At 37.9% G+C, this 68,698-nt stretch overlaps 9 protein-coding genes across 17 annotated transcripts; 5 read left to right on the top strand and 4 right to left on the bottom strand.

Moving 5' to 3' along the window:
• Positions 1-291: 291 nt before the first annotated feature.
• Positions 292-3,527, bottom strand: LOC113762952. 5 transcript variants are annotated; one of them, XR_003467286.1, is made up of 5 exons: positions 3,172-3,523; positions 2,973-3,068; positions 2,623-2,877; positions 1,184-1,548; positions 292-923 (listed from the first exon to the last, which is right to left on the bottom strand). XR_003467286.1 is itself a non-coding variant. In XM_027306607.1 (5 exons), exons 1-4 carry the CDS (start codon positions 3,199-3,201, stop codon positions 1,414-1,416), a joined length of 516 nt encoding a protein of 171 aa, XP_027162408.1. In that variant the 5' UTR covers positions 3,202-3,523; the 3' UTR covers positions 890-1,318; positions 1,395-1,413. The 5 variants fall into 5 exon arrangements, 4 of the variants coding, with proteins under 4 accessions (XP_027162408.1, XP_027162409.1, XP_027162410.1 ...); XM_027306607.1 differs by having other exon boundaries at positions 890-1,318; positions 1,395-1,548; XM_027306608.1 differs by having other exon boundaries at positions 890-1,331; positions 1,395-1,548.
• Positions 3,528-4,249: 722 nt separating this feature from the next.
• On the bottom strand, positions 4,250-8,985 carry LOC113762230 (auxin transporter-like protein 2). Of its 4 annotated transcripts, none has more exons than XM_027305591.1 (10): positions 8,429-8,985; positions 8,271-8,316; positions 7,975-8,174; positions 7,651-7,836; positions 7,360-7,472; positions 7,016-7,199; positions 6,834-6,931; positions 5,968-6,175; positions 5,628-5,882; positions 4,250-4,706 (listed from the first exon to the last, which is right to left on the bottom strand). In XM_027305591.1, the coding sequence occupies exons 3-10, from the start codon at positions 8,149-8,151 to the stop codon at positions 4,506-4,508; spliced, it is 1,422 nt and encodes a 473-aa protein (XP_027161392.1). In that variant the 5' UTR covers positions 8,152-8,174; positions 8,271-8,316; positions 8,429-8,985; the 3' UTR covers positions 4,250-4,505. The 4 variants fall into 4 exon arrangements, with proteins under 4 accessions (XP_027161392.1, XP_027161389.1, XP_027161391.1 ...); XM_027305588.1 differs by having other exon boundaries at positions 7,975-8,166; positions 8,271-8,328; XM_027305590.1 differs by having other exon boundaries at positions 8,271-8,328.
• A 7,751-nt stretch (positions 8,986-16,736) lies between these two features.
• LOC113760652 (60S acidic ribosomal protein P0) lies at positions 16,737-19,522 on the top strand. Its single transcript, XM_027303320.1, has 5 exons — positions 16,737-17,288; positions 17,416-17,484; positions 18,539-18,637; positions 18,715-19,107; positions 19,210-19,522. Exons 1-5 carry the CDS (start codon positions 17,031-17,033, stop codon positions 19,351-19,353), a joined length of 963 nt encoding a protein of 320 aa, XP_027159121.1. The 5' UTR covers positions 16,737-17,030; the 3' UTR covers positions 19,354-19,522.
• Positions 19,523-29,692: 10,170 nt separating this feature from the next.
• Positions 29,693-31,429, top strand: LOC113760479 (nematode resistance protein-like HSPRO2). The gene has a single exon (XM_027303065.1). The coding sequence runs from the start codon at positions 29,796-29,798 to the stop codon at positions 31,239-31,241; it is 1,446 nt and encodes a 481-aa protein (XP_027158866.1). The 5' UTR covers positions 29,693-29,795; the 3' UTR covers positions 31,242-31,429.
• A 1,505-nt stretch (positions 31,430-32,934) lies between these two features.
• On the top strand, positions 32,935-36,653 carry LOC113763698. 2 transcript variants are annotated; one of them, XM_027307597.1, is made up of 3 exons: positions 32,935-33,350; positions 33,905-35,438; positions 36,114-36,222. In XM_027307597.1, exons 2-3 carry the CDS (start codon positions 34,171-34,173, stop codon positions 36,124-36,126), a joined length of 1,281 nt encoding a protein of 426 aa, XP_027163398.1. In that variant the 5' UTR covers positions 32,935-33,350; positions 33,905-34,170; the 3' UTR covers positions 36,127-36,222. The 2 variants fall into 2 exon arrangements, with proteins under 2 accessions (XP_027163398.1, XP_027163397.1); XM_027307596.1 differs by having other exon boundaries at positions 32,938-33,350; positions 36,109-36,653.
• Positions 36,654-36,813: 160 nt separating this feature from the next.
• LOC113763798 (glycosyltransferase family 64 protein C4) lies at positions 36,814-41,959 on the bottom strand. The gene is made up of 5 exons (XM_027307741.1): positions 41,305-41,959; positions 39,840-40,236; positions 38,301-38,464; positions 38,114-38,184; positions 36,814-37,378 (listed from the first exon to the last, which is right to left on the bottom strand). Exons 1-5 carry the CDS (start codon positions 41,508-41,510, stop codon positions 37,218-37,220), a joined length of 999 nt encoding a protein of 332 aa, XP_027163542.1. The 5' UTR covers positions 41,511-41,959; the 3' UTR covers positions 36,814-37,217.
• A 7,159-nt stretch (positions 41,960-49,118) lies between these two features.
• Positions 49,119-50,976, top strand: LOC113759769 (probable aquaporin PIP1-2). Its single transcript, XM_027302344.1, has 4 exons — positions 49,119-49,558; positions 49,777-50,072; positions 50,223-50,363; positions 50,475-50,976. The coding sequence occupies exons 1-4, from the start codon at positions 49,228-49,230 to the stop codon at positions 50,565-50,567; spliced, it is 861 nt and encodes a 286-aa protein (XP_027158145.1). The 5' UTR covers positions 49,119-49,227; the 3' UTR covers positions 50,568-50,976.
• Positions 50,977-54,386: 3,410 nt separating this feature from the next.
• Positions 54,387-58,355, top strand: LOC113761894 (eukaryotic translation initiation factor 3 subunit F). The gene is made up of 6 exons (XM_027305069.1): positions 54,387-54,739; positions 54,863-54,942; positions 56,003-56,232; positions 57,166-57,287; positions 57,371-57,484; positions 58,006-58,355. The coding sequence occupies exons 1-6, from the start codon at positions 54,518-54,520 to the stop codon at positions 58,093-58,095; spliced, it is 858 nt and encodes a 285-aa protein (XP_027160870.1). The 5' UTR covers positions 54,387-54,517; the 3' UTR covers positions 58,096-58,355.
• An 828-nt stretch (positions 58,356-59,183) lies between these two features.
• On the bottom strand, positions 59,184-59,702 carry LOC113755435. The gene has a single exon (XM_027299441.1). The coding sequence runs from the start codon at positions 59,700-59,702 to the stop codon at positions 59,184-59,186; it is 519 nt and encodes a 172-aa protein (XP_027155242.1).
• Between the last annotated feature and the right edge of the window lie 8,996 nt (positions 59,703-68,698).

Raw genomic sequence — 68,698 nt, forward strand, 5'->3', positions numbered from 1 at the left:
GTACGGATGTTAAGCGGCCTATTTAGCATAAATGGAATTTTAGTTGGCATCACTTCAACCCCATCAGAAACATTTGTTTGAAATAAAGCTAGTTAACAAAATTTCAAGTTATATAAATATAAATATAAGCTGGCTAAACCGAGTGATATAAACATAAACTGTGATTGGCATTAATCGAGGAGTAAATATTATTATGGTGACATTTCGAATTCTAAATTTTAGAGTTTCGCTCACATCCAAATATTTTACTTTCAGTATAAATTTGCACTTATTTTCGAATTCTAACAACAAAGCATTTGCTGAATTCACAAAGGTTATGTGTATCAGCTGGCATCACAAATCCTAGAGGGCCAACATGCTAATTCTTCTCCAGCCACAAATGAGAAGCAAGAAAGAGTTGATCCAACTTCATATCCTTCTTATATGGAATAAAATTAGCTCACTTCACTTTTTACAAAAGGACAAAGAATTGATAAAACTTCTGGTCCCTTCTTTTTCCTTTTTGTGCCAAGCACGTTTTCTTCGTAGTTTTTCTCTTTTTTCTTGAAGGAGTACTAGTTGATGTATTTCGTTTCAGCTTCTTCCTTGTTTTCACCCCTCTAAATAAGAAGACAGTGGTGGTGATCTTCACAGTAACCATTGGCAAAAAAATTTTCCCTGCATTAAATAGCTCTAGTGGGGAGCAAAAGGGGAAAACAAGACGCCTAGATTATATACATGACAAGTACAATATGAAAAGCTTCAAAGCATATGCCCAGCGTCGTTTACTATTTGCCTCCTAGTTTTTAACATCGTAATCAGGAAAGTGTAATCTCCAACAAAATTACCTTTGGGGCTCTGCCAAGTACCTATGGTCCGCGGGGGAACGAGAGACTTAACCAACCACGTATGTAATCCAGGATTATAACATGTCCAATAAGCCGCTGCATAAAGAAATATTGCAAATTTTTACATTGTACTGGGGCTGCATTTGGCCCAACCTACTCCAAATCCTATTTCCATGGCCTGATTCAAGATGCTGTTTTGCTACACTGCAACGAAATTTATTAAGTAGTTGAAGAAGGAAACAGGAAATTCACAACTGTGCATGTGGGAATTTGACATCAACTTGATAAGATGCTGGCTAACCCAAAGGAGAAAGAAACATAAGCAGCTACTTAAGGAAACATGAGCAGCTACTTACTTCTGCACTTCTGGTGCAAGATGTCATATTTACAGCTGTAGATGATGGTGCGCCAGTAATTAGCGCATCTATAACCACCAATATCTAAAGTTTGCGTAGTAGTTAACTAGTAACATCAGTTTGGGTTAGAGATATCTGCAAAGCGAAACTGCAGAAGATCATAATTGGCAATTTGTCCATTGACCACATCATTTTGGAATAGCACCATTACCAGGAGGCAGCGATAGAAACTAATCTTCCTCATCATCAGCATCGAGCCATCCACAAGATGGTTTTTGTGTTTGGTTAGTCGGTACACGGTCCATGGGAGAATAAGTTGGAGCAAAGTCCACCGGTGGACCGAGTTGAGGTTGCCCAGAGTCATCCTTCAATGAGTAGGACTTGGTTATAGCTTAGATACAATGCAGATTTTAAAGGTGCAAAAGGTACAATGCAGTTATAAATTGGTCTGAAAATCAATAGAAAAGTTAGTTCTGAATCTTCTGATCGGATGCTGCAGATCATATATACAAGGGAGACATCCCAATCAGATTATATCAAGTATATGCAAATTTTTCAAGAGGCCCCTACAGGTAAGAAAGTACTAATGAATCACCAACTCCCCCAAAAAGTACAGATGCATTCGTCTAAACTCTCAACACTTCTTCACAACAAGGGAGTGCATATTCTACGGTACGATCAATTAGCAATATAACCCAAATTTTACCAAGTAGCAGAGACACAGTTATTTTACCAAAAACCTCTGAACTCTTCGGGGATGTCTGCTGCGTCATTACTGTATATAGAGAAAGTTCAACACGATTACACCAGAAGAGCTGTCATTTTCCTTTGCTTCAGAAAATTTTCTCATGGAAAATCAGCATTGACATTTCGAAAATCCGTAACTGAAGGGAGAAACTTAGTAAGCTCTAAGCTCTTTAAAATTGTGACAGAACATTTGACGGTAACCAACAGAACAAAAAATTCAATAGCAAGCACAATAAAGCTAATTGGCTTGTTGCAAGCAATTGGTACTTCTCTAATCGTTCACATTAGCAATTCTACACATTACTTATGCTGTATTTACAGGATGTTTCTGTCAAATTTGACAGCAAGTCATTTTAGTTTCACTGATAAGTAAATTCCGATGATTGGTGTTATGCAAATTGAAAGAATGAAATTGTCAAATTCTTTCTGATAAGTAAATCCTGATATTTGGAGTTATGCATACTGAAAGATAAAATTGCAATTCTGTGGGGTATCAAGACTCCGACTTCTGAAGGCCAAAAGTGTGGATTACTTGACTGATTTGGTCCCCTTCTTTCTCAAAGCAGTAATATCAAACGCTGATAACCTAATCATATGCTATGAATCCTTACAGTCGCTATCAATTTCTCTTCCAAGTGCTCTAATTAAAAAATCAGCAAAGTTACTAAATAAATGGAAAAAAAAGGCATTACCTTGGAAATGAAATGATGGTGGGTCTGAGAATTTTTGCTTGGACTTTTCTCAGCATCAATCTCCACTGGTAGACACTTTTGTTCCTGGCAGCGCTCTTCCTTATCACACATCTCTTCTAGTGATCCAGATTTTTCACCACTCCCACTTCCATCATCTCTTCCTGCTCTGCCTTCTTGCTGTCCTTCAATAATCGTTTCAATGAGGAGCTTGTAAGAAGCCTCCTCAATGAAAATCCATCCATCCTCCCCATAAACCTTGACGGGGGAAAAAAAAAGAAGAAAAAACCCATTCAAAACAGCAGCGAAATACGTGGGAATTTAGTTACAAGGAATCGAGTAACATTGGAAACCTTGAGCAAGTCTTTGATGGATTTGCGAACAACATCATCCGGGAACCCCATCGGACGCATAGAATCCAATGCGGCATCAATTCTCATCGAACCAACCTGCAAAGGAAAATCTTTCCCATAAAAGCCCAGTCTTTGAAGGAAAAAATTAGAGACAAATTTAAAAAAACAAAATGCTGTTGGCAAGTGTAAAAGTATAGACCTTTCTGCGTCTATTTCTTGGGGGAGCCATGTTTTTGAATTCTAGGAGGAAGGGTGAGGAGTAGCTGAACCACAAATAAGTTAAAAGTATAGTACTAGTTCACACTTCACAGCTTTGGCATGGGAAGGACTAAAGATGGAGTTCAGATTGATTCCATGCGTGAGAAATGGGAAACTACAAAAGGGAAGGGAATATGGAAGTTGAGCACTCCAGATGGGCAAAAGCGGCCGTCTGGGCAAAATTGGGGAAGGTGATTTCATTTATCGGGTAACAATAATAATATACTACATATTTTTGGTTTGCATAAACTGTGCAAAGTTTTGTACACTATCCTTAATGATTGAAAGCATTTTCCATTATCTGCCTTCTTGCAAATTTGGGAGTAGTATAACTTGTGCAGCGCGATATTCAAAGAGTTGCTGGGATTTTGAGGTTGCTGATGAGTCAAGCCAACCCATAAGTAAGCAGCGGTCCTGTCTACTTTCAAGGGCTGTACTTGGGCACAAAGAAATTGGGCGGAGATCCAAGATTCCATGCTCCTTGGTCTTCGGGAAATTATTGCTAGCCGACTTTATTTTGGAAACTGGGAGAAAATCCGCCTAACTTCCAGCCCATCCCGCAAATTCCCGCAAACGATTAGGGCCAAGCAAGCAGTAAACCCTGACTCCAGTTTTGCACTTTGGACCGGTATCACTGGGGAATCATTAATTGTGTTGGACCTTACAAGTCTCCAAGAATTTTTTTTTTTTTCTTAATGAGCTACGTTTCATAATAAGTTGAATGTTCATGGAGGAATCATGTAGTTTTACAAGTTAAATCAGAAATGGATATTGCAAAGTATTAGCATAAATTCCAGGCACGAGCTTTGTGGATGCATCAAAGAAACTATCTTGTCAAACGGAACCCGGGTAAAGACAACACATAGCAGTAGTGTCGTGTCAATCACACGGTAGAGGAGGTGACCCAAGAAAATCTTTGCCTTGAGAACTTCATTGACAAAGAACTGAAGGGTTGGCAAATGACAATAATGTAATGCAGATGCCACGCCGTGCTAAAACTTTGACTAACTACTAACTAGCCTGTAGAACCTAGTCGTACAAGCTTCAGAATTTAACAAAATCTATTACATACTATGTGATAAATGATGATATTACTACTAATAGAGACTTGGCTATTTTGCGTTTGAGCCTAAAAAATTATCAACAAGCATCCAGTACTAGAGACTAGTGCATCGATCATATATATGCTGAACAAAAATATTGGGAGAAACAACAGCACACCGCACACAAGTGGACATTGCGAGGTGGTTAGTATGATGCTAATTGCATCCCGACTCAGTGATGATGTGCAGGAGGCTTGCACTGATAGCATTTCGCAAACAGACCAAATGAATCAACCTGATTGATGAAGTTGCTCATGCTTGCCCACCCTCCGAATCCAAATCCAACCACGAAAACCCATCCCACCACGAATGTGTTCAAAACAAACATGGCGGTCCAGCTCGGTAGGAAGAATGGTGGCTTTTCTGCAGCATTCTGGACAACCAAGATCAGGGTATCGTAAATTTCATAGTCCATAAACAACTGCAATAAACTACCACGCTATCGTGCAAAATCTCTTACTAGTTCCTTCAAGATGCCAAACCAAGAAAGTAGTCTGTCAATACATATTAGATAGCATGACAAAATGTGGACAACGATAACAATATATCTGGCAACCCTAGTAGAGTAGGTATTGGTGGGTCAGCTAGCCAGCTCAATGTAGGATGTGACTAGCATTAGCAGGACTGACTGCTGCAAATAACCAATGACAAGGAAACTCTACCAAACCTATCTCGTAAATTTGCTGATATGGATTCTTTCAACCGCGAGTAAAATTCATGGGGTTATTTCTGAGTCCCCTTGAAATCTAAACCAGTAAAAAGTTAAAATTGGGACTTAGCCAATATCACATAATTGTGCTTTCCTATTTGCCTCACATGAATGATAGTGATGCTTTTCTAATCTCCCAGGGATCACTGAATCTTCTCTTGTTTATCTTACTAGATACGTCGATGTTGCTCATACTCTCCAGCTATCTAAAGGCTCCATTTATAGCGTTTTTGGATGTGCTCTTACTACGATCACCTGTCGTGGAAGCCTATATGTACTCTTCTGGTGTGACAATCAAGAAAGAAGCTAGAAGGAGCTAGCTGACTATTTAAGATAAAGTGCTCAACCCCACCATTGATGCCTACAGAAGTTTGAAATGTCCGTATGCCAAATAATTTCCCAATAATTGATTTTTGAAACTATAATTCGCAATGCTCCATGGCTAACCAGTCACAGTCAATTTCGACACAAGGGTTAGCCAAACATATGGTGTACCAATCGTGGATAGTCAATAACCAAGGGGGACAGTTCCAGCAAGTAAAAAGCATCCAAGTAATGAAAGCCAAAAGAGAATGGAACAGTTACCTGCCGCGCTGAGGCCTTTCGGTAAGTAAGCATATGTGCAAGAGAAGGGATAATGTAGACGGTGAAGCTGACTAAAAGTGCTCCCACAGCTGAATTGATTGGCCCAAAGAAGGGAAATATTATGGCCAGGAACCAAATTGGTATTACCACGGTATCCTGACCAATGCCCTTAAACATGCTTTTTGTGTCGTGCATCCTTACCACTTTTTCCCACACAAAATACAGAGGGGTGCAAGCAAATCCAAATGTTATGAACTGCATCAGAGCCATTTAATTAAAATAATCATCAATTACACTAGTCAAATGTGAGAATTTAGTCAAAGAAATAGTGACTAAAGACCTGATGGATTAGCATTAGAATAACAGCTGCATCACGAAAACCAGTGCGAGGAAGTAGTGAGAAGGCATTTGCATGGTCAAGGAGCTGGTCACCAAAGGCCCAATAAACAGCAGCAGCCGATGGAATTGTTAGTGTGAAGACGTAGATGGTCGCAAACAGATACACGTACTTGAATTTCCGCGGCTTCCACATTGCATGCATGATCTCCCTGAAGGAACCAAGACTCTTGCATTAGTACATTAATCCATGACCGATTTGTATTTTATACTGTCACCTGTCAAGACAAACAGAAAAGTGGGACATCTGACTTGTGTTTTAGATACTTGCTATATTCACCATCAGCTTGACATATATCACAACAAACCTAATGAATATAAGCCTGTCCATATAATTGAACTGATAACGTTACAGTCCCATTCCAAATGACAGGCGAATAAATGCTTTAGAGATTGTATTCATCCTGCAGAATAACGCTTGTTTCCAGGATAGATTTAGTCTCCATTTATCCTACAAGGATCATGATCTTCATAAACAACTGATACATGTAACAACTCAATTTTAATACCAAAGCACATGCATTTTATCGAGGAAGTACTCATGTGTAGCGCCTTCTAATATCTTTACCTGATAGATAAATAATCAGCTTTCTGATAAAACATCTCTAAATTGCTCTTCAAATAGTCTTTTTAAAACTTGTTCAATTAAGGAGCATAGTTAATGTTAGTGGTCTTATACCAGATCTGCAAACATGTGTGCTCTTACTTGATAAGAAGATTTCCCAGTATAAAGAACTGTTAAAAGACAAAAGATTTCCAAAGGGGTTTTACATATGGAAATTCCCCCGCAGAGTTGAAGAAACTACTCACACAGTGACAGCATGACCACCGAAAGTGTAAAGTACGTTGGTGGCACCAGTAAAATACAATACCAGTTTTGTTGGGCCAGAATGTTTTACCCCATCAACCTACAAAAGAGAAAAGTAATTGCTGATTTAACAACAATTTCCGAGCAAAAAAGTTAGTGATGATCAGCATCGTTTCCATCATACCTGGCCATGAATAAGGGCCGCAATAGCCAGGTACCATGCAGTAAAAGTGGTCATGCCCAGACCCAAAAATGACCAAATCCTGTAGTTGTGAAACGAGGGGATGAACACGGTAGTTGCACAACACGCCCCAAATATGTATGTCCATGTTCTCTTGTCCAATCGATCATTAATGTAATATATATTGCTGCACTTACAAGAATAACAAGATAAGTAAACTAAGATAAAAAACTTAACCAAACTTTGTAATCAAAATTTGCAAAATCTAAAGAAAGTGCTAACAGCCTAGCAAATCAAAAAAGAGAAATTGGCCTTTTGCCAAGTCTGATGATTAAAGATAGACTGACCTTGCACAAGCTATAAGCTGTATAACAGAACCAAACAGGAGGAAAGTGCAATTAAAAGCTAATCCAACAGCTTTCCATTGTGGACCCAATAAACCATCCAACACCTCGTACCACTGCGTAGACAGGTAGGAACACTCTAGTTTGTTTGAAAAAAAAAAAAGCATATTCTTAAACTGCTTGCAGACTATAATGGTGTTAGTATTTAACTATTTATTCAGTTAGTGGGGAAAAAGGCATAGACGGATTTTCGGGTTCCCCAGAAATGTTTGCAGATTCGCATATAGAGCTAACCTGAATAACATGGTTTTTGAAGCTGACATTCTCCTTCTCCTTTCTGGTCCGGTACTCAACATAGAGGACACTGATCAGATAAGCAGTCCAGCTGCCTAACAAACCATAAAATACCTGCAGAATAACTCCTGAAAGCATTCCCAGTTGGGAGAAAGAGTATGGCAAAGTCAATAGAACCTGTGCCACCTGCGATCAAATAAAGCCAATACTCGATTTTTATTTCTTTCGTATTTTCTGTTTTTCTTTAGGCACTATCGAAATAGAATTCTGCTTGTAAAAAAAAAAACTTTAACAATGTGTGGAGGGTAATTTCAGAATTATAACCTGATTTGAGGCGCAGCTGAACCAAGCATCATAAACAGAGCCTCCATGCCAGAATAAGCTTTTGAACCTATGGATAGGCTCATGATCTACTCTTCCTTCCTCTCCTCCGTCAGTTCCGTCATTCACACTTACGTCCCCAGCGACAATAGCTTCTTCAGCTTGTTTCTGTGGCACCATTGCTTTTTCCCTTCTCTGAAACTCTGAAACTGGAACAAGTTAAAACTAACCCACACTTCTTCGTGACAAAACAAGAGAAATACCACCAAACCGAACTCTCAGACAAAAAAGTCCTCCACCTTCAGCTCTTGGAGGGGTGTATCACCACTTTAGGCCAAATAAGTCCTGTAAATACAGCTAAAAAGTATAGCCAAAGAATGTACATGAGTACGAAAATAACTATCATCTTAACCACTTTAAGTAGTAAAGATAATCAGAGATTTGACCCCTAGTTTACCTTTTTCTAGGACAGTGGCAGAGGTCAGTGCTGTATTATTTGTACAGATTTCAGTCGGCGGTCACTACTTCTCAGAAAGTTGTTTTCCAAGGTCAGTCAGAGACCAGCCAGGAAAGTAGTAAATGCCCTTCAACAATTTTCACCAGCAGAGATCTTTCTTTCACCACTCTTCCAATCTATGGCTATCCACCAATAAATGCACCCTTTAATCTGTCTGAGACAATACAATGGGCTCTACTAGCAAAGGCAAAGACAAAACACATCAACTTTTTGATCAAGTGAACTCGAAAAATGGAATTGCCCACAAACAAAGTTCGCTTCTTGCGTACACTAATGACTAAACAGGCCTAAAGGGCTCCGTATCTTTTCTTTTCCAGTCTAGATACTATCTCCAATCTCCATTCATGAATCAAGACGTTTGGGCAGAGGAAAGAGTTATAACGAGCAAGAGGTTTGCAGGATGAGACCCTGGTTTTCAACAGGAAAAAGAAAGGATACTTTCTTACTCTTTTATTAAGCTCTGGAGAAGTGAAGAAGGCGATGAAACGCGAAATCTACCTCTCAACTGTTTCCTCGTTTAATTCTCTCGTATGTTGTTGTCTTTCAGTTTCTGAGACACTGACGGATTTTATTAGTCAGGGAGCTTGGGTTCGCTCATGACTGTATACTCATTATTGTGGGTTTTTTACTCTTTTACGCTTCCTTTTTTTGGTAGTAATCAGTATACAGTTTGGTCAATCCTACAAAATTATGCATAGAATTTATTTGACCCAGGAATTAACGATGCACTCAATAGCATCAGAGCAATTTTTCTCTTTTTATTTCTCTTTTTTAGATTTTACATTGAAAGATGGTTCCCACCCAAAAAGCGAAAATATTTAATGCTGATTAATGTACTCCTTTCATCCCACTTTAATAGTCTTATTTTATTTTTGAATTTATCTAACACGTTAACACATTTACATTCCACCCAACCTACATGTATATACACATATTAATAATTATTATTTTTTCTTACATTTATACACTTTTTCTAATTAATTCCCTTGCATTTATACACGTACTAACAATTACTAGTTTTTCTTGCATATATACACATCTCTAATTAATTCCATTGCATTTATCGCTAATTAATATTGTATTTCTAAAAAATTAATATTTAAAATACATCTTAATGAGAGTTCATAAGGTAGACCATTTCTTTTTTTCATCCGTTCTAAATTATAATCCACTTTTCAATTGAACACTATAGTTAATTTTTAATTTTTCTAAAATGCACTTAGGCCATGCTTGGATTGCTTGTTTCCGTTGGAAAATATTGTCGTTTTCCGTGATCACATTTCTCTATCACCTTTTTCCCTTCCACATATCAAATCGCTACAGTAATTTTTTCATGAAAAATGACGGAAAATGCAATCCAAACACAACCAATATATTTTGTTATCAATGAATATAACATACCTTATTCAATAATTGCTTTAATTCATGCTTTAAACAGTACAACTTTCCATCAAAAGTGTTATTGTAATTTAAAAAATCAAGGCTATAAAAAATGGGGCAGAGGGAGTAATTTTTTTAACACAATCATATCTGTACATTTTCCCAATAATGAGTCGTTATATAATGATAGAATTGTGCATCATTACTTGAGCCATCCTATGTATCTAGAATATTAATCCTGTTATTCTCCTAACATGTAAGCTTCTCAAAACTTTTTATATATTTTTTTCTTATCTTCAAAATGAACTTGAAATTTTTTAATTATATTTTCAAAAGTTTATTTCCTTCCTCTTATTTTTAATATTCTGGTGTATCTTTCATGTACATCCTAAAACAACAGAAAATAAAAAGTCAACAAAAAATTAAATCTGAGTAAATTGCAAGCTAATGAATGAAATATATATATATTATCTGACTTTTCTTTCGGTACTTTGTTTATTTTCACTCATTGATTAGTTAAAATTTCAAAGAAAAAAACTGTCAATTTGAAATACGTCAATTGTTTGCCTGTCTTTGTAATCATTCATGATTGCTAATTAATGACCATTATACACTTGGAAAACTTGGAAGTAGTAACTTACTGATAATGTTTTCACGATTAAGAATTGAAACAAGAACGTAGCCCTGAAGATAGCATTCTGTTTCTAAACATGATTATTTTCTGCTGATTTACTCCAACCCCAATTCCAACAGCTTGAATATGTACGAGATAATAGGTAAAAAAGAAAAAGAAAAAGAAAAAATACATAATGACAAAGCGTAAAAGCCACCAGCCTTTGCAGTTAAATGCAGGGCATGTTTGGAAGGCTGTTTTTTGCCTAATTTTCCTTCTACTAATTTTTTAACAACTTTCTAACCGGCAAAAGTAGCTTCTCTCTGTTTTTTTTTCCCCCTTTCTCTTCTCCCTCTTCCTCTCCTCCTTCCACCTCTCTCCCCCCCTCTTCTTCGCTCTGCGGGGAGAGGGGGAGGGAGGAGGAAGGAGGAGAGGAAGAGGGAGAAGAGGGGGTGAGAGGAAAGAAAAAAACTATCGCTGTTGCTTGTGAGGTGAGGAAGAAGAAGAGGAAAGGAAAGAAAAAAAAAAGTTTTACATCTAAAATTTTCTTTCTACAACTTATACACTAAATTACAATAAAATTTTAATCAAACATCCAAAAAAAACTCATTTGTCAAATGGGCGGCAAGCATTTGAGCATTTTGTGTAACATTCCCGTGAAATGATGGAAGATGACCTACCAAAGACTATAGTACTGTACCACGTTAGATGATGGATATGACCCTTAAGAAAAGCAAGTTTCTTGTCGTAAAATACCACTGCATGCTTAGCAAATAAATTGCATTGCTGACAGTCTCGTTATCATTAGCAAAATTACGTTAATCTTAATGGGGAAAAGAAGGGTCGTTTTTCACACACTCATGACTCAGCTTCAGTGGTTTTTAACTTTTTATTTCCATGAAAACATCCTCCCTGTCTCAGAGCCCATTGTCTCTTTTTGACTCTGACCACCTGTAGTAGGGATATGCTATAGTAAAAGTTAGGAGGGATCCCATCAATTTAACATTTTGTTGCTGCTTATCTTTAATTCTTTTGGAAAAAGAACAGCCATTAAACAAGTTTTAGCTTTGGGGATGGGTGGGGGGGGGGGGGTTTAGTGGGAGACCTAATGATTCAGGATCAGGTTTGTATACGTTGTAATGTAGGGTACATTCGGTCCAAGTTCCTATCAGAGGCAAAACTTTTTATCCTTATAATTTAACAAAGTCAAGGTGGTGTTACTGGTGTATCAACTATCATGTATTCACTAAAAAAAAAAGTAGTTAAGCAGCCGAGCCCTAAAGTAGTAATTTTGATTAATTCCCTATTAACCTAGCTCTCAATTTTCTGTTGACTTCTTTTACTCAATTGAGCGGATCATAGTCAAATACTACTAGTATGTTATTCACTCCTCGAGGCATGTCCATGCGACACAATGCTATAACTGATGTGTAAACTTTAAGGCTTCTGGGGAGATAGATTAGATAACTCCAGAGAGGGAGTGTAGGAAAGAATCCAAATTCGAATTCTGTCACTTTTTTTTTTAAAAAAAAAAAAAAGCTCTAAAACTTCTAAGGTAAAGTGCGTTACAAACAATTCAAACCTTAGAACCATTCTTCTAATTTCGACTCATTAATTAGTTCTTCAAAAGCAATGGTCAAATTGCTAAGGCAATTTATAAGGTCTCTGATTCACTGCTCCCCCTTTCTTTCTCCATTAGACATGTAAGGTGTAGAATCCCTAGAACGAAACCAAATCAAAAACATATTTGAACTCAAGACTCTGAATAGAATTTCACATTTGTGAGGTTAAAAGTACCATCAAGTCGATTTCATAATAAAGAAAAAAATGCAGGATGTGTTGAAAATTTGTTCAGACGAAAATGGCAAGAAGTAATTTTGGCGTAAGCATCCGGGCACGAGCACGATCGACTGAAACCCTTGGGGATTCTAGGCTAAATTATTGAAGTTTGAAGGTTTACAACACTATAACTCTAGTATCCTCACACAAAACTCCGCAAATTTGAGTTGGACAAACCTGCTTAATTAAGAGGATATGTAGTTGATGTCACGACCGTTTTAGGATCCCATGTTAAAAAAAGTACTAGTTTAGATATTTCATAAGAATCTCTTCGGTTTGGAGTATGGACTTGGACATTGAAAGGGGGAGGGTCTCACAGAACCGAACCTATTCCGATTCAGGCAAGTGTTAGTGACCCAAACTCATAAATGGAACATTTGAACGATGACTCTGCATGGTACTCAGTTACTTGCATAAAAGCAATTACTATTTTTTTCACATATTCTTTCAGCTAAATTATGTACTACGAGCCTAGACTAGACTCTTAAAGAGTGATCAGAACAGCTTAAGGATGGGTATCAGCATGACTTTATGTTTGCATATGTATGGTGGTCCATTCAATAATGATTAGAAGGAATCCATCGTTCCCACGAATAAAATGTACAATTGAAAAACACTAATGCATTGAAAAGAAAGACATTTGCTTTGCAAAATCACCATACCTTCAAAAGCCATTCTCGTACGTTTTAAAGTTGAGGTTTGTAAGCTTTGCTCTTTATGGAGTTAACTTATCCGGCTGGATTTTCCTTCAAATGTCACTTTCTCTCCTTTTCCCCCAGAAGGTTGATTGGTGGAACAAAGTTAAGACTTTTTTTTTATTGAGAGAATCTGTTCCAGATAAACCCCATCCCACGAGGGTTTATTAGTTTCTTGATGAGCATCCTAGGACTTGCTCTTTTTCACCCTCCCTTTAGACCCCACCGTTTTTGTTTAAATGCTAATGGGAATGTGAATGATTAGAAGCAGCATACCATTTGTAACTAGCAGATATTCCACTTCAAATATGGATTGTCACGTCTTAGAACAATTCGATGACTCAACTGGATTCATTGATGGGTATGCCACCATTTTGATAATCCATCCCAATCAGAAATGCACTGCGTCAGATGTCGGACTGCGGTGGTTATACTCTTGTACGCATGTTTCACTTCCTTTCAGGTGCTTGCCATAAACATAGAGAATCAAAAATAGCACCATTTGGGCCATGGAATTTTCGTTTCAGTTTTTTGTACACTGTCTTTGGTTTAATTGTTTATTAAACTTAATTTTAGCTTTTTGAACTTAATTAGTTAGTCGTTCTAAATTCTAAAGCAGAGAAGGAAACCAAGCAGCTGACCATTGTCTCGCTAATTTACTCATTATGCTTGTGACAGCCCTCCAAATGCTATTGGCAGGTAACAGCAATTTCGAAAACCATATATATCATCTTTTCAGGTTTCATAAGTGAAGTGAGATAATCCATACATGCATCTTGAACTCCGGGAGAAAACAGATGGAATTATAGATGTTTTAATTGATAAAAACTTACAGTATTTGAGTAACGGTTCAAAAAACTATACAACGTGTACCTCGACATTTAAAGAGTAACAAAAGTTCTCTCCTCATCTCTGAAATTGCTTACTACATATAGGTTAAGACTATTACAATGATTCATATTATCGGATTTTCTGACACAAAAAGAGCGCAATTGAAACAAGTTAATTAAACTCTTTATGTTCTCCACAAGGGTGCATGTATGTATGTCTGCTCCTGCGCCTGCCTTTATCATGGATATAAAATGTCTGTTCTCGCGTGATATTTGGATCCTTCGCCAACGCTTTTCTTTTGCTTTCATTAAGGCCAATCTTACAACTTCGGCCTCATCTTGGACTTTGTTACTTGAACTTCTCTCCACCAGTGCCCATTCTACTTTAGTTTGGACTCCATGGCCTGATGCGTATTATTAAGTGATGAACTCGTGTCTCAATCCATGCAAGCATTTTTGTTGATGGTTGTGGTTTTCAAATAGGTATTGACAGACACTCGAGCCTTCCTCATTTATTGGCCATCTATCTTTATTCCATTTGATTAATAATGGGTGATCCTTATGATTCTCTGTGTGTTACTACTAATTATTAATATGGAACGCTTACATTACATCCTTTCAAGGCCTCACCTCTTTCACTGCCTGCTCACAATCTATTCGGTCGGGTCTTAGATCATATTCCTCCAATTTCATCACTGTATACTACTGTCATTGCCTCAAAATGAAATGTTAAAACAAAAACAAAAGAATAATAAGAAAAAAACGTTAAAGTAGAGGACATTGAGCACGAATATGGGATCATGACAGGAAAAGATGACCTGCAATCACATGCATGTCCACTAAACACAGTTTGTTTGAACAAATTTAGGGCCTTTTGTTGTTGCTGCACAAATCATAATGGGGTGTGTGAGATGTCTGCCTACTGGGGAGACGTGATCCGATCCGGTGAGCGATGATGCATCAAGGTCCTGGAGGTGTATTTGTGATTCTGGAGCCTTAGTGGGATAGTTCCAAGAATCAATGCCTATCAATCTTTCGCCGGTCACTTCAATCGTCGCACCATATCACGTTCAAAGACATCTATCATGCAAATCGAGACTGGATCATCATGAATTCGGGTGTCTGCCATTTACCTTACTTGTTACTACTCCAATCTTTCCTATTGCTGTTTCCTGCGTCTTCAGTCAAATTCCCACTTCACCGTATATTGTCTGCTCAACCAACCATCTTTAGAGTAGTTGGCCAACAAGAGGAAGAGCGGAGTCTTAAATTTTTCTTGGGTGTAGGTCAAGGGATTGATTTGCATTTACCTCCAAGATTTCTTGAAATTTTTATCAGTGGGTGCAAATGCACTCGTTTGGTCAATGATAATTCAGTCCCTTTCGAATTCTTCTTGGTTCATTTGGACCCGTCCTCTCCCCCTTAATACAAAATAGGAGTACGAGTAAAATATGAAATCCATCGTGTCATCAAAAATATGTATATTATCTGCTTAATTTTTCGATAGCGTGACTTGTGGTTGGGGTGTCAGTACTGGACCTTATATCATGCTTTGCATCATGACAGCCCGCGAACCACACATTAATCAAAATCTTTCCTTAACAATGAAACAACATGATTAGAAAAACCTCGCGTGAAAACACAATTCCATCCCTTGCTCAAACTTCCGTGGTTTTTAGAAATTAAAGCAAAATTAAGAAAATAATACAACAGGAGTTGAGAATAAAAATGAATCATAGAATAACTATGCAAGAGTGATTTATATGAAAAAGGAAGCTGGAAAATACTAATGGTAATTTTGCCTTAACAATTGAAATGGTAATGCCTTGAAATGTAAAAGCAAGTTTTCTAATCCTCTTGTTTGTCTTTGCACAGAAGGTGCTCTGGTGATAATGGCACTCAATAGAGAAGTAACAGGACGAGTAGAATCTTGTGATGTATGTTTCTCCTAGATAAATTGGGTTTTGTGACTTTTGTCGGTATACATGCTTGTGTTCAAATCAACTCTTAAATTAAATAATACTCCCCCGTCCCACTTTGATAATCTTATTTCTTTTTTCACACAGTTTAAGAAAAAGTAGTTAATTTGTTGGAAAAGTAAATTTAGATTGCTATTTTCCGAAAATACCCTCACATTAAATATGGTACAACTTTATGAGAACTTGAATTGATGGTAAAAAAAGAATCAACTCTCATTAAATGGGGTAGATTTATAGTAACAACTACTTACATTGAATAAGGGTATTTTAAAAAAATTAAAATACAACTACATTCTTCAATTTGAAAGTGGACTATAATTTGGGACAGATGAAAAAGGAATACAGGACTATCAAAGTGGGACGGAGGGAGTACTTTAGATTTAGCGTGCGTTTGGGTTTTGCGATGACTAATCGAAGAAAAGTACTTCACCTAACATAACTTTCACTGAAAGTACTTAGTATTAAGTGCATAAGCATGTCATTTGGATGCATGCTTAAATAAATACTTTTTTTACTTAGATAATGTGTGATTTTGAACTTTTAAAAGGTCAAACAGGCTCTTAACGCCTCATCTGGTACTCCAAGATTTAGCATGACTCTCCTGGGCCAGAAAAGACGTGGACACAATTTAAAGTTGTGGATGGAGCCAGTGTTTATGATTGGACCTGAAAGACGCTGAAACTGGGATGCTTTAATAAAGGTCACAAGCATCGAACCGGCCCATAATCTTAACATAACAATCCAGAAATCACATCATTTGCTCAACCCATCTAGCCCACTATAGGTAGCCCGTCCATACCACATTAGTGAGAGGGAATAGGAGCCCTCCGATCTAATACAATCCCTATAATCCCACCGTCCAATTTAGGTCATCCTCTTCAATCCCCAAATATAAACCCAAAACACTCTTCTCCGTCTACATCGCAAAATCTCTGGGTTTTGCACTCTACAGTTTTCCCCCAAAACCCCAAATCTGAATCGAAGAGGTTAAAGTGACGGCACCGTCGCTGTCCGCCTTGATCGAGCACTAAAAGCTTCGTCTTGGCCCTCATTTTTGCCACTCCCAAAAAACGCAAAGGAAAATCTCTTCAATTCGTATCTAGGGTTTTAGCTGTAACTGTAAAATTGCTAACTGTAAAATAGTTAGCAATAGAAGTTTAGATTTACTTTTTTTGTGAGAGTTAAGAAAAGTGAGATTTTGCGAACATGGTTACCAAGGCATCGAAGGCTGATAAGAAGATCGCTTATGACCAGAAGCTTTGCCAGCTTCTGGATGAGTACTCGCAGGTTCTGATAGCGGCGGCTGATAACGTTGGGTCGAATCAGCTCCAGAATATCAGGAAGGGTCTGAGAGGCGACTCTATTGTGCTGATGGGAAAGAATACCATGATGAAAAGGACCATTAGAGTCCATGCTGAGAAGACTGGAAATCAAGCTATCCTTAACCTTATCCCTCTCCTTGTTGTAAGTTCATTTTTTCTAAAAATTTTAAAATTTATTTTTGTGATGCAGAGTTGCGATTATCTTTGGCAGTCTTGAACTGTATGGAATGTATTTTTGTTGATACCTTTTATCTTTTTGGTGGTGACAGGGAAATGTTGGGTTGATCTTTACCAAGGGTGACTTGAAGGAAATCAGTGAGGAGGTTGCCAAATATAAGGTTTGTGAAAGAATTTTTTTATTCAATTAATTTTTTGGGTTCGCATTGGATTATTTGTCAATTTTGCTATGTTTGTTCTGATTTTCATGGTATTCTTGTTTTATATAATTTTCCTCGTAAAAGCAAGCATAATTTTTTTTGTATGTTGGACAAACATGAACGTTATAATTGTGCCACCGACTATCTATAGAACAATATATGCAAGTAACTAAATGTTTAGGGGATGCCATATGCATAGTTGTGGACTGCTAATATACCTGCACTTCCTGCTGTATATGTGTAGTAGATTGTCTTTACCTGGCTGTCCTGGTAATGCTACCGTGTTATAAATTGCTAATCTACCTTTTGTGCGTGATTATGGATATATGGATTTTGTGCTTAAAAGTTTCTGTCATTGCTTGAGGTTCAAATCTGAGTGTCTCCATATGTGATTCAAAGAGAAACACAAAATTCTCATGTTGTGCTTGTTGTACCTAAGAGATCATTGAGTGCAAATTAAGTGATTCGTCACTGATGTTGCTTATGTTAAGAGATGTTTAAGCTTCAGTAACACTATTTTAGAAGCATTTATGTGTAGGAATGTTTTATGGCTCACTTTTGCTTATTGTCATATTTACAGCTCACTTTTGGATATTATGTCATATGAGAGTCTTGTTATTGTTATTGGTTTAGTGGCTTATCCAATTTTTTTCAACAAGAGCTGATTATGTTTTAACGCTGCTACTTGATGTTGACTCTAAATATGAGTGTGTTGAAAGGTAGCAGATTAGGAGAGTTGTGTAAAGTTTGTTAATAACCTCAAAATGTTGTGTATTTCAATGTGTGTATGTTTGCTGATGAGCTTGACGCCTAGTATCCTAGAAATCACTTGCATGTTGATTAAGATGTTTACTCGATTTTAAAGTAGGAGATATAAAGTTTAGTATCTCTTTAATTGTATATGGAATTGAAGCCGTGTTCTTCTTTCCTTGTGTCCCCCCCCCCCAACAACAACCCCAACCCCAACTGTTTATTTTTGCTAAAAACATCTTGACATTGTTGTTGCTGTTAACAGGTTGGAGCTCCTGCTCGTGTTGGTTTGGTTGCTCCTGTTGATGTGGTGGTCCCACCTGGAAATACTGGACTTGATCCATCCCAGACTTCTTTCTTCCAGGTCTTTGTTTTACCTATTTAAATTGAATTTTAGATTGTCAGCCCATAGCATTGTTTTCCGACAGTATTACCTTATAGGTTCTCAACATTCCCACCAAGATTAACAAGGGTACTGTTGAGATTATTACACCTGTGGAGCTCATCAAGAAGGGTGAAAAAGTAGGTTCTTCTGAAGCTGCTCTGCTTGCCAAGCTTGGGATTAGGCCCTTCTCTTATGGGCTTGTGGTCTTGTCTGTTTATGATAGTGGATCTGTTTTCAGCCCTGAGGTGCTTGATCTGACAGAAGATGATCTCATTGAGAAATTTGCTCTGGGAGTCTCCATGGTCACTTCATTGTCATTGGCCATCTCTTACCCAACCCTAGCTGCCGCACCACATATGTTCATCAATGGCTACAAGAATGTGTTGGCTATTGCTGTCGAGACAGATTATTCCTTCCCACAGGCTGATAAGGTGAAGGAGTACCTTGAGGTATGTATTTTATTCCCTTAATGGACATTTAGTGGCTTGAATTTTTTTTGTTATTTTCTGTTTTGCTGATTGTTTATTCTTTTCATCAAAAATGTTATGCAGGATCCTAGCAAATTTGCTGTTGCTGCAGCTCCAGTTGCGGCTGCTGATTCAGGTGCTGCCCCTGCTGCTGCCAAAGAGGAAGAGAAGAAAGAAGAACCTGCAGAGGAGTCTGATGATGATATGGGTTTCAGTCTCTTTGATTAAGACTGATGTTTGTCTTCAGGAAGCTTATATATTAAAATTAGCTTGTGGGACATTTGATTTTGATTTCTTGATGTTTTTATGAAGTTGACGTATCTCATGACTTTCCATTTTTTGATATACTAAAGACCATGGCACCAATTGGTTTTGACTTGTTTTGGGTTTTTGGCTCGCCTTTGTTTATTTGTCGTAGCAGTCTCTTTTTATTATGGTTTCTGGACATATTTTAAGTGATAACCGTGAACGATCAGATCCTTCAAACGTGGCATGCTTAGTATTGATTCAACATGTGGCGTCTGTCTTTCGCCAGTGTTGTGTGAATGGAATTGTGTGTTGGGGTTTCTATTAGGATTCGCGTGTTAAGTCATAATTTCTCCGAAATTTTGTCCGGACAGGAAGGTGGTTTTTGCTCAAATGAATGGTTACAGTCTTAAAACTTTTTTATTATCAAGTAGGGAACGTGTAGTCAACGAGCATGGTGCTAGTTCAGGTTGTAGTTATCTAACCAATTGTGAGAAGAGATTGCTTGCTTAGCCCTCCAGCGAACATCTCTGTCCTCTCTGCAGGATTTTGGTGTCGATTTGCAAAATGCACGTATCCTTGGAGATGCACCGGAAAGTTTGGGTTGGACCAAAGATAATGTGTTTTGTAAGCTGCACAAAAGTTGTCTTAACACGTAATTCGCATCTGAGTGCTTTTTGATTGTTGACCCGTTGGGGTTGGTTTAGGAGTTTATTTTGCCCATAGGAAGCATGTTTTGTGGCATATGAAACCTGCTTGCTCAATGCATCTTATCTACCGGCCTATGGTTCATATTTCACTCAAAAGTATGGTAGTCACCGAGAGAATTAAGAGCAGTTAACGTGGTTGGGCCGTTTTCAGGCTTAATTTATGACCTTTATGATTTGCCTACACTTGAAAGACCACCAATTCTAGGCGCTATTGGATTTCACAGGCACTTTTAATGAATTCCTCCTAAATCTTAAAGCTTAAATTTTACTTACGAGCGGACCAACTCATCCCTGGCCTTTGTGTTCTGCATGGCAAAGCGGCAATAAGCTCTCTGGTTTCTTTCTTTAATCCGAACCTGTTTCGAGATGTTGATCAGGAGGTACATCGTGACTCATTCATTCGATCAGTCAGCCGTTAGCGATTTTACATTTAATCTTACATCCATGTTTGTGGCGTGTGAAAATGTCGCCTGTTGAATTTTACATCCGGTTCTTTCTGACGTTGGTTGCACTTCTGAATTCTGTGTTAGGTCTATGCAGTACCGTTGGCCGGTGATCGAACGTCGAGTCGATGCTGAAGAATCTCCATTCCGAATCCCCCCTTTAAGAAACTCTTAAATGAGAAGCTGATAATGACTACGAGGAAATTGGTCTACCAATCTTGCGGGTCCTCTGCACGATGTACCTCTGAAATTGGTCTACCAAATCATTGCTATCTCTTCCTCCTCATCCTCTTTTTTTCTTCTCCTGTTTTTTAACCAAGAAATTGAAGCAATGATTTGATTTCGGTTAAGAGGAAGGTGTTAAATGAGAGATATCATGTGTATTTTTTTTGTTCCTTTAATGAAGCTAAATTGAGAGAAAGTGTTTAAATGCAAGCACAGTAAATCTGAAAAAAGAGTATTATCAATGGTCATTGTGGCACGCATTATAAAAAATGTAATAATAATTGCTACACATGATCCAGGGAGGTTTCCTTTTGAAAACAAACAAACAAACAAACAAAAAATGGTGAACGCCTTAAATGCAGCTTATACAGGCTGCACATTTTGAACCCGTGCATGGGTTTGCTTTAAGAGTCATCATCCGCAGTTGATTTAGACCTGAGATCATATTATCTGAATTATCCTCTTCTTTGATGATAGAATCAAAACTAGCTTTGATTTGTCCCTGCTTTGTATAGCCGGTGGGGTATGAATTTGAGGTTGTCGGATGAGGTACCATATTCCCTTTCACAATGGAATGAGATCAAGATTGCAGTTCTTCATCTCCTTTTTTAACTTTTTCTTTCTTGTGCCCTGTCAGGACCTTTTTCTAATTTTACTTGGCAGGCAATTTGTCAAAATAGTACTCGTTGACAAAGTTTTAAGCAAGGAATTTATACCTTAACAACACCGAATGGTTCGACCTCAAGCTATCGTTGATAAGATCCTCTTTGCTAGTAAGCTAGTACTGCTTTTGTAGGCTGATTGATGCCTTAAAGTTTTATCTAGAGGGGGAAAATTTAAAAGAACAAAGAAAAGAAACAAAAAGCTGATGCCTTAGGAGCTGCTGCTGTGATTCATGTTATTCTCCTCCTCCTCCTCCTCTCTCTCAGTTATGGAGTCAACCAACAAGCGTACAAGATTTTAACCGGTAAAGTTAATAGCTACAACTGTAAATTTCCTCTATATGTACTATATGCACCGGCAGGAAATTTCATCACCAAAGCTGCTATATCTTTTGAAGACCAAGAAAACTAAAGATTTTTGCTCATTTGGAGGGGGGCATCCAAAGCTTCAGCTTGTTGTTTTTGAAATGCTCATTTATTTCGTTCTCAAATGAAAGTAGTACAAGAAGTAGAATGATCAGCAAATATGCTGCTAGCTTAACACAAGACGAAGAATGTTGGATCCCTCCTCCGTGTCACATTACGCGATTGTAAAGTTCAACATGAGCATTTGCTCAAGAATTATACAGATTAATTATCTATTAACAAAATCCAATCATTTCAGTTTAAAAAAAAAAGAAAAAAAAAAGAAAAACAGGATGAGAAGTCTAGCTTTGCCCTGCCTTGCTTGTCTATTATTACAAGTGGGACTGCGTCAAATTGCACTGAAACTGAGAGTAGGATAACTTGTCTGCTTATAATTTCCACCTTTCGATGTTGTGCGGTCGTTACTGGTACCGAATATAATTGAGCCTGAAACTTTTCCACTGTTAGAGCTTAATCTTGATAATGTCATGTCGTACACCCGAAACGACTCCTAGTCAATTGGGTAACTAAAAAAACGCAATCACATCTTGATTTGATTTATGACAGTAATAAGAAAATTTAGCCATCGAAAGGTGGAAATTATCCCATGAGAAACTTTCTTGTTACAAGAAATCCAATGTTTGAAAATGAAGCAGTGGTGTCTTTGATTTATTGGGTTTTTTTTTTTCAAAAATAAAGTATATTTCGCATGTATATAATGTTCATGTACCGGACGGATGATGATCTGGTGAAAAGGGGATGTATACTAGAAGGGACTTTGTTCACGAACCATTCATGGTAATTGGAAAACCACATGTCCATGTCCTGGTGATATTACTCTATTAGATGCCCGAATGATAAGGTTGATTTCCTAATTTACGTCCAGAATCCATGCACAGTTCTGCCCTTTAGAGCAAGCAAACCGCTAAATTCAATGTATTTAGAATCGCTTAAGATCAAGAACGCAATACATGCATAGAATTGCGAATCTGTTATAGACCAATACAGTTGATTGAGGGAACCAATCCATAGCATCATGATGACAATTGACTTAGTGTATCCGTGGATTTGGTGCTTCATTTCTTCGGCCTTTTCCACCGAGCACGACAAGATTCTCCCATTTTGTGTGTTTGGATATACACAGACGTAGTATTTGAGATATCCTATTATTACTGTAGCTTTTTTTTTTATTTCTTTGGTGATACGACGTATATGAGATAAAAAAATGATCGTAAATATAAATTATATAAGTTGAAAAAGTGGGTTTATAATGGAAATGAACTGTTACTCGAGGGATAACTTTTGTTTAAAAAGAAAACGTTGCAAGATAGGAATTAAAGATCACAGAGTTACAGGCTGTGGACAACTTTTGGCCGAGACCAGCTGCCACAATTTGGCTTGACAATTTCGGTAAAAGGTATTTATATAGTAATACAATGCTAACATCGGATAACTACTGGAACATAACATGACATAGATTTAAAAACATGCTTCCTCAATAGGAACCAGCAGCTCATTTTGACTAACCCTAAAGCCAATCCAGCGTGACAAATGACAATTCACATTTGCGCTAATCCAATCCCATACACATATAATTGTTTTCCTTTTCCGCTTATTCGCGGATATGCGTTTTACCTTTTTCCTGTTGGTTCCCATTATCCATTCCCATGCATTGCATTTTAAAAATCTATATATATCAAATTATTACAGTAATTTTTTTTATAAAAATTTTAAAAAAATACAATTCAAACAAAGCGGTCATCACCGAGTCCCGTTTCGATTTGTGCAAAGAAAGATTTAAAAAACGCCATGGGAGTATGGAGCATGTCCCTAGAAGGGCTGTCAAACGAAGCAGAGACTTGTCTAGAAATCAAATCCAAAATGTCAAACACACCGCGTCAAAGCGTTAGGGGGATTAATTTAAGCACCGGACGCGGATCATAAGACCATTCTCATTCTTCAACTCCCAAGTTCGCATGGAAAGAACCAATAATACCACTAATTATTTATAAAATCAAACAAAAATTCTTTATACCTTAAAAAGATCAAGTAGTGGTGTCTAGTGTACAGAGTACGTCGGTTGGATAATAAATTGGCGGGGAATCCACGCGAGTATGGCGGGGCCAACCACCGGTGCTTCCCATTGAGTTAGGGTATGAGTGGATAAGCTGACGCCTGTCCGTATCCCGGCGTGCAAGCCAAACATACCGTTGAGACCCCAACCGCCAAATTGCCACGTGGAGACGTTGATTTTTGGAACCGCCAATCGTACCGTATGTGTACGTCCACATACGCACGACAGGTTGGAGGAACCCCCATCTAACATGATGGGGCTGTAGTAACACGTGATCACCATGCCGAACGTACATACAGACAACTTCACCTCCGGAGCAAGTCACATGTGAAATGGGTGGCGTGATTAGCTCATTAGTGAAGCTGGCTGGGCGGCTGGCTGGCTGGCTGGCTCTGGCTTAGTTGGAAAAAAAAAAATTGCCTATGAGAAGTCAACAAGTGGGAAAAGCCGGCGGGTGGGGTCTGGAGGTTTGAAGCGGTAAACGCGGAGATTGAGTCCAACTCGGTCGTTTGCCTTTTGCCCCCGCCTAAGTTTGAATGTTGGAGGAGCAGTGGATCTCTGGATTTGGGCAAGATAACGTTCGACTTGGAGGCTTATCCAAAACCAATGGAAATCATCAACTATGGTTTTCCTTTTCTTTGGAGGCAGCCGATTTGACATCCCCCAAACCCTCCACTCCCACCCTAGCCCCCCTACGGGAAAGATAAAGATTAATGATAATGAGACAACCCCTCATGATGTCGTTAATAACAAAATTGCCCCCCCGCCCAACTCCCACCAAAAACAAAAAAAAAGAGTTCAAGCAATGTTGTACGTCTAGTTATTTATTGATCAAATCATTCGATGCCAACTTCAGTATGACCTGGCGGTTATTACTCATTTAGAACTAAGAACACAATCGACAATGGACTTGCAACAATTATCCCCGTCATTTTGTCAACGATGATATTTGTACTCAAGACGGGATATGATCTCACGGAATTACTAGGAGATTTGTCAGATTCGGGAGATAGTACGAGTGTGTTTGGATTGTAAATTATTTGAGACAATTTCTGTAAAAAAATATTGTAACACTTTTTTGATATGATGTATGTGAGATAAAAAAATAATTGAAAAATATGTTAATGATACAAACAAATCAATGTGCATAAATAAAGTGTAAATAAAATAAAATAATTGACAATCCAAACACATTGATACTTGAATCCATTGTTGATGTTGTGGTAAGGAAAAGTTATTACCATCAACATTTCCGACTCCTTTTTAGGTTGTAGGTTAGTTCATCACTTGAGAATGCTAGTTTGGCACCAAAACAATTCGAAGTGTGTTTTGACAGGAAATTATTTGTTCAAATATATTTGTTTACATCATCATTACAATTTCTAATATACCTTTTTATCTTCTCAATTACTTTTTTATCTCACATACATCACATCACAAAAAATGATATAGTAAAAATATCTCAAATAACTTACAATCCAAACATTGAATATATTAGGAAGGGGGAGGGGGAGGCGGGGTACGAGGAAGGAAGGAGGTTCTACATACTTGCTTTGAAGATTCAAAGGACTATCCCATGGATTGGAGGTTTCTAGCAAAAGAAAATCTTAAGGTACGTCATGGAATGTATATTTTAAACTCAAATACATGTCATATAAAGAGAGGGGCGAAAATGTAATCTCAATACAGCCTAATAAGTCACATGGACTTGGGGGCAAAAGACAATACTCTGTTTTACAAACCAAATAAACAAACAAAAAGAAGGCCCCAATGTAGATTGATGTGACTCTTGAATCCAGAAACTGACTGACAAGAGCATCAACTTTGCACATTAAACATTCACAGGTCTCAAATGAAAAAGTACACTTGATTAATTAGAATAAGATTCAAAAAAAAAATCATTACTTAAACTGAATCTAATGCCTTTTCCGGGACCATTCTACATCCTTCGATATTTGTTTAATATCTCCAGCTAAAACGGATCATGATTAATAAAAAAAAAAATGTTTACATGCTGATCGAGATTTTCTAGAGTCTTTTTTTTTTGTTTGCATGGACAAATTTTTAAACAAATCTCATTTGAATAAAAATTGTATTACCACAAAGTGGAAAATTTCCACTACTTCGTAAATGAGATTATTTGAGACAAGTGTTACCCTTTTAACTTCATGCAAAAGCAATGTTTTAAAAGGTAAAAGTGTTGGATGGGGTGCTCTATATCCGTTCAAGTGGGATAACCACTGGGCCAATGGCTCAGTGGCCACTAGGGAGGGGCTTAAGTTCCTTCTTGGACTGTAGGTGAAAGTTCAAATATCACCTGCAGCGAAAAAAATCTAAGGATTGTGCCAGAGCACTCCCTTAGTTTAGTTGGGTCTGTATACCCACTAGCCCCCTATCACAGCCTCCTTAGACTCCCTCTCCCCCCTAAATTTGGAAAGAATAGGTTATACAAATGTATTGTTGCTGACACAAAAAAAAAAAGTGGGATGAAAACCTTGAGACATGAGGCGAAAACCCTATAAATCTTGAATTTTTTTATATTTATAAAATATAAGAAATATTACAAAAAATGCAAATAAATATAATAAAGATTGGGTAAGATAAAGGAAATGTTTAGAATTATATAATTACCTAACTTGTGAATTACCACTACAATGGTTTAAATTACTAACAGAGATATGTAGCCAAAAAAAAAAATACTAACACAAAACATTCATCTAAGCCAACGTTAGTCAAGTTGGGTTGAGGACTAGCTTCATTCCAAAAGAGTCTTCTAACTACTACATACATGATACATACAACTTACAAGTCGAGGTCAAAGAAAAGAAGTCTCATATCGCATTCATTAATGTTTCTTTACTCTCCGGTGAGTTTTGAATTTTGACTAAATATCAATTTTTTTGTGTTCTCCCGCTGGGCACGTTTTCTTCTGGGTTCGCATTCTTTTTGCTCGTAAGTCTTTGCGTTTGGTTCCCACTTTGAGCAAGTCTCCCTCTTTCTCAAACATGTGCGTTCTTTCGCTTTATATTTAGAAGGGGAGAGGTAGGGATGAAGAGACGATTGGAATTCGACATGGAGAGAAGTGTTTGCAGATTGGGGAGAGGATCAAGGATTTAGTGATTAGGGATTTTCGAGAGGAAATTAGAGATTTAATTTTAAAAAAATGGAAGAATTTGGGATTTCTTAACATATAAAAGGTTAAAAACCAAAACCAAGTAGAAAATCATAGAATAATTTAAGAGATGAATGCCTCCAACCTTAAGGATTAAAAGTCGTGCCCCAGCATATATCCTTTTAAGGATTTAGTGATTAGGTATTTTCGAGAGGAAATTAGACGGCATATCCTTGCGGGCATTCATGAAGCCGTTGGACGAGGAATTGACACCAAGAAAAAAAAAAAGAAAAAAGAAGCATTATCCTCCCTTTAGTCTGCTACATGAATTAAACAAATTGCATCTCATGCTTCTCTTTCAATGTTCAGGTTATGGTTGGATTGCTATTTTTTTAAGGTTTTTATAGCGATTTGATATGTATAAAATAAAAAAATAGTTGAAAAATTACAATTCAGACACGAATCGTAGATTTTAGATGTCAAACTATATCATCACACACTGTTGTGCCGAAAGAATTTCTTTTGGTCGGTGACAGTAGTTATAAGCATTGATCCTGAAAGGCGTGGAGTGCTTGAACCGCAAATTGTTTACTTTTAACATTCTTTGATTTTTTTTTGTTGGTTGGAAAATTTTGCTCAAGATGATAAGGGGGCGCTCTCTTTTATGAGATGACTTTTTGGTCGCATGCATCAGAAAGTAATTTCTAATCATATTAAGTAAAAAAATTCGAGTGTGTTTATATAAATCACTTGCCAACCAAAAAAGAAAAAAGAAAAACCAATTACCAACCCATATTAAATAAGTTTCGACAACTGCAAAAATACAAACTGTTCATAGTCACTTAAGTGGCTGATCAACCATCATGCCGAGAATATATGTAGCTGTTTTCAGTGGCTTTTTTTAATCGAGTTTCTACTCCTATCGGCTCCCCTTTCCTGTGGATTAGAATAGATTATGTTATATGAATGTTACCATTGCGACAAAAAAAAACAAAAAAACCATCATCCCACGACTGCTTCTCATTCCTCAAAAGTGAGAATGAAAAGGAAATTACTCCTTCCATTCCACAAAGATAGGCATGCTTTTATTTTTAAACAAATTAAGACAAGGAAGTTGACGCAGTCAAAACATTTAATTTGCTTCTTAATTTCTTATTAAATCTATTCATTAATACTAGTATTAGTGGTGTATTTATTGTTCCAATCAGAACATTTGATCAATGGAATAGCAAATTTGTTGATTAACACACACTTATTAAAAATGGATATAATTGTAAACTAATTATTCTTCTAAGAAAGAAATGAGCCTATAATTAATTGAGACAAATAAAAAAAAAAAGAAGAGGAAGTGAGCTTATTTTTAACGTGACGGCTTAAAAACACTTCTAGATGGAAATCTTGGAAACTTTCGAGTTCCAAAACCTTAGCGTAAACAGTCGGCTCTCGGGTGGAGTCGTTTTCGCCGGAAGGCGGAGACATTTCTACTTTGTAGTCGTTTTCAGTCTTCTTTAGCCAACGATGGCAGAAGCGTTAATCCAGACATAAACGTACCCAATATTCTACATGTCCACTTATGATGAGCTCTTCCAGAATCCAGAAGAATAAGGGAAGCATCCGATCCTAAGGCTGGATGAGGGATGCTGGATTGATTAATTCAAAGGAATAACAACGTTGTAATGAAACAACAAAAATTCTCAATCCCTAACAGTTCCATAGACTATTTGACCTTTTCATAGCCCCAATTGGTCAATACCAACACCTGGCAATCAACCAATGGGTTTATGCAGTCGCGAAGAAATAATCGTGCAAGGAAAAAATCGAATCAAGTCGAGCCGACCTCGAGCTCGAGCTCGAAAAAAAATAAAAAATAATTATTTTATTTTTAAAAAAATAAATAAAATAATATTTTTTCTTAATAAATAATAAATATTAAGGATATATACGTAATTTTACTATGAAAATAAAAAATAAAAAATATATATATATAATATACGTAATTTTATTATTAAATAAAAATAAAAATAAAAAAATATTTATATATACCCAAGCTCGCGAGCCAACGAACTTAATATTCTGAGCTCGAACTCGAGCTCGAGTTTGACTCGAGCCGGCTCGAGCTCGACTCGAGCTTGATTTCAGCGGCTCGATTCGTTTGCACCCCTACTTTTGACAAGCCCAAAAAAAAAAAAAAACAATTACGAAGAATGTTTGGGTGCCAATAGTTACAGCAGATATCCAAATAATTCCTCGTTGGTCAAAATTAAAATTAATCTACTTACATTGTAGTTGTTTATTTAATTTTATTGTCTGGCAAAATCAAATTGAAAATAGAAAAGTAAAAGGCATTATATATAGTACTAGTCAAGGACATAGTTCCAAGTTCCAAAAGGGGCAGTTTCGTCGACCGATCCAATTTGAACCTACTGTAGTAGGCAGTTTCGTCATTACCTTTTTTTTTTTTTTAAGCAAATTAATAAGTATATCCATGTATGGATAAGCTTCCCAAGCAGTAGTAATTATTAGCTGTATTACTAATTTTCTCCTTCCCACAAACCGAAGGAAAATCAATTTAAAAAAGCACACCGCCGCGCCTTTGAACTTCCGTCCCTCCTTTACCAGTTTCCACACGCCTTTCCTCTGTTCCTGTCTCCTTTCCTTGTGTCCTATAAATACCGTCCATCCTATCTCTCTCTCTCCATTCTCAAACCGAAAAAGCATCCCAAAAATTTTAACCAAATTTCATAAATTCTTCTTCCCATTTCGATTTTATAGAAGCGTTTAGTTTTATGAACAATGGTGGATTTGGATTGGAAAACAAAAATGATCTCATCCGATATACCAAGCACATCTCCTAGGCTTTCCAATATGCTTCAAATCTCCATACCTTCTAGTACTACACCAACCGTTCGGGTCGCCGATTTATCACCGGCTTCTGAGTCGGCTTGTTCGGCCTACGAGCACTACTTGCGACTTCCGGAGCTGAAAAAGCTGTGGAGCTCTCAAGATGTTCCCACCTGGAGAAACGAATCCATACTTAAACCGGCTCTGCAAGGCTTGGAGATTACTTTCCGGTTCATCTCAGCCGTTTTGTCCGACTCTAGACCCTACGCTAACCGGAGAGAATGGAGGCGGCGGCTGGAGTCTCTGGCCACCGGCCAGGTTGAGATTATAGCTTTGCTGTGCCAAGAAGGCGAGGAGGACTACAGGACGCGTGGCACCGCGCCGATTGTTGACCTGACATCGAATTCCGGCGTGTTGGTTCGCGAGAGCAGCTCCGCGGAGGTGTGGAAGCTCACCGGAGGAGATAATAAAACAGTGGTGAGCAGAGCGAGCGAGGCTAGCTTGCTGCCTCGCCTTGCCACGTGGCAGAAGTCGGAAGACGTCGCCCGGAAGATCCTCTACTCCATCGAGTGCGAGATGAGGAGCTGTCCTTATACTTTAGGCTTGGGCGAGCCGAATCTCTGCGGCAAGCCGAGCCTGGACTACGATCGCGTGTGCAAGCCGGCTGAGCTCCACGCCTTGAAAAGATCCCCGTCCGATCACATGAATCTTCAAAACTCTGAAAACCAAACGCTTTACAGCGTTCACCAAATCTTAGAATCATGGATCTACACGTCGGGGCAAATTTTGAAGAGAATCTCGGATCAAATCGAAGAAAGAGAGTTTGAGAGCGCCTCCAGTAATTGCTGGCTACTCGAGAAAATTTGGAATCTGTTGAGCCAAATCGAAGATCTCCATTTACTGATGGATCCGGACGACTTCCTCCGGCTGAAGAATCAACTGTCTATTAAAGCGACGTCGGAGAATGATTTGTTCTGCTTCAGGTCGAGAGAACTGGTTGACATAACCAAGTTCTCAAAAGATTTGAGGCACAAAGTGCCCTTCATTTTGGAGGTGGAGGTGGACCCCAAGGGAGGGCCGAGAATACAAGAGGCGGCCATGGAGTTGTACCGGAGGAAGAATGGGTTTGAGAGGATTCATTTGCTCCAGGGCTTGCAGGCGGTGGAGATGGCGGTTAAGAGGTTCTATTATTCGTATAAGCAGCTGCTGGTGGTGGTAATGGGAAGCGTGGAGGCGAAGGGGAACAAGGGCTTCGTTGGGGTGGATGCAGGGGATACATTGGCTCAGATATTTCTGGAGCCCACTTATTTTCCGAGTTTGGATGCTGCCAAGACGTTCTTGGGGGACTATTGGAGCCATGAACGCCGGTGGTGCAGTCCGGAGAGACGGAGGCAGTGAGCAGGGATATGTCCGTACGGGGCATGCTTGGATACCGATAATCACAAGTTCCATAATTATTATTTTATTAATAATTGCTGTGATATTGGATTGATTAATGTAATATACAAATTCTTGTGGAGCCGGATGAGAGTGATGTAAAATTTTGACACAACAGCTAAAATGAATTGTAGTAATTCCTTTCTCGACGACTCAAACTCCAATTTACAAATCAGCAGGTTCGGATCCTACCAGCTGCAGAATTAGATATTCGTTTGGTCACTTGACAAGGCGTGATCCCGATGTCGAGCCGTTGAATTTCCTTGGCTGTGGAGGAGCGTGTATCCAATCACTGCAAGAGGGACTGTGTCACAGTTACATACCCAATCAATAACATCAAACCCACTATTCTTAAAAGATTGGAATCCTAAAATGAGCACCACATCAAATTAATTAAAACAAGATGACATTCAAGTAAGAAGCAATAAAGCATCAAGTATTGCTAAAACCTTATAAATTTATTAATAACAATTCAAATACATAGATAAATCTTTGAGTCTTAACTTCTACTAACCTTAGACTTCAAAATTTTGAGACCAAATTTGAACCCAGACGAGAGTTGAGAGTGTTCTCTTCTTTCTCCTCCTAACAAGTTGTTCTAAGTTGATTGGGTTTGTTTGGACAACTTTGATTTCAAATAAAAAAATTTACTTCACAAATTTCAACCACCTTTTTATCTTTCTAATCACCTTTTTTCTCTCACATACATCACATCACAAAAAGTGCTACAGTAATTATCTCAAATAAATCATCCAAATAAACTCTTATCCAAATTGATTCTTTTTGATAATTTTTCAAGTTGTTGCTTCCTCTATTTTTGCTCCCTATTTTTAGTTTTTTTCTTCTTCGATGGTTTCTAACATTTTGTGTGCATCGTATTTTTTATTTAGCTACTCTTAAAATTTCTTTTCTTTATTTTAGTGGTACTCCCCATAAAAATTATGTTTCACTTAATGAACTTTAAGAACAGTTGAGAAGCACTTTGACTTGGTAGAAAATTATTTATCTAAATTGACTCTTAATTATTTATTGCATTATGAACTTTTTGATTATTTGATATTGACTCTGCTATATTTCTTTAGAATGGGGCAAAGATCCAAACTTACTACACAACCATATGGATTTTTCAAAAATCAATTGACCCTACTTGGAGCGACATAGGTCCGCCAGTGTCTATCACAATTGCTTGTTTTTATTTCTTTCTGTTGCCCATTCCCGGTTCTTTCTTTGGTGATGCGTATTGAGGTCGATCATACATAAAATGGTCGATATGTGGTATTGATCGTTGTTTTAACCCGTGGTTTTGTTCAACCGTCTAAGATTGGATTGGTCCTACAATCTATGGACTTTCACCCATCAAGCGAATTGGATTTTGTTTCCTTAATTTATGGACTTTAACCCACGAAGAGAATTGGATTTCATTTCCTCCAATTTTCTTTTGAGGAACAATTTGATCTAATAATTCAAAACCAAAGCCTTCACTGAATCTTGTCCTTGAATATTTGTAGCAAACAGTAGTGGTCGATATATGAGGCTGGGTTAAAGCCCAGAACAGCTTCATGAAGCCCAAACTTAGGCATGTCCAATGTTGAAAGGGCTATCTTAAGCAACAAGTGCGGGTGCCAAAAGGTTTCTTTTCCCCTCAGCCCTCGTCACCTGCCTAAGGACTCGCAACTGTGGAACCGACTTTTCCTAGTAGCAGTACTATTTTTAAGGAGTCCGCTCAGTTTCTGTGTTTCTGCTGCATCTCCCGTTTTCCAATTCCATCACGGAGTTGAGTTTTAGTATGCACACGTTGCAAACCTCTCCGAACTCCAAACTGCAAAGCTTCTCATAAGTCATATCTCTGTCTCTCTCTCTCTCTCTCACCCACAAACACACAAATAACGACGCGTCATCAAATTTGACGTCCTTCTTCTTCTGTTGAGCATTCATCAATCAGATCCCAGGCCAACTTCCTGCGTTTCTTCCACTGCTTTCTGATTCAAGCACTACTACCCATCCATCGAGGGCTTTCTGTTCTAGACGTGGTCCTTTTTTCTTTTTCCTCAACGATCACTACTATCTCCGGTAAGCTGATGAAGTTTCGGGGATAAAGTCCCCCCTTTTTTTTCTTTCTTTTTTGGCTCTTTTTGATTATTTTGGTACGGAGAAGGAGCATCATTGTCGCAGGGCATGGGTTGGAAGATTCATTTTGTGGGGTTTTTTTTTTAACATTTATGAAATATGTAAAAAGATTAACGCTGTGTGCAAGACTGAATAGGGATCACTCGTTGGAACCACAGTTTGTATTTGGAAAATTTCTGCCAAGAGCTGCCCTTGTTACTTTTTTTTCCTTTTAAAGTTCCATTAACGAGTCTGTAAAACTCTACTGGAAAGTTATGCACGTAAATTAAAGGTTTCCTCATAGGAACTGAGCTGTTTCCCTTCACAACCAGTCCTTTTCAATCATGGGGAAAAATTGTCAAGTTTGCTCCTTTTCTGGAACGTGCTTCCCCCCAACGCGTTTGACGTTGGACGAAGGGAGCGCAGCACTAGACAATAATAGACATACACGTACATTATCTTTGACGAAATTGATTGCGGTACTAATTGTGGCACTGCTTTTTATCTGCTTGTCACAGGTGGGGTCATTATCAGAGCAAACCAAATCAAAGTTCTCTAGTCTACTGCCCCCCTCTATTTCAAGATCGGATAAAGATCAAAAGGCCAGCTGGGCTTTAGTTTAGAGATTGGGAAAAAAGACACTTTTTTCACGCGATTCTTATTGTTTCCTACGTTGACTGACTTTGTGTATTACTAAGATATAGTAATATCACTCTCATCTCGCTTGAATTGAACCCCTAGACTCCTTTGTTCTTTCTTGCCTGTAATTGGTGATCAAAACAGTATGAGGAAGCTCCACATCAGTCCAGTTGGTGTGGACGTTCCACACCAAGCATTCTCCCCCATCACTAATCGTTCTTTTGCTTCAGCTCCTTCAATGAAAGAGAGGAAAGCGGATCAGTCCATTGCCTGCCAAAATTTTCTTTCCGGTTCCTTTATATCAAGAAAGTTCAACAAGTCTCTCAATTTCAACAAACGTGCTTCTATAGCTCACAGAATGAAAAGGTCTTGCAGTGCAAACTTGGATGAAGTCTTTGGGGATCACAATGCAGAAGGGTTAGCTCAAGGCTTCAGTTCGGAAGATAGAGGACGAACGTTTTCTCAAAATTCGTCATGGCAGTCGCATATTGATTTCTTGGAGCCTACAACGCTTGGAATAATGCCAGAGCCACCCGATTGGCCAGAGAGGGATTTAATACTGTGGGCAGATATTGAACAAAGAGCTAAGAGCTTTGATCTTCCCCTATCGCTTAGGATGATTAAAAAGAAGCACCAAAGAGAAGAAGCGTTAAAAGGGGTGGGAGAATTGGCTAGTTCCTCGATGACAAAGGCCTTCTCCTCGACGGTATTTATCATAGTTGAGCTGCAGAGCTATGCATTACAGATGAGGGAAGCATTGTGCAATGAAGATTTAAAGGTGATAATTTCTAAAGTTCAGAGAGACATGCATTTATCATTCGTCTGGCTGTTTCAGCAAGTTTTTTCACCAACACCAGCCTTGATGGTCTGTATGATGAGCCTTTTAGCAGAATTTGGTGTATATTCAACATCACAGGCTTGTTTGTATGGATCATTATCTAGAACCACGGAAGAGTTGGGATCAATTCTACATGCTCAAAGCGATAATTTGTCAGTGGCTTCAACAAATTTTGATAATTATGGAGTTGGCTGGGAAGCTAATTCAGTAATAAATGGCAGAAACGAAGACTCAAGTTATATATCAACATCTAGAAAGCATTTAATGGCAGATCCTGAAGAACTTTTGCAGGTTGGCAATCAAGAATTCAGAAGTGCGGCAGAGGTGTCGCTGTGGAATTCTCTTCTGGATCAAGCAACGAGAATGCAACCAGGTCCAGGCGAGATGGTTCTTAATCATGATGTGTTGCAAAAGTTTGTATCTCCACTATCTGTGGAGATAGAACCTGATGACTACATGGAATATCATAGGACTGATCTTACGTACCAGATGGGGTTGTCTCAGGATCCTGATAATCCACTTTTGCTCTGCAATTATGCACAATTTCTACGCCTTGTTGCTCATGATTATGACAGGTGATTTTCTCAAAACATATATTGCATCCGGTTGGTAGACACTATTGATTCTGCTGGAATTTGTTTTTGCTCGTTAATATTTCTCATTAAAATCACGAGCAAGTAAAGTATGTATTATTAGCTACTGTATTAACCAATTATGACTCATCATGCTATGCCATTACTAAAACCAAACATCACATCAGTTACTAAAATTTTCTCTCTTTCTTTGTTTTTCCCCCCTTCTTTTGGAGCCAGAAAGAACTTTTCATTTGTAAAGAAGATCAGCTATTAAAATTTTCTCTTCCTACTTGGGCCAAATATTTATTTCTATGCAGTAATGGACATAAACCACCTGCCTAGATCCATCTCATGCTTGTCATTGGTTTTAGTTTATAAAACAGCTATCTTATAGGTCTTTTATTTTTGTGTTACTTTGTTCTTTTGTCACGGCTAACATAAGACTGGTGATTATGAAGAAACAGTCCCTCTTTAGCTTATCCAATTTGCAAGGTGGCTAGGTCCAATTTACATTGAAGATTCATGTTGCATAAGATCCTTTTTTACCTCATGTTACGAAGTTTTAGCTCAGCCATGACTTTAAGGCCTGTGAGAGCAATGAATGTGAAAATTTGCCACGCTAAGCCTCGGAAAATGAAGTGTCTGACTTTCTCTTCATCGACTTTGACAGGGCAGAAGAGTGTTTTAAGCGAGCAATCCAGGTGGAGCCTCTGGATGCTGAATCCCTAGGCCGGTATGCCGACTTTTTGTGGATAGTTAGAGAGGACTTCTGGAGAGCAGAAGATACATATCTACAAGCCCTATCAATTGAGCCAGAGAATTCTTATCTTGCATCCAAATATGCCAATTTCCTATGGAACACTGGTGGCGAAGAAACTTGTTTTCCTCTTGATGCTTCTAACAGCAGCAGCAGCAGAGATTCAAATATGTAATTAAGTCGTTTCCGAGTGAGAATCAAGTATATACAAACCTCAGAAGTTTCACAACACTCCCTGAGGATGACTATAAGTAATCGTTAAACAGCAGGACTGGATATAGTCAATATGATTAACAAGGAGAAGAAGAGAAGCTCAGCATCTAACAGTATTGAAGGGAGATATTCCCTTGGAAGTGTACTAGGGAGTTGATCTATGGCTGAGAGGTAGAGTTCCTTGTAATGCTGTGGCCTGTAGAAATAAACATTTGCTAATTATAATTAGATAGAGACACCCCAGACAGCCGCATGTGCAAAATCCTCCTCATTTGAGCTGTACAATGACCACTTTTTATTATTGCCAAAATTTTCAACTGAAGCAAATGCTCAAAAGTTTCTGAAAAATGAAAGATATGATGACATGCAAAAGATTATAAAACAAAACTGCATTTAGACAAAAACTAGGCAAATAAAGCAGCATTTTACTGAGCCAATGTCGATACACTGTTTCAATTTAACTTTGAGGGGTTAAGATACAAGAAAACCCCTCCATAATTAGAGTATCAATTTAACTTCGAGGGGTTAAGATACAAGAAAACCCCTCCATAATTAATAAGGCAACTATACTGGGGAGATAATGTACTTCCCCTCTGGCTCTTTCACAAGGATGATTTCTGACCTAAGTCCTAAAAGAATGTTGCTAAACTAAAATTTTCCTTCTACATTTGGTAACCATGTGGAAAGTGGATACTATTACAAAAAGACGCTTACAACAATTGACTTAGGAAGATGATTATGTGGCAAAGAACCACACAAGATAGAAAATAAAAGGAACGAAGCCATCATCACTAACATTGCCAACTCCATCACCAAAACCAACTGCTTCGACTATCAACAGCTTTCACTGAAGTTGGTACTAAGGGCATGTGCCCATATTCAGCTACAAACCTATTAACACATTCTGTCCTCCTATTGCTGTGACCTCCCAAACTACTGATCCCTGTGGAACCAATCTCATATATCTTGCCTGGATTAACACGAGAAGACGAATATCAAGAAAAGTCTCTAAAGTAAATGATTTGAAAATAATGTTCTTCAGTAGCAGAATGAAACTCAATAAATGACATTGCAAAGTCAACACATATTCTAAGTCAAACATGAACAATGTAGTAAAAATCAAAATTGTTTAATTCGATAATTGACAAGATTGGTCATGTAAACAAAAACAAAGAAAATTAACAGGCTATGTTATGACAGCAAAAAATTCTGGCAGACCACTGTTTTCAACTAAGTATTAGAGTAACATCTCTACAAGATTTTTTTTTTTTTTTTTGGTGCAGAGAACTTAACCTGTGCTAACTGCATTATCAGCGTTACTATGCATTATTGGCAACTCTTAAGTAGTGTGATCCTATGCAGGTCACAGCACCCGTGATACAATTCTCCAAGGATAGGGATTTAGTTACCAGCCAGATACATCCATATTACATACAGAGGCAAACAGAGTCACAGAACAAGATACCTTATAGAAGTCTAGTAAGACTGAACCAAACTTGGTATTGTTGTTTACTAGAGTGATCTTTTGCAGCCTCAACCAGGACAAATGTTAATTTTCTGGTTGAAAGTCTGTGTGTTGATTGAACATGTGGGAGGGTGGAGGGGCATACCATGAGACGGACAAGGTAGAGCAATAAATTTGAAAAAGCAGGCTGAACTAGAAGATAAGACACGGATGAAAAGTTGCCTGACAAGCTTCACTTACCTCTTACCCATATTGGGGGAACACCAGTAGCATTTGCAACTAAGAAAGACATTGCGATATCTTCACAATTCCTGTTCATTCAATTGAATATAGTTAACTTTGGTAAACAACAGAGCAGCAGGAACAAAATAAGAGAGACAAACATCAGATGAAGCATGGAAGAAAATTTCTTGGATTGAACAAGAACCTGTTTGTGGTCACATATTCTCGAATCGATGCAGGCATTTGATAAGTATACAAACTAAGATACTTCTGGTGGAAGAAGGCCGCTTTCGAAAGAACCATACTGTATGTTCCAATCCACCAAACAGACCACCATCCTCCATAAGTGAATTGGTCAGAGTTGCCTTTCTGCATGACAACTTCATGCTTTAATAACAATACAAGTAATACTCAAAGATGCACCTGGTTTTTCTTCTTTCCCAAGCACCCCTCCCCCACCTCCTCCCTGCCCCGTTTTAAAGGGGGGAAAAATAAATGCACCAAGTGCGTCAATCAGAATTGGAAAAATTTCCATGTTAGGATGAGTAAAGTAGTATTTTACCAATAAAAAAATAGCTACACAACCACAAGATGAATGGAATATGTCCATTTTAAAAGACAGAATAAGTTTACTGACAAGAAAAGTTCAAGCAATCACTAGTCAAAACCACATACTATGGATCAAAGAATTTATAGGAGTCATGATTTTAGAATGAAAACAACTGCAGTCTAAGATGCAGAATACGAGACATACTCCAGCTGCTCAAAGGCCCAAAAAATTTCACACGAAACAATAAAAACATCTAATTCAGCTCCTAGACATAAGTGAAGTGTAATTACTAGAGCATCCCAAGCGCAGGTGACGCAAAGGGTTATTGACTGGCCAATTGATCACCAAGAGTCAAGTATTAAACAAACTTTGCAGCACAACAAAAATTAACATCAGATTCTGTGTAAATTTGATAGTTCCCCATTTAGTAGATAAGGTATTTAGAATTGTAGTTTTGGTACAAGATGTCATTTTGAGTAACCAAGAAGGACAAGTTCAATTACTTCAAAAAATTTGCATGCTTGCAGAAGTTCTAGCAATATCAAAAACTTATCTTGTTTAGCTAAAATTCTTCAGTAACATAACAGGAGAAATCTTCTCCTATTCCAATAATATAGAACAAGAATATAACTTCTTCGGTCTGAATTTATTTTCACTTCTGGTATCAACTGAGACAATGTATTTGCTCCTTGAGGCAACTCTAATGAACCAAACCTTAATATTGTTGATAAAGTTTTTAGTTTCATGGATTCAAAACATCCTTATTTGGGGATGGACGAAAAGTTTTCCTTCCAATTCCAGGTAACAAGGAACATGTAAAAGTTGATGATAGTTTTCGTCAACATGTTTATTCTACTTTGACAAACACTACTATGTTCCACGAGTTAAATTAGAACAATATTATCAAATACTACCATAGCAAAGGAGCACAAAAGGCAGGACATACAAAAAAGAGAAAGTTAGCCTTTTCCTCTCCAAAAATTTATATCAAGCATGTTCCATTTCCATATATATTCGTCTCTCTCTCCCTCTCTCTGTCATGCACAAACACACACAATCTACGATGTAGATATCTCTGCATACAGATCTGTTGTAATGTACAAAGTTACATTCACCGCTGCAGAATAAGGATAATTCTAGTTTCAAATGGTAGCCGCTTGTCAAAATAAAAAATGAAAAAAGGAGAAGACATACCGATCTGTCAACCCAATGCATACGTGGTACAAACCCCACCATTGTATCAGGTGCACTTTGCCAAATGCTAAAAGCCAATTCAACTGATGAGCATGGGAATATGACATCATCATCAATCGAAAATAGAGCATCTGTCTTCAAATTCTTGATCTCTTTGAACCTATTGTTCAAACTGTCTTCCCTATTGATGTCAAATTTCAGTTCAATTTGTTGACCATCTCTGGAGTTTGATTCTATGACATGGTTTAAATATTTAATAAGAGAAACGGAGGGAGGATCAGGCTCGCTCCAGACTATGTGTATAGAAGTAAGCCCAGGACATGATGCATAATGAGAAATGGATTGTTTCAAGAGATCATTTCTCTTCCATGTATTAATCAACAAAGCATATCCTTTCCTGTAGACATCATGAAACACAGCATTAGAACCAACCACAACTTCTGGTAATCATGGCAAGAAAGCAAGAATAAACTGTGTAGGGGAAGCCAAGTAAGTCATAATGGACAAGCGATATGAATATGAATGTCAGCATATAATCACAACGAGTAATACTTTGACCAATGTCACAACTTATATTTAACTCAACCCTAATAAATTTGCTTCTGTTCTGCCAAATCCAGACAGAAGTATTTCTCAAACTCTAAGTTTGAAGTCTCTGTTGTTAATGAATATAGACCTAGCTCCCGCTCATACGGTTATACCAGCTACCTATGTTCTCTAGCACATCTGATCTGATAACCAAAAAGAGCTTCTCAACATCTGAAAGAGCTTTCGGCTAGGTTGTCATTACTTTAAAGACATTACACGTGTATCCGGTGGGAGCTAATTCTAATACTATATAAAATCCAGTGAAAGAATACCATTTTCTCTGTGTCGAAAAGCACGGAAATAATTGGACCAGCTGTTCTTGGTAAGATTAGACGACCAAAGAGCAAATTTGACCAAACTTTCAAAATCCCCAAGCAGCATAACTACAGAATTACAGTTGTTCATGTTTAAATGCCTATGCAAAGTGGCAAAGGATCTAAAAATGAACTGGGCGATGCAAACTAACTGCAGTATTATTAGAAGCCAGATCTCACTTAAGCAATGTAATCATTGAAATAACGCAAGCCGTCGTGCAAATGACAGTTAAATAGACACAGCCATTGCCGTCTCTATTTACATCTAGCACCACCGCAAAAGAATCAGCCATACAGAGCATTAATCATCTCCATATAGATTTTCAAATTCAGAGAGAGAGAGAGAGAAGCAAGCAATTATGACTTTATTCTGCCTTAGATTTACAGGCATAAGCAGCAAGAACGAATTAATACGTATGCAGAATTACTAAATTCCTAGAGTATTTATGACTAACATAAATTTGGAAACAACGCAAGAAATGAATGCTTATTTCTAGCAATAAATGACAATTATCAATAGAAAATTTATCTGAAGAAATGACTGCACGATTCTTCAGGCAGACCTCGGAAGGGAAGGATGACCGAGATGAGCCGTGTGGCTCTGTTTCCATCCCATAAACGACGCCGCACGGCTGGCGAACGCAATCACAACGAAGACGATACAACAAGATAGCAACAGCTTGATCTTAACAGATCCAATCGCCGAGATCGCTCCTTGCCGGAAGGTCCGACGGCTGAAAAGGCTGGACCTGGAAATCATAGCCGTCATGTTCGATAACACGAAAGTCGGGAATTTTGTTAATCCTCTCCAACTTGCCCTCGAGGGACTCGCCACCGATCCGAGTCCCGAAGGACACGAACTCAGCAGCGAGTCGACTCAGTGCTTGCCATTGTCTTCCTCATACATTCCACGAAAGTGACAAAAACGGTGGGGGGGGGGGGGGTTTTAGGTGCGATGGACGGCAATGATGAGTGAGCTCGGGGGGTTCGTTGGTTCAGGCGTGGTGGTTGGACGGTGGTGATTTCGTCATTTTCACAACGAGGAGCACACGTGCATGTGTGGAACACAATGGAGGATTGTCTTTTTATTTTATTTTATTTTATTTTGGCAGCAATGGAGGATTGTCTGAAACGCAGTTAGTTGTAGTGGGAAAAAAGATCAGAAGCGGACACAGAGCGGACAAGCGGGGCGGGGGCCGGGGCCGGGGGAGGGAATATATTTGCAACCTTTTTCTGTTTAACAATGGGTGGGAGAATGGAGAATTTGCGTGTGGAGGAGGGAGTTGGTTTTAATTGGTTTTAATCGTTGGATATTTTCGGGAAGTTATTCATCATTCCATATGCTTTGATTCCCCTTTTTAGCAGCATTTATCTGTTCGTTGATGTGGTGGTTATCTTATCTTTATCTAATTTCGGCTAAAATATTCACCGTCTAAAACTAATCATGTTGCTTAAAAAACCCCAAAAAAAAAGAGTCAAATTGTTTTATTTTTTTTCAATAAAAAGAGAAAGACATGTGGTTCTGTAGTAAAAAAATAGGGATAAGCATGCAGCATGCTAGATAGATTTTAATTACAAGTCTACAAATATATATATATATATATATATATATATATATTCCTATTCCTGAACAAAGAGAGCAATCAACAATGTTATGGTCTAGCAGTTGAAAGTAGAAACAAAGTGGGTAACCAACAAGTAATAACTAGCACAAATAAATAACACATACATACATACAAGCATTTGGATTGGATCGGTCAAAACTGTATTCATCCAAGATATATATATATATATATATATATATTTTTTTGGTGAAAAGCTATGCCTACATTCAACATTTTCAACCTCATGTCTCAAACTAACCTGCAAAACTAGCGATATTTCTTGCTATTATACTCTTCGAAATCAACAAGATCAAGTAAGTTGTGAATTACAAAATCCTTCAAGCTAGAAATCATACGTTTTTGTTAAAGAGTTCTTCCCGCCTTGTCTCATTATCACAACACGAACAATTGAAGTATCAAATGATTCCAGAAAATGCCTGAATCCTTAAACAAGGCCAATGAACAGTCGGCTACAGAAGCATTCGTGCACTTCATCTCCTTTCACCTTGATATTATCAAGTTTTGATCTTGTATGGAGTATGGCAAACTAGATATAGGGCATCTTTAGTAAGTACACCTACTTGGATTGCAGATCGCCATATTTGAACCGTTAGCTGAACTAATTGCGTACAAGTTTCTTCTTTTGTGACCATTTGCTTGAGGGCAAGAGCTTCGTGTATATTTACCAAAACAATCATAATCATAATAGTACTCTAAGAATTTAAAAAAAAAAAAAAAATCATCGTGAATGAGGAGGCACATCGAGCACCGTTAGCAGTGGGACCTGGACGCCGGACCTTTTTGGCCTTCGGATTCAAGTCTCCACTTTCTTGACGCTTTCCCCAACTTCGAATTGAGGAAGGCCAGAGTTGAGTTGCATTCATTTATATTTTTTGTTTTTATAAACCGTATTCTCAATATGTAAAAACTACATAAATTCAAAATTACCATACTTTCTTTGTGAAAATATTAGCATAAAATTTTTTTTGGCGATTTGGGTATTTGTGTTAGGCATCCACTTAAAATTTTTTTTTTGTACGTGAAAATATATTTGAGAGAATTTATGTATCAAAATCTATTAATTAATATATTGGATCATATTGGGTCATGGGTTTGAGATGACCCAACTCAAAATTAACCCAATCTAAAGTTGGACGGGTTGGGTGTAACCCATTTAAATGAAAACCCAATATTAACCAACCCAAACTCCGTCCAACCCGCCCAATTGCCAGGTATAATAATTAGTGGCTCTGGACCATTTTACTTCCCTTGGCGCCACCAAGTCTATTATGGTTCTTTTATCACCACTAATAAAATCCTTGGTGCCACTTAATCAGTGACAATTTTATGCCACTCCTTCATCCGATGCCAGATATTCAATTAATTTAAATTAAAATTAAATATCAAGTGATAATTTAAATTGATTGGACATTTGACATAATTCCAAGGACGGTGCTGAATTGCCATCCAGAAAGTGACATCGAGAATTTCAATTGAAGTTGCCACCAACCTTGATTATTCGTTGTATCCTACTTAGTCATACATAATTAGTGGCTCTGGACCATTTTAGTTCCCTTAGTCTACGAGAGAGGCTAAATTCCCGCATTGTATAAGTTCCAGCGCTGATGATATAAATCATAAATGCATTTAGTTAGAAGGGTTACAAACTAAGGGACGTTTGGTAAATAAGTATAAAGGCCATGAATAGACATCAAAGTTAATACTAATACATACATTTATTGTTTGATGGACTATTATAAGAATTATTTAATAGAATGAAAGTGTAAGATATTATTTCCTATAAGAGCTTAGGTTTGAAATTAACTATTCCATTGAATGAAACTCATTCCACTTCCAAATCAAACAAGCAAAGGCAAATGATCAAAACCCGTGCTCATAGTAAGGTCTATAATTTTGATCTAGATTCTGATTACGGAATACGAACGAACCAAACACTTCCTTAATCTTTCAAACTTCCGTGCTCTCCAAGACAATTACTTGCGTTTACCGGAAATAAAACGGTTCTGATGTTTATATCTGTGTACAAGAACTGAGTTCTTATTAGTAGAAATCTTTTCTTTTTCCTGTGTTTATATCCTGTTTTTACTTCTCAACCGAATCCAAAAGATCCAATCTCTGCGCATTCAAATGGCAGAAGATGATCAAAGATTATTGTCGTATAAAAACGACTTACAAAAGAATTTAGGCAACGAATCACTTCGAGAAATGAACTAAAAGACGTTTTAGAAGTTAAAAGGCATTCTTAGGAGCCTACAAAGACGTAAAACTCCTTTCAAAAGGCCACTCATCGAAATCAATAGAGTTGAAAATTGAAATGCCTCTTTCACTTTAATGCTTATTAATATGTTAGGGCTGTAGATGGCTTAAGCCATGTCATGACGCATGTTTTGTTTGGTGTATCATTCTGCTTGTGTGTGTAGATGCTTTTGGCAAGTAAGATAATCAAAATTGAAATAATTTATTGTTCAATTATCAACCTAAAGAGGTGCGAAATTGTACGATGACGTGTATGCTTCTAATGGTATCTTATCTAAGTACGGACTAATTATTTTTCTTAGTACGGAATAATTATTGGTTGGACGGTTTAGGGCTTTCGGCGGAGCCTTGGAACGCACAGCATTATCTGGGCACACACAGCATTACCTGGGCACATAGCCAACTAGCCAGGCATGTTAGTTAATTACATCATAAAACTGCATCGGCCTGGTAATTGGTGGAGGGTTAATCAGCAACTGAAGTTGACGTCGCCATATTTAGTAGCAAGAGTTTTTGCTGTAACGAAATAGAACGAGATCTTATATATAATCGTCAAAGTGCACGAATCGTGACCAATCATGTAGATTTGGCCAGCGCAGAAAATCTAATAGCACATTGACTCCATGAATGAGGGGAAATAAAAATAATTGAATTATAGTATAGCATCAGCAAATATGTAACCCCCAAAAAGGATAAATATACAATGGTCCATACTCCATAAGAACATCCATCGTGTACGAAAGACTAACCGATCGTTTCTAAGATAATCTCTGCGATCACCAACCTGTCCTTGGCTCAGAAGATGATCTCCGAATTTAGAACCAATTGTCCCTCACAAAAACGAAAGGGGAAAAGAAAAAGAAAAGAGTTTTAGAATCGAATTGTTGAGGCCGGAAAAATTGTTATATTTAGTTGGGAGTGACATTTTTTTTGGGGGGATAATTGTAGAAACCTCCCCTGAGGTTTCTGGCAGTTGCACTCACCTCTCTTGAGATTTGAAAAATAGCACTAACCTCCCCCAATATAAATTTGGGGCCTATAATTGACATAAGATAGGATTAGGGATGGCAACGGGGCGGGGTTGGGGTGGGGACCCCTCCCCCATCCCCTGCCCCGCTGCCTACAAACTCCCCCAGCCCCCGCCCTGTCCCCCGCCCCGCCCCGCTTCCCCCGCGGGGTTAATAAAATTTTATTATAGTTAAATTTTAATAAATAATCAAGTACTAAAATATCAACACGTAATCAAGTTATTATTCATTTTAATTTTATAATTGAAACTCATAAAAATAATCAAACAAAAGTTATTTGAATACAATTCAACATGATGAAATAAATACAACTAAAATAGTTAAGTTTTCACTTTTGGTACAAATACAATCACTAATTCATTATTGTGTTTGTGCTTTTTTTTTGAGAAAAAAGTGTTATTCTATTAAGTGTAATTAGAAATTTAGTATAAATGTATTAGTAAATTTAGTATAACTAATTAATAAATTCTATTAGTAGACATGTCTAATTATTCGTATAATTGATAATATCAATTATATTACATACACTAATATACATTATATAATACATCTAACTAATAATATCATTATCATAAGTTTATAACTAATTAAATTACATATTATATATAATTATATATATATTTTTTTTTTTTGCGGGGCGGGGCGGAAAAATTTCCCCCCCGCCCCCGCCCCGACAGCCCCCCGTGGGGCGGTTGCCCGCGGGCACCCGCCCCCATTGCCATCCCTAGATAGGATGAATTTACTTCTATACCCTAAGAATTTAAAATTGTTAGTAAATAAATTTGGGGCAAAAAAATTAGGGCAATAAACAAGCTTAAAATAACTAATTAAATAAGATTAATGATTATTTTTTCTTTTATTAGGCACTATAAGTGCACTTACGAAATGGTGCCATTTTGATGCTCCAACATTGTGTCATTTTGTGATTGACAACACTTGAGAGGACAATGCAAATAATATATTTTCTATATAGCAGAGAAGCAGAAGCAGGAAAATGTAGGAGAAAAAAACTTATGGATGAGACTTCATAAAAGAATAAGTTTTGTTGGTTTTGATTGAATTTATTTCATCTTATGCATTCATGAAACAAAATGAGAAAGATAGCCGAAATCAAGGCAAAATCTGAGGATTTTTCTATTAAAAATCTATTGCAATTAAAATATGATAGGTAAGTAATCTTTTATCATCTCAATTTAATACACAAAATTGTAGGGTTAGTTATAGTATGATGAAATTGCTGTATCGATCATGAGAGAACATAATTGTATATGAAATATGGTAAATAGAGTGAAATCGATATACTATAAAGTATGACAATAAGTAACTCTCTTGTACTGATCAACAGTTTCTTTATATGCTTTAAAACCTCATATATTTTAACATATGTTTGTTTTTTCTTCCAAATTTTAATGTTGTTGTTGTTCTCTTTGCACATAGATCCTCTGAGTTTTACTAATTATTTCCATCTCTTAATATTTTTCATTTCTTTACTAATACTACCTCACAAGAGGTAAAAAGGGTATAAATAGAATAAAATTATTATCTCACTTCCCAAAAAACTTTTTTAATGGCACTTTCTTTAACATAGGCTGAAGTTGCTATCAAAATCTTAAGTTTGGAGGAGGTTAGTGCTATTTTTCAAACCTCAGGGGAATGAATGCAACTGTCAGAAATCTCAGGGGAGGTTTCTGCACTTATCCCTTTTTTTTTGGTGTTGATTAGCAGTGATTACTGACTAGTAGGTAGTGAGACTAGGGACCCTGTCCAAACCGGCCACTGTCGTTCACAGTCGTGAGAAGCCTGATTTACTCCATCATGTTCACACTCGCGGGCATAATACAACAAACAAAACTCTGCCCTCCCAGCCCAAAAGAAATCCTCCACCCCCTAAGCCCTGCAGAGTTAGTCTGTGTTCCTTGCCGACATTGAACTCTGAGGTTCTGTTCTGATAGCAGAGATTTGACTTCAGCTTGGAAAATGAAGGACTATGTCCTCTTCATTAAGACTACACGAGTCACCAGACCAAGCTTCATTTTACTGGGGTCAGGCCAACAAGCACGAGCAAAATGTGAGAGGCAACGGGAGGAAGAGGACCATTAATGTCAACAACTACTTCACGTTCGATGCCCAGACCGAAAGAATATATAGATCATAATTCATGCTTTATATTGTTCGATTCCAGAAAAGACTCCATACTTTCTAGGTTGAGCCTACATAAAATACTTTTCTAGGTTGAACGTGAACAAGATGCGAGTTGCTTGAATTGCAAAATTCCCTAAGAAGCAGAAGAAAAGAAAGTCACGTCTCCTACAACAATCCATAGCTGTCCAAGTGTCACTTAGCAGTGAAAAGAAGTACTTAAAACTCTACACTGCAAAACTTTTTAGTTTAAAGCTTTCGACAAAAATTTACGTTGATCTTATATGTATATCTATAGCCGACAGCTAGCTCCACAATATGCTGCTGCATTGCATAGAAAGTGTAAAACCCAAATTTAGAGTTCTAATAATAATTAATACGTACAACTTTAAAGATTGAAGGATGAAACAATCGCTCAAAGTATTTATATAAAAATAAATAAATAATTCACAATATTATTATATTTTAAAACAGTGCATCACAATAAAATCTTATAAACTCTTTTGAACTCTTTTAAAACAATATTCTATTTATAATCTATCAGACTTATAACCTCAAATGATGGAGGAGGCCAAAATATTAGCTCCGAGGGTTCTAAATCACCATATTTCAGCGTGCCAAGTCTTTTTCTGCGGCTTCTTGAAAAGGAAGTTAGAAGATCGCGCAATGATTCTCCATAACTAGCCCAGCGGGTAACTCGGACGGTTCGCTCCCCCTCTTTAGAGTATGACAACCTACTTGGCTTCGGTCAGGGTTCGAGTCTCGTTGCTAACGTGTTCGGTGTGGAGTGGGGCCTCCTCTCCCGGATCGTAGTGGAGATTAGTCGGGCCCGTAAGGATTGACCTGGATACCCCTGTATTGACACAAAAAAAAAAAAAAATTTTTCTCCATAACTAGTCTCACACAATGGTATGGTAGGTGCAGTAGCTGCATTAACGTTACTCTTTAAGTTACACGGCATCGTCAATGGAACAAGCACTAGTGCCATTTTCTACTTTCATTATTGTTTGTTTCCACTTCAACCGAAGGGGGCGGTGGTTGACTGCTAATTCTATAACTATGCAAATCATCATCAGAATTGAACGTTTGCGCACTTAAAAAGAGAACGTTGAGGATATATGGACCTTATTGTGCCAACTTGGATTAAATCATTAGAAGAGACTCAGCCGGCCAATGGATTGCGTCCTCTCATAAATCAAAGTATAACATCTAAGCCCTTCTAAAAAATATAAATTACTAATAATACCTGAATCAGGAGTGGGCGGTCGCAAGATAATTATAGAAATTTGCCTAGCCTATATGGTCCACTAGTGTGTATAAATGCTCAGTTCTTCCCCCACTCTCAGCCCATCAGCCTTGTCTTGAGCAATATTTCATAGCATAATTCATCTCTTGAGAGATCGACTGTCGTTTTTAGATAGAGCGGTAGAAATCAGAAATGGAAAACAAAGAAGAAGATGTGCGGCTGGGAGCCAACAAATTCTCGGAGAGGCAGCCAATTGGCACGGCTGCTCAGACCCAAGACAAGGATTATCAGGAACCACCAGCAGCGGCACTTTTTGACCCTGATGAGCTAGCTTCCTGGTCCTTTTACCGTGCTGGGATAGCTGAGTTCATTGCCACTTTTCTCTTCCTCTACATAAGCATTATGACTGTTATGGGAGTTTCTAAGTCTGATAGCAAGTGTTCAACCGTTGGAATTCAAGGCATTGCTTGGGCTTTTGGTGGCATGATCTTTGCCCTCGTTTACTGTACTGCCGGCATTTCTGGTAATTCAATTTTACATTATTTATAAGTGCAGCTTCTAACTCGTCCATACATTTGGCTAAGATGAATAGAGACTTGTTACAAGCTAAAATTATCATTATCTAGTCGGACTCTAGTCCGAGTATGCTTAACGTTCAAATTTTTGATGAATTCTCATCCATTGACATCATCGTACTGTACTCCATGGACGTCTAATCATTTGATACATGCATCATATCAGGAGGGCATATTAACCCTGCGGTGACATTTGGGCTGTTCTTGGCAAGGAAACTGTCGTTAACCAGGGCGTTTTTCTACATGGTGATGCAGTGCCTGGGAGCAATATGTGGTGCTGGGGTGGTGAAGGGCTTTCAAAAGCACCTCTACCAATCCAAGGGCGGTGGTGCCAACGTAGTGAACGGAGGTTACACCAAAGGCGACGGGCTCGGTGCTGAGATTGTTGGTACATTTGTGCTTGTTTACACTGTTTTTTCTGCTACTGATGCCAAGCGCAGTGCCCGAGACTCCCACGTCCCCGTAAGACTTCCATCTTTTATTTTCGACATTTGAGAAACCAAAAATTCATCAATGTGCTCTCTGATCATCAAGTCTCAAGTTTTTTTAAAAAAAAAAAATTACATACATTTATTTTCTTTGGTATTAATGCGACTATGGTTTCTTGATCAGATATTGGCTCCGTTGCCTATTGGGTTCGCAGTGTTCTTGGTACATTTGGCCACCATTCCCATCACAGGAACTGGCATTAACCCCGCCAGGAGTCTTGGTGCTGCCATCATCTACAACCAGAAACCAGCATGGGATGACCACGTTAGTACATAATTAGCCTCTCAATTACCACCAAAATTTTTTTTTCTGTCCCAGTAAAGGTTCCTACGAACTTTTTGTTCTTACAATTGGATCCATGTTGTTGTGATGCAGTGGATATTCTGGGTTGGACCATTCATCGGGGCTGCACTGGCTGCTCTCTACCACCAAGTCGTCATAAGAGCCATTCCCTTCAAATCCAAGTGATGCAGTTACTCAGCAGTCTCCACTCTACTCGCAGATCAGAATTGTAGTTCGACTTTTTTAATTGTGGTTTCTGTTCATAAAGTTCAAGAATGAATGCTATCAAACTTTTCTCTTCGAATCTGAGCCCTGCTCCTTGGACTACTGCTAAATTACTAATGTCGTTGGGGGAAACTGTTTTGTGAGGAAGGCACGTTCTTTTGTGGACTTGGCTTTCAAATTTAGTCCAAAAGTGCGTGCTTATGGGCCCTGCTGAAGTAGACGGGCCTCTTGTATTTGTACGTCGTGTCAGTTTTATGGTCGTGCAATGCGAATTTGTCAATAATTATGAACACCGACACAGATCCTTTATTCGGCAAATCAGTTGTTGCCTGTTGGTGAAATGGATCCTTTTCTGTGTTGTAGCAAATTATTTCGCTTATCGTACACCCTCATTCCCATTCCCATTATGATAGTCTTTTTTTTACATAATTTAAAAAAAAGTTATTTAACTTTGTTGGGAGTATATATTTAATTTACTATCTTTCTAAAATATTCTTACATTAATTATAATAATAATATCGATGAAAAGTTGCACCATTTAATAACAATCCATATTAAATAAATTACATTATACTCACTAATAATTTACATTGAATAAGGACATTTTAGAGAAGTTAAAAATTAACTATACCCTTCAATTGAAGTTAAAAATTAACTATACCCTTCAATTGAGGAGTGTACTAAAATTTATGGCTGATGAAAATGGGAGACATGACACGTGGAATTCGTAGAAAGAGAAACATGATACGTGGAATTGCAAGGTGAATTATGCTAGCCTTCATGAAGCTTAATTAGACATATATTCTCTCTACGGTCACGCTACTAGTGAAATTACTTGGGCAAGACTGTCTTATTAGTTTGTTTGTAGGAGCATATCTAGTCCTAACGTTTGTTATTGCGGTCCTTTTGGTGACAAATTCATGTGCAAGTTGTTGCGGCAAAATCCTTCAACTACAGACATGCCGCAAAAATCCACTGCTTAACATTCAAGCCAAACGCCCTTCCGGGGTTGGAGCTGATGGTAGTAGTTCAGTTGGATGAGTACCATCGTCACGGTTTCGACTCCCGGCACTACCGTGGCTGGTGATGTTTGGGGCAGGTCTCTCCCAACTCGTAGTGGGATTAGTTGGGTCGTACGGTAACCAGTCCACGGACCCAGATACCCACTGTTGACAAAAAAAAAAAAAAACATTCAAGCCAAACCTTCTGAGAAGCGAATTTTGGTTCGTCTCCGAGTTTGGGAGAATCAGATGAAGCTTTCCTTTAGAATTTGGCGAAACTTTTTATGTAACTAACGGGAAAAGCATACTCTATAAATGTACACATTAAGAAAAAATTAAGTTGTTTTTATTAAATCAATAAAAGTTATTAGATTTTTTTTGGCAAAAAAGGGGTTATGGTTTTTTTATTTGGAAAACAAATAAATCGATGGAAGTTACTAAATTAAATAATCATCTTTAATAAATTTTTAATTTTGTAAGGGTAGAATTAGAAAATCAAAATATGGCACAAAATTGTAACACCACATCCGCAACGGATTTTCTATCACACATCCTATGCCACTCTCTGTCCCACTTTTTATTATATTGCTATTTCTCCTACACAAACATCATGTTTTAATTCTTTTTTGTTTCCTTAACATTCAATAACTATTAATTAAGTAATACACAAAATTTAACAAACTCAAAAAATCAAAATGCATAAAAAAATGAGATTTTTTATGAATTTTCTATTGTATTTTTTAATTTTCTATTATATATTACTTTTCTGAACCTATTGTATTTATTTTTTATTCAACTAATAGTTATTGAATGTTAAGAAAACAAAAAAGAATTAAAACATGATATTTATGTAGGAGAAATAGCAATATAATAAAAAGTGGCACAGAGTGTGGGACAGAAGATCCGTTGCACACCACATCTCCTCCTCATACTATATATATAGAGAGAGAGAGATGTCTTTTATGCTTACAAACAACATTTACCCAAAAAAAATCATCTAATACTTTTTAACTTTTTCTTTGGTATGACTCAACGACGGGGGAGTGGGATTTACTGTGGGTTTCTTTCCTTTACCTTCCTCTATATAAATTTTTTTTTTTTTTGTATTTTGATCAGTTCCGTACTGATGGGTAATATGGGAAATCTCAAAATTTTTTTTTGGGTAAAATACACGGAACCCCCCTATGGTTTCACGAAAAGACACGAAACCCCCTATCGTTTAAAAACCTCCACATAAACACCCTAACTTTCATAACTAAAGTGAAAATTACCTTTTGAACCGGCTGAGTTACCGGCAGCAGGTCAAATACTCTCGCCTAACCCGTGGCCTGCTAAATTAGTAGGAATTGACAATCCAATGTATATCCAGAAACGAAACGTAAGCTTGAAAGCTTTGCCTTGAACTTTGAATCAAAAGCACTCTAAGTGTACACGGAAACCTTTGACAGGACTCGGAAGAAAAAAATCAAACTGGAACTTGATATACCAAATGCAGACCTTCCCTATTGATATAGCTAGGAGCTAGCTAAGCCAGTTGAACCATTAATATTTGTTGAGGCGATTTCAGTCTTACCTTAAACGTAGAACCAAGTACTACATTAATCACTCCTAAGTCAGTCCCCTCCCCTCCAATACAAGAATATCCACAAACAAGAAGAAGGAGATAATGGCGGCAGCTGCAATATCCACCACCACCACAGCTTCATCAATGCTTCATCAGTTGGAGTGCAACATGGACGTGGACAAACTCACTTGTGAATTCTTCTCCATCCTCGAAAACAAGTTCCTTTTTGGGTACGACGATCCCAAGTTCGTTTCCCACCTCCCCAAAATTAATACTACTCCTCCTGCTACTGCTGCCGCTGCTGCTGCTGCTTCTCCCCACAGCACCAAGCACTTCCCAGGCGGCCGCGGCAAAGTCCGAATCCTCTCCATTGATGCTGGTGGCTCCACCGACGGCGTTCTTGCTGCCAAGTCTCTGGCACACCTGGAGGCCACCCTCCGCCGCAAATCCGGAAACCCAAATGCCCGCGTTGCTGACTTCTTCGACGTCGCCGCCGGCGCCGGCGCAGGAGGCATCCTCGCCGCTCTGCTCTTTACCCGGGGGAAGGATGGAAGGACCCTGTTCACCGCCAGGGGGCATGTTGACAATGGAGACGGTGGTTAAACTACTAGCCGAGAAATTATTCTGTTTAAGGGATGACATATCAAATCCACCAGCTGGCAGGGAGGAAGCAAATTTACTAGAATTGCTCCGGCGAGCAGTCCAATTAGGGGAGAGAGCATCGTCAGTGAACTCTGAGACCGTGGGAGCGACAAACTCGGAGGGATTGTAGCTGCCGACGGGGATAGAGTCGCGAGCGGCCCGCATAGGGGAAAGCGGGGCAGCAGGAGAGAAATGGGGTATTTTGGGTATTCGACCTGCAGCCGGTAACTTAGCCGGTTATAGGTCTATTTTCACTTTAGTTATGGAGTTTAGGGCGTTTATGTGTATGTTTCTAAACGATAGGGGGGTTTCGTGTCTTTTCGCGAAATCATAGGGGGGTTCCGTGTATTTTACCATTTTTTTTTCCATTCTAATCATGCAGTAAAGAAATCTTTTTAAGAAAATAAAACCCAAAATTTCCCAACCGACTTTACCAAGCGAAACGAGACTAGAAAGAAATTCACATACGACCGAAAGCGCCCTTCCTCTGGGCTTCGGCCTACTAACAGCCCAAAGCTGTATTTAAAGCCTAAAAAAATGTTCTAAAACTATAAAACGGCCCATTGTACAAATTCCAACCATCTGCTCTTTCTCACTCATCTAAACCCTACAATTGCCTAACACCACTCCGACTTCCATCTCTCCGCGGAACTCTCCCTCCAAACCCAATATTTGTCGCTCCAAAACAGACCGGAGATCAAACAATGGCATCGGGCGGCCAAACAATTTTGCAATTTCCCCAAGCATCGACCAATTTAACGGCAAGGATTCATCCATTAGTCATCTTTAACATCTGCGACTGCTTTGTCAGGCGACCCGACCAAGCCGAGCGAGTCATTGGTACTCTTCTCGGCTCCGTCTTGCCTGACGGCACTGTCGATATTCGCAACTCGTATGCTGTTCCCCATAACGAGTCATCAGATCAGGTTTTCTTTCGCCTCTCGATTAATTTTGCTGTCCTTATTTTTTGTTCAGATTTTTCCTCTATTTAGATAAAATGACTTGAAGGAGCTGATTTGAGTAATTTCGGATATTTGTTGTGGTTTTAGGTTGCATTAGATATTGATTACCACCATAATATGCTTGCGTCTCAGCAGAAGGTGAATCCCAAGGAAGTTATTGTTGGATGGTAACTTCAGGAACCTCTTTTTTTTTTGTCCCTTTTATTTCCCCTTAGTTGAATGGTGACAAAAAAGGTCGGGTCGTCAACTAGGAAGTTAAGGAATAAAAATTGTGGCAAAACATGTTTTCAATGTATATTATTTGCTTTAGAAATTCTTATCCTGCCTGCCTGTATTTTCAAAACATTGCCTGTGTGTGGCGCAGGGGGTCTTTTATCACGGAGTCTGGATTTCTTAATCAGGATTACTAGTAATTGATACCAACTTAAATGATCTGCTGTGTTATTTTCCTTGTTGGATTGGACAGTTTATCAGAGTGTGATATTTGATGCGCATATGATGTGGCCATGCAGCTTCGTTCATTGGTATATACAGTCTAACCTCTGGAAGCATCTTTTCCCTCTTTTTTGATGGTGGCTTCTTTGGACCTCTTAGTGGTTTTGTTGGATAATGAGAATTCTCTGCTAATAAATGACACTCTATAAACTTCGTTAAATATGGAGAGGAATAACTACCAGTAGGAGCTTTTGCTTCTTGCTCAGACTTGGCCCTTCTCTCACTTATTCTAGGCTTGCTTTCAAGTGATCGACTGAAAAGATGAACTTCAGATTGGAATGCCTTTTACCGGCAGTAGAAGTAGGTTGTTACAGATCCTCACAAAATAAACGCCAATACAAATTGTAACATATGTAATTTATTGTAAATTTTTCTCTTCTTTTCTGGAAACGAGATTATTCTTTTACATTGTCTCTCCTTACATATGATTTTATTTCCTTTTTTTTGGGAATTCTTCATTTGCTGTGGCTAATCAAATACAATTTCAAGTATTTTACCACTTCTGCATGGAAGGTGGCCTTTTTATGTTGTATTTGTTGGATAAACCGTAAATGAAACCATCATCAGATGTGCTTTTCAAAATACTGATTTGGTGAATGGTTTATTCTTTGAGGTTGAATGGTAAATTCTGCGATTGGTACTCTGCAACTCGATATATGCAATGTTATCTGTAGATACTAATGGTAGTTTCTAAAGTGAATTAAGATGTATTACTTCCATGCTTGTTGACAGGTTTTCAACTGGGTCCGGAGTCACAGGTGGCAGTGCTTTGATTCATGAGTTCTACTCAAGAGAAGTTCCAAATCCTGTTCATTTAACTGTTGATACAGGATTCACCAATGCAGGGGCTTCAATTAAAGCTTTTGTCTCTGTTAATTTGTCTCTTGGAGATCAACAACTTGCTGCACAATTTCAAGAGATTCCTTTGGACCTACGAATGGTAGAAGCAGAGCGGGTTGGATGTAAGCTGTCTGCGTCAATATCCTTGCTCTAACATTGTGTGCTTACCTGCTATACTTAAGTGGACTAAGGGAAGTGAGGCTTGGGTTTTACCTTGGGGGTGCTAAGATTAATTTTGCTTTGTGTGGAGAAAGCATTAGGCTGCCCTTGTTAGCAGCTCATCTAGTTAGCAAATCCATGGAGCTGCATTCCATTCCCCTGTTGGAAATTTATGCTATTTTATGTTAGTGGGATTTGATCTACATTGAACCCATTATATTCCCTCAGTCCTCCCTTTAGTGATCTTCTAGCATATGGATGCCGATATGGTTGGTTAGTTACCGCTGGTGATTTCTTGATGGCAGGGAATTTTGTTTATGAATGGCTTAGGTCTTTAATGGGTGTTCAAACAACAGGGTTATTGACTATTTGTCTCACTTGTTACTTTTCCTAAAAGTTAAGCCTTTAAAGAAATTACTATAAACTGGAAGAATAGAGATGATCAGATTAGCTTTTGCATATGGAACCATTTGTTTACTCCTAAGGATCCAGTCAAATAAAAATTGAAGAGGGAAATAATAAGAGAAGAGGGGAAAAAAGGACAACTAAAAAACTTGGGCCGACTGTTTCTCTGGATTGACCTATTAGTTTTGGACCTGGCTTGTTTGGACAGATTGGCACAGTCTAGTCTGATAAGTTTGAGGCATGGAAGAGTGGATGACGGGATTAGCGAATTAGAGCCTGGGATGGGTAAATTGGAGAGATAATAAGATAATTGTTCCCTTCTTTCAGATGCTGCATACTTGTAGATCCTAATGGTTTCCCTGATGTAATTCTCTTTCTAATGACTGGGTCTTGTAATAGAATTGCTTGCAGAGCTTAATTTTTACAGTAGATTTCTTTGGTTTATCACTATAAAGACAATTTTGACTTGGAAGTTCTTGTAATGATTGTAGTTGATATTCTTAAGACAACAATGGTTGACAAACTTCCTGGTGACGTGGAAGGAATGGAAGCCACGATGGAACGATTACTTGCTCTAATAGATGATGTTTACAAATATGTTGACGATGTGGTGGTAAGATCATGGTACTATATACCGGATTTGCAAGGGCACTTCCCATGGATTCTCTCTAAACCTCCTCTGAATCTTCATTTCAGGAAGGGCGCGTTGCACCAGATAATAACATTGGAAGATTTATATCAGATTCTGTATCCTCCATGCCAAAACTTTCATCCCAAGCTTTTGATAAGCTTGTAAATGACAGTCTTCAGGTAGCCATCATGTTTTTGCTATGTTCCTTCCTTTTGGCGCCTAAGATAAAGGAGTCATATAGCTCTGTGTCTCTGTTTTGTCATAAATATGCGCAAGTGTATATTTGGCCTTTGTGTCTGTGTATATGTTTGTTGAGGTACCTATTATGTGCATGTGTGTGTCTTGTGTATGTTGATGCATTTGCCTTATGACGTATTGGGCCTCTTGTCTTTCACTTGTATATGATGATCTCGTTGTCGCTGTTGGGATCTTAAATGGCCCTTTAGTTAGTGAGGCACTGAACTATTTTGCCTCTGAAAATTGTGAGATACTTCATCGTATTTATTAAAGTTAACCTAGACCTGTAATATGTTTTTTGTTGTTTAACTGGTGGTATTCTTTGTGTTTATTTTTATCGTTCCTTGGTTCTGATTGTCTTTGATTGCTAGAAATTACATGCTTTTGTGCTGTGCTGTTATGATCATGAAGGTGAACATGTATTTATCTCTCCTGACCACAATTTTTTGTTACTTTCACATAGGATCAATTACTCTTGCTATATTTGTCAAGCATCACAAGAACGCAACTTAGCTTGGCCGAAAAGCTGAACACCGCTGCTCAGATCTTGTAATTGTACTAATAAAGTTGTCAACTGGCTCGGAATCGTCTCAACTTTTTCATTGTTACTTTTGTATGGCCAGCTCTTTAGGGATGTGGTCATCTTTTTGAAGAATATGTATTGATCTATATTATATTCATGATTTCCGTTGTTTTTGGTTGCGGCGGTCTGTTTTCTCCCATTTCTGTACGTCCCACATTTTTTTCAGGTTAAAGGCCTGAGGCATACTGTAGAAATAGTTGCGGAACTTACAAGGTTGACGACTTTTTTCACTTTTTGGGTGCCTACATGTTCAAAGTCTGTGCCTAGTTAGGTAATACGGTGGTCGGCTTAATTTTAGGTATAGGTCAGATGAAATTGCTACTAATATTTGTGAAAGTAAGAAATATGAAACCAACGGTCCCTTGCTGTTAGCCATCGCAAGAACCTTCCTTTGGGTCGTATAAGTTCAAGTTTGGCTCGTTGGTTTAATTAAATAAGTCGAACTCAAACATCAGATTGGGCTTTTTTCTAAACGAGCTTGGCTGGGCTGGCATGTGAATAGTTCTTTTAAGGTCATTAAGACTTATTTATACATTTATTCAAGCTTGTCTTACTAATTGTGGAGGTTTATTTTGTTTTGACTGTTTAGGATTTTATTTTATTTAAATATTGGAAATCTTTTTATATTTGGTGAAATTTTTCTCATTTAATACGCAAATTAAATTAGTTAGACTTTTTGAATTGCAAAATTATATAAGATATACAAATATATTTGTGGTTTAATTTCTATCAATTTCCTCTGACTCAATTGGATCCTTTCTTAGACAAGTCGGTGTAGGAGTAAGAATAGAATTAGTGCAGAAACATGAGTAGTATAGGAATGTGCCAATTGACATAAAACAAAAAAAAAAGTCAGTGTAGGAGTAAGAATGGAATTAGTGCAGAAACATGTGTAGTATAGGAAAAAAAGTTAGTATAGGAGTAAGAGTAGAATGAGTGCAGAAACATGAGTAGTATAGGAAAGTGCCAATTGACACAAAACAAAAAAAGGACTTTTTTTTTTTTTTTTTCCAAACGGTATTCTTCTTATACATATATGAACTTAATAATACAAGATTTTAGTTACATAGAAGGACATTGGTCCTATTATCCTCCTGTATACTCTCTTTGAGCCACAGGGGGAAACTTTGTTTCCATATTACCTTGAAAACAAATTTGGTTGCAAATTGTGCCATTTTATGAGCACATCTATTCCCATCTCTATACACAAAAGAAAAGGTACAGTCTTGGAACATGTCACTCAAAAGTCTAATATCTTCCATGATTGTGCCAATTGGTGTTTCAACCAAGCCTGTCTTGTATATTGTTTCAATGGCAGCTTTGCAATCAGTTTGCATTTCAATTCTTCGCCATCCAATTTCTCTAGCCATTAGCAGGCCTTGTCGGAGTGCATCTGCTTTTTCCAATTCAGCTCCACTTCTGCTATACTTTCTGATGCCTCTTGCTTGGACAATGTTTCCATAACTATCTCTCGCTATCATTCCTAGCCCAGCTCCTGCTGATTTAGTAGGAATCGCAGCATCAGTGTTTATCTTCACTACCCCTGCGTCTGGTGGCCTCCATTGATGGTTTTGCATTTGGTAACTTGTTCCTGTCCTGTGCTTTTATTCATTTTCCATCTGCTCCTCTTAGAACTCCAGCCATTCATTTTTTGCAATTTATAGTATGGCCATGTGCTCTCCATATTTCCTTTCAAACTGTCGAGCATTTCTTGCCTTCCAAATTTGTCAGATGATGTTTGCTGTTAAGGTGATGCGGTCTTCTCCTCTTTGTCTGCTCCTTGCCTCTAATATATCTTCCCACCATCTTCAGAAATTTGATCTCCATTGAAATAAGCCGTCCCACTGTATTGGGGCCAGCTTCCATATAGGTTCAGCATTTTTGCAAAAGAAAATCATATGTTCTACTGTCTCCTCCCCCTCCCCACAACATTTGCATAATGGAGAGCCTTTTCCTGTTCTTTTGTATACCAACTCATTTACAGGAATGTTGTTGTGTAGGCATCTCTATATGAAATATTTTATCTTTGGCTTCATCCTTAAACCCCACAAGCTCTTCCACACTTTTCCTTTATGTTGTGCGTAGCTGGTTCCTCCATCTTCCTTTTCTACTGCATATCTCGACTTCACAGTATAACTTCTTGATTTTGAGTATTTTCAATAGACCATATCCTTCCTGGGAAACAAACTTAGTGGCATTTGTAATATTTGTGAAGCTTCCTGCTCTGAGAACGTCTCCTTAATCAGCTTCTTATTCCATTCCCTCTCTATCAGCAAGTCTGCCACAGTTTGCAAGTTACAAGCTGAAGGTTTCTGTGTTGCTATTCTCCCGGTTGGTGATGCCATGATCCATTTGTCCATTCATATGTCGATAGTAGTCCCATCTCCCACTCTCTTCCTCATTCCTTTTTATAGCACCAATCCAGAGTTGTATATACTTTTTCACACCCATGATGCGTTCTTTGAAGCTTCTCCATCCCAGCCTGTTTGCGAGCACTCTGCTTACTAATAGGTCTGGTTGTATCAATATCCTCCATAGTTGCTTTGCTAACAACGCACTATTAAAGTGCTCTAGATCCCTAAAACCCAGGCCTTCATTTCCCTTCACCTGTGTAATTTTCTCCCAACTTATCCATTGCATCTTCCTTTCCTCTTCATTTTGGCATCTCCAGAATTTTGCCATTTGACCACATATTTCAGTACAAGGTCCTTTAGGCAACCTGCAACATGACATTGTGTAATTTGGTAATGCCATTATGACCGACTTAAGAAGTACCTCTTTTTCTGCATAGCTGAGTAAATTGTGCTTCCATCCCTGCATTTTGGATTTTGCTTTATCAACAATATGGGTAAAGACTTGCTTTTTTTATGCTGCTATCACTAGGGGAAGTCCCAAGTATTTGCCACTATTTGCCTCCTTGATGTTGTTCATCTTTTCATATGTCTGCCTCCTCTGTTGTCTGCTACAATTTCTGCTAAGGAAAGCAGCAGATTTGTCATAGTTAATGCACTGTCCTGAGGCTAATTCATATTTTGCAAGTATCCTTTGCATGGCTCTAGCTTCATGTGGGTGCGCTTTACAACAAAATAAAGAATCGTCTGCAAAGAATAAATGGGATAGCACTGGTCCATTCCTACTCAGTTTGAGGCCTGTAATCTGCCTATTTTCAATTGCCGTTGCCATGAGATTAGACAAACCTTCCGAACAGAACAAAAAAAGATAGGGGGATAAGGGATCCCCCTGTCTAATACCTCTACTAGGCTTCACGTACCCTACCCTCTTCCCATTAAAGTTGAAAGAATAGGTCACAGAAGACATACAGCTCATAATCCATCTTATAAAAATAGGACAGAACCACATTTTTAACATCGTTCTGCCCACAAATTTTCATTCCATCATCAGAACCCATTTCTTTTGCTTTTTAAAAAATGCATGATTTCATGGGCCAAAATGATGTTATCTACAATCTGTCTGTCAGGGATGAAAGCAGATTGAGAAGAACTAATGCACAAGGCGATAACTTTTTTCAGTCTATTGGCCAAAATTTTTGCTATAATTCTATAGAGCACATTACAAAGACTGATAGGCCTATAGTTTGCCAGAGATATAGGGTTTTCTACCTTAGGAATGAGGGTTATGCTAGTCTCATTAATGCTCTTTAAAAGATGGCCATTGCTTAGAAAACTTTGAATAACAGACACCACATCAGTTTTAATATCATTCCAGTATCTTTGAAAAAATAAGGGTGTCATACCATCAGGTCCAGGTGCTTTATTTGGATGCATGGCGAACACGGCTGCACTAACCTCATCTTCCTCCACAGGTTGTATCAATGTCTGATTTAGTCTGCTTGTAATTGATACTGGCACCCCTTCCAGCACTTCTTCCATGTCTCGTGGCTGAGATGTGGTGTACATGTCTTCATAGTACCTGCAAACCTCCTGGATGATTTGTTGATTATCCGAACACCATTCTCCATTTCCTTTCTGCAAATTGGTTATCTGATTTCGTTTCCTTCTTGTTTTCACACAAGCAAGAAAATAGGCTGTATTCTTGTCCCCTTCCTTTAGCCATTTGCTCCTTGCTTTTTGTGCTCAGAAGATTTCCTCAGCTTTATAGGCACTACTTAACTTTAGTTTCAATTCAACCATTTCCTTTTTTTTCCCCTGAACTTCAGATTCTTTGAGTTCCTATATCTTCCTTTTTATCTCATTAATCTGTGTAGCTGCATTTTTTTATTCAGTCTATTCCAACTTAGAAGAGCTATCCGACACTCTCTAATTTTCCTAGTAATCTTGAACATTTTTGAGCCAACCTGTGGTTCGGCCCAAGCCTTCCTCACTACCCCTTCTGCTTCTTGGCTCTGAGCCCAGATTTGGTCGAAGACAAATCTTTTTTTCATTTTCTTTTGGGTTAGTATAGTAGACAGCACCAGCATTGAGTGATCAGAAGCCTCATTTTCCACATGTTTGCAGATTGCATCCCCAAAAGTTTGGAACCACCCTGTGCTACTCAGGCATCTATTCAACCTTTGTTTAATCTCCCCCTCATTCTCCCATTGGTTACTCCATGTCCATGGGTTGCCTTCAAAATGTATGTCTACCAGGCTAGTTTTCTGTATAAAGTTTCTGAAGCATCTAAAACTACCTTTACTTCTTTTCCTACCCCCACATTTTTCTTCATTTGATAGAATATCATTGAAGTCCCCCAACAAAATTCATCTATTCCCCCACAACTTCATTCTTTCCTCCAGCCCTTCCCATTGTACTCTTCTGGTAGTATCATCCGTACTTGCATAGACACCAATACACCACCATTCTTCTTTTACTTCCTCATCATAGACCTTGAGCTCGATTGAGCATTCTGAAGTATGAAGCTGTAGTACTTTTACTTCCTTTTTCCACATCATAGCTAGACCACCAGTTCTTCCTATTGGTTCTACTACTACATTATGGTCAAAATGAATCTGCTTCATGATACTATCAATAACTCTGTTTTGATTTTTCGTTTCTGATAAAAACACTACCTCTGGAGAGTGGAGGCGTATTACCTCCTTGAGTTGGGGAACTGTCAAGAGGCTTCCGGCACCTCGACAGTTCCACGCCACAACTCTCATTTACACTGTGGAGGCTTTCTTGGGCTTGCCTCCATTGCCCGTAGTTGTATTTGCAAAATCTCCCCCAGTTTCATCATTTTTGGTTTCTGCTCCTCTACCACATCAATCTCCATCATACTGCCTCCCTGATTGTCACTTGTCATTTTCCTCTTACCTCTCATCTTGGGCTTTCCCAGTTCAATTGTGATATCAGCCAGCGGCTTTCTTGTGACGCATGGCCTTCTCCTAGCCTGTACTCCTCCCCTTGCATTTCTATCTTGTCCATTCACCGTGTGCAGTTGGTTCTCCTCAACCCCTTGTCCCACTTTTTTACTCAAATCCCTATTCTCTTCACCTTCATTCGTCTCCATTACCTGGACTATTGCAAGTGCTAATTTGTTTCCATCTTCTTTTTCTGTTGGTTCTACATTCTCCTTATTCTCCTTCACATTCCGTCCCTTCATATCTCCACTGACTTCCTCCTCCCTCCCTACTCCCTCAATTTTTCTTGTTTTTTCTTCAGCTTCCTTTGTTTTTTGCTCCTTACTCTTCTCATCATTTTTCATATCTCCTACTGTATTCACTTTACTAATATTCTTCCTAGCTTCCTGATTCCTTACCCCTACTCCCTCTTGTATCTCCCTCTCTTTTTGCTTCTGTGGTTCAACTTTTTCTAGGAGACTTCCTTCTAACATTCTACTAGCTCTTAAAGGAGAAGCCATGATGTTCCCTGCTCTCATCCATGCCCCAAAAAAAGGACATTCGAAATATGAAATTTTGTATGCTATGCATGTGGGCGGGGATAGTGAGTTGTATGATTTAGAACGCACATCTGATTCATGTTGTTTTTACCCTATGTTTCGCTTAAAATAGCAATTCGGTGTCTTTGTGGTATTTGGTACCACTTGTTAGGCTCTCATTTTGTAAGAGTGGTTCCCCCTGAGTGGAAAGTTTGCACGATCTTCCTATACTTCCTTCGCGAGGGAAAAGATGCACTTCTAATCCTCAAAAGTTGGGGATCGGCCAAAATCGGTCCTCAGTTTTTCGCCAAACTAAAGTTAGTCCTAAAATATTTAACTTTGAGAAAATCAGTCTTTAATAATGTTTTGATCTAAACAAATATAGTTTCTAAAGTATATTATTGACCAAATTGGTTCTTAATTCTTTGTGAAATCTAACAACATTTATTAACCTAATATAAAAATGCTTGAAATTTCTATAGAAATTATTGGAAAACTCTAAAAATAAAAAAAGTCTAAAAAATAATAAAATAAGTACACGTTATTCACTTTTGATGAAATGATGCTCATTGGTAGATATGCTAATCTGTAACTTTTACATAAAGATATACAAAACTGTAGGTACAAATTATAATGTTTAATTTGTTTTATTAAAAAGTACAAAAAATAAATAAATTCAGCACGTGCCACTACAAGAAAATTTCCCTATTATGGCATACTTGTTAGGGCACTATTCAATAAATGCCTCAAATAAACACTTATTAAGGCATTTGGTAGTTTGTGCCAAATTAGCACTTATTAATTAAATAAAAAAAGACAATGTATATGGGACAAAGGTTATAAGAAAAACTGAAAACAAAAGAATATAAAGAAAATATTTATAGAGGCATTTTAGAGATGTGCCTCAACAACTACTAGAAGGAAAAACAATTGTTTCATGAAAAAATAAAAAAAAATGCCTCTAAAATTGGCGCCTAAAAGAAGCGGCAAAATTGCCCCAAATCCCAAATTTTGCAAGATACAATTTTTATTTACCCATCTTTCTCCCTTAGTCTCCCTCTCGCAGTCTCCCTCTCGGTCCTTTACCAATCTACCCCAAATTCTAATCTAACACTCATATTTTTCATTTACCCATCTCTTTCTCTCACACACACACTCTCTCTCGGTCCTCTACCCCCAAATTGTTCTCCCAATCTCTTTCCTCAAAATTTTCCTAAAATCATGGTCGGCTCTCACTAGCTCTCATCCTCCCAATCTTGTAACTGGAAGACAGCGGCGTCTCCCTTGCTGTGGCATTGGCCATGGCTAGTTCCTGTAAGCAGTTACTTTGTTAATGAATTTTAGCGAGCTATCTTGTAATTTTATCTGCTGTTCTATGGGGTGTTCTCTCTCTCTCTCTCTCTTTGGTTTCTTTTGGTCTTTATGAAATCTGAATTTCTATTCTAAGAAAAGGTGTGTCTGGTTTGTCTTTTTCCTTCCCAATGAATTGTTGATCATTCTGCTTGCATTAGCCAAGGCTTTTCAAGTTTTATTGGATTTGAAGACAGGAAAAAGTTGAAATTATAGTTATGCTTTTCATCTCTATCCTTAATATTGCTTATTCTATATCAGGTTTCCAAAATGGAAACCTTGAGAGAAATTGACTTTTATGAATAGCTGTTGGAGCCTTAATTAGGAATATACTGTAGTGCATAGGCTTTTCTCTGACATTTAGAACTATTACTCTTCACTTTAGTGCCTGAAGCACAATCTGTTTTATTCTGATAATGGAGAGGAAGGATGCGTAGTAGCTATCATGTAGTTACATCATTTTCGATATTATACAAAGCTATGTACAGCATATAAACATATCCACTTACTGAGGTAGCTAAAGGTAAGTTTGGCTTGCCCAAAACTTATCCATTTTCACAAGCTCATTTTCTAGTAATGTTCTAGAATGGTACGATAATATATCTACATGATATAGAAAGAGATTATTGTGAAACAAATAAAACTCTACCGAGGGAAACATCTGTGAAGGATTATTGTGCATTTTCGACTTTAACTATCAAAAATCAACGTAGAGAATTTTTTTACCCCAAAAAAAGATCATAATCCATATATACTTTGTCACATAGTACAATTCTTCTTTTGGTTTGGGGTGTAGGGGTCAAGTATTTGGTGAAATTTGCACTACTTGAATTTAAGAGAGGTAAAGGATATGGTTTACTTTCTTACCAGCGGTACCATTAGAGATAACAAACTAGAGCCAGATGAGAGTCTTGGAGAGAAACAGAGCAAAAGTTGAGTTCTAATCTCCCCAGCCTGCAATGAAAAAAATGAAAAACTCAACTACATCAAAATAATACCATCAAGATATTTTAAAATGCTATAGTATCTGAATTTGGTTTATTTACTAGGAATAACATCCGAAGGGTATGAACTACCATGCCTCTTATCATCGATAGGTCTAGTATCACCATGAAGTAATACCTCTCTTGACATCTCACGTTGTCAAGACATGCTCTTGCTGTTACATGTTTCACAAGTATTCTTCTTCTCAAGCATCCTATATAATTTCAGGAAGCTCCCTTCAGAGGGAAGGAAGACAAAAAAATTGCCCGATTCTTATAATAGGCTATGTAACTCAATCGGAAATAAATCAAATATACAGCAATTCAAAATGAAATATTCAACATGGAACTCATATCTGGTGCACAACATTATGGTGCTTGCATACAAGTAATGATTGCATTTTTTAACTCAATTTCACTAGCATTTCCAACCGAGTTGAATATATTTTAATACAGTACAAAGTTATGCAAGATAAGTATCTGAAATGCTATCAAAATGGCTAACCTGTAGAGTGCATTGAGCTAAAAGTACCATGGATGGCCCAATATTACTTGGTACTGTTGGCTGACATGGCTACAAATGGATAACAGACTTGTTTTCATTTGGCTTACTTCTGCAGATTAGAATCTCTTAGATAACTGTGATGAGGAAATTTTTTCAATGAATTGCAGCAACGGCAAGCTCTGCTATGCAATTAAAGTCTCTTGTTTACATAGATAAGTGAGGAAATATGTGTTTCTTCTATCTGTTTCCACTATTTACATAGATATCATTCATCAATAGCCAACATCATACAAATGACATGATATCTTATTAAGCACTGCATATCTGCCTTCAGTTTTAGGGTATGCTGTATCACCCTAAAACTAGTAATGTTCAATTGGTGCTCCTATAGCTTGGCCAACAAAACTAGTATGTTTTTCCTTTTCTAACTTTCAAATTATGTTAATTGTTAATATCTCATATGTTTGTCTCATTTGATAATTATGATGGATTTTAATACATAATATACTTATGCTATAGGTAAAAATTTGCGAAGATTATGTGCTGAAATTCAAAAGTGGAGAAGGTGTTGCATCATATGGATACTTATCCATTTATATGGAAGTGCTATAACTGTAAAAGGACAAAGTGTTGCTGCATATATTACAAGAAGTTGGTCTACTAGCAGTTTAGTTGATTTTAGTTTAGCTGGTGCTATTTAGGTGAAATCATTGGTTATGAGTACTTTAATTGTAATCATTGGTTATGGTGATAATTTGAAAGTGGTTTTTCAATCAAATATTGTTGGTTTTGGTCATTGAATGTGAGATGTCCAATATTGCCGTTTGTTTCTATTGATACAACAGGAATGTCATATTCACAGTAGTACCCGTGGCTAGGCATAAAAAAGAAAAAAAAAATCCAGTCTATTGAGGCACTTGTAAGTGTCGTGATAAGGGTTTTTTGTAGTAGAAATTTTCTTGTTACACAGCAGGTTTTTGAGGCATTTTAAAACACCTTTTAAAGGTTAATATAGAGGCACTTGCCAATATCTACATTAAGATATATAGTGACACATTTGCGTGCCTCAATAACAACCATTTTCTGACAAATACTATTGTCTCAATAACCTTGTTATGGCACTTTTAGATGTCTGAATTGTTTTCTATGTCATGGCACTTAATTGTGCCTTTAAAAGCTTTTGTGACATAGGTTTTACATGGCACACTAGATATGTGCCTCAATATATTAAGTGCCTCAACAAAGTGTGACTTGTGACATTTTGATGTGCCTCTATAAGTTGTTTTTCTTGTAGTGTGCAGAATACATGCTTTTATTCCAGTGGTAAATTCAACTTTTTATGCTTCCGTAACTTATTTATTATACTCATAAATTTTCTCAGATCCTACAAAATATTAGCCACCAGTTTGGTCAATTAATATGCTTTAAAGACTATATTACTAAGATCAAAACAATAAGACCTAATTCGATCGAAATTGAATACTCAAAAGACTACAATTATTTTGACCGAAATATTGAAAACCAACTTAGTACAAGCCAAATTTTGAAGACTAAAATGGCATTCTTCCCTCCTTCGCAAAAGTCTGTTGCCGCAACTCTCAAGTCGGGAGGACCACAAAACATGCATGATTATAAGGGCTTTTTTCTTTTGTTTGTGAGATGCAAAGAAAAAAAAAAGTAAGAGAGCAAAGGACAGGAGAAGTTAAACTAGTTGGTTGACCTAATTAAGTTGCTTTCAGCCCGCTGAGAACGGGCGTTACAAGGATTTGATTAGAACCAACATGCTTTGCTATCTTGAAACGAGCCAATACAATTAAGCCACGAGCATATGGTCGGGACTGAAGTAGGATGGCTGGAAAGTGATTAGTGTCTTGAAACTTTTGATCGGAGTTCAAGCAAT

Source organism: Coffea eugenioides, chromosome 2, assembly GCF_003713205.1.
Source record: "Coffea eugenioides isolate CCC68of chromosome 2, Ceug_1.0, whole genome shotgun sequence".
Lineage (NCBI taxonomy): Eukaryota > Viridiplantae > Streptophyta > Magnoliopsida > Gentianales > Rubiaceae > Coffea > Coffea eugenioides.

What these genes read in the sequence shown, in the direction of transcription:
- LOC113762952 (XM_027306607.1), bottom strand. Translation starts at nt 3,201, where the DNA reads ATGGCTCCCCCAAGAAATAGACGCAGAAAG. An exon ending in CAAGAAATAGACGCAGAAAG is followed by an intron (nt 3,069 to 3,171) that starts GTCTATACTTTT and finishes TTTCCTTTGCAG; the next exon opens with GTTGGTTCGATGAGAATTGA. An exon ending in ACCATCATTTCATTTCCAAG is followed by an intron (nt 1,549 to 2,622) that starts GTAATGCCTTTT and finishes TACTCATTGAAG; the next exon opens with GATGACTCTGGGCAACCTCA.
- LOC113762230 (XM_027305589.1), bottom strand. Translation starts at nt 8,151, where the DNA reads ATGGTGCCACAGAAACAAGCTGAAGAAGCTATTGTCGCTGGGGACGTA. An exon ending in TCAAAAACCATGTTATTCAG is followed by an intron (nt 7,473 to 7,650) that starts GTTAGCTCTATA and finishes CTGTCTACGCAG; the next exon opens with TGGTACGAGGTGTTGGATGG. An exon ending in GAAAGGCCTCAGCGCGGCAG is followed by an intron (nt 4,707 to 5,627) that starts GTAACTGTTCCA and finishes TTGGTTGTCCAG; the next exon opens with AATGCTGCAGAAAAGCCACC.
- LOC113760652 (XM_027303320.1), top strand. Translation starts at nt 17,031, where the DNA reads ATGGTTACCAAGGCATCGAAGGCTGATAAGAAGATCGCTTATGACCAG. An exon ending in ACCTTATCCCTCTCCTTGTT is followed by an intron (nt 17,289 to 17,415) that starts GTAAGTTCATTT and finishes TGGTGGTGACAG; the next exon opens with GGAAATGTTGGGTTGATCTT. An exon ending in CCCAGACTTCTTTCTTCCAG is followed by an intron (nt 18,638 to 18,714) that starts GTCTTTGTTTTA and finishes ATTACCTTATAG; the next exon opens with GTTCTCAACATTCCCACCAA.
- LOC113760479 (XM_027303065.1), top strand. Translation starts at nt 29,796, where the DNA reads ATGGTGGATTTGGATTGGAAAACAAAAATGATCTCATCCGATATACCA.
- LOC113763698 (XM_027307596.1), top strand. Translation starts at nt 34,171, where the DNA reads ATGAGGAAGCTCCACATCAGTCCAGTTGGTGTGGACGTTCCACACCAA. An exon ending in GTTGCTCATGATTATGACAG is followed by an intron (nt 35,439 to 36,108) that starts GTGATTTTCTCA and finishes CGACTTTGACAG; the next exon opens with GGCAGAAGAGTGTTTTAAGC.
- LOC113763798 (XM_027307741.1), bottom strand. Translation starts at nt 41,510, where the DNA reads ATGACGGCTATGATTTCCAGGTCCAGCCTTTTCAGCCGTCGGACCTTC. An exon ending in TGCATTGGGTTGACAGATCG is followed by an intron (nt 38,465 to 39,839) that starts GTATGTCTTCTC and finishes GTTGTCATGCAG; the next exon opens with AAAGGCAACTCTGACCAATT. An exon ending in TCCCCCAATATGGGTAAGAG is followed by an intron (nt 37,379 to 38,113) that starts GTAAGTGAAGCT and finishes GTGTTAATCCAG; the next exon opens with GCAAGATATATGAGATTGGT.
- LOC113759769 (XM_027302344.1), top strand. Translation starts at nt 49,228, where the DNA reads ATGGAAAACAAAGAAGAAGATGTGCGGCTGGGAGCCAACAAATTCTCG. An exon ending in CTGTACTGCCGGCATTTCTG is followed by an intron (nt 49,559 to 49,776) that starts GTAATTCAATTT and finishes GCATCATATCAG; the next exon opens with GAGGGCATATTAACCCTGCG. An exon ending in AACCAGCATGGGATGACCAC is followed by an intron (nt 50,364 to 50,474) that starts GTTAGTACATAA and finishes GTTGTGATGCAG; the next exon opens with TGGATATTCTGGGTTGGACC.
- LOC113761894 (XM_027305069.1), top strand. Translation starts at nt 54,518, where the DNA reads ATGGCATCGGGCGGCCAAACAATTTTGCAATTTCCCCAAGCATCGACC. An exon ending in ATAACGAGTCATCAGATCAG is followed by an intron (nt 54,740 to 54,862) that starts GTTTTCTTTCGC and finishes TTGTGGTTTTAG; the next exon opens with GTTGCATTAGATATTGATTA. An exon ending in AGAAGCAGAGCGGGTTGGAT is followed by an intron (nt 56,233 to 57,165) that starts GTAAGCTGTCTG and finishes TAATGATTGTAG; the next exon opens with TTGATATTCTTAAGACAACA.
- LOC113755435 (XM_027299441.1), bottom strand. Translation starts at nt 59,702, where the DNA reads ATGCAAAACCATCAATGGAGGCCACCAGACGCAGGGGTAGTGAAGATA.